The 72,089-nt window shown below is 38.6% G+C and overlaps 4 protein-coding genes across 4 annotated transcripts; 1 reads left to right on the top strand and 3 right to left on the bottom strand.

The window, feature by feature from the left end:
* Positions 1–19,001: 19,001 nt before the first annotated feature.
* LOC125234235 lies at positions 19,002–23,523 on the bottom strand. The gene is made up of 5 exons (XM_048140443.1): positions 22,769–23,523; positions 22,592–22,691; positions 22,335–22,439; positions 20,746–20,901; positions 19,002–19,067 (listed from the first exon to the last, which is right to left on the bottom strand). The coding sequence occupies exons 1-5, from the start codon at positions 23,521–23,523 to the stop codon at positions 19,002–19,004; spliced, it is 1,182 nt and encodes a 393-aa protein (XP_047996400.1).
* A 14,163-nt stretch (positions 23,524–37,686) lies between these two features.
* Positions 37,687–48,156, top strand: LOC125233921 (collagenase-like). Its single transcript, XM_048140093.1, has 5 exons — positions 37,687–37,999; positions 41,308–41,575; positions 46,405–46,503; positions 47,129–47,325; positions 48,000–48,156. Exons 1-5 carry the CDS (start codon positions 37,811–37,813, stop codon positions 48,108–48,110), a joined length of 864 nt encoding a protein of 287 aa, XP_047996050.1. The 5' UTR covers positions 37,687–37,810; the 3' UTR covers positions 48,111–48,156.
* A 2,520-nt stretch (positions 48,157–50,676) lies between these two features.
* Positions 50,677–54,089, bottom strand: LOC125233911. The gene is made up of 2 exons (XM_048140083.1): positions 53,978–54,089; positions 50,677–53,364 (listed from the first exon to the last, which is right to left on the bottom strand). Exon 2 carries the CDS (start codon positions 52,975–52,977, stop codon positions 51,280–51,282), a length of 1,698 nt encoding a protein of 565 aa, XP_047996040.1. The 5' UTR covers positions 52,978–53,364; positions 53,978–54,089; the 3' UTR covers positions 50,677–51,279.
* Positions 53,438–57,427, bottom strand: LOC125234234. The gene is made up of 3 exons (XM_048140442.1): positions 56,461–57,427; positions 55,787–56,041; positions 53,438–54,098 (listed from the first exon to the last, which is right to left on the bottom strand). The coding sequence occupies exons 2-3, from the start codon at positions 55,945–55,947 to the stop codon at positions 53,438–53,440; spliced, it is 822 nt and encodes a 273-aa protein (XP_047996399.1). The 5' UTR covers positions 55,948–56,041; positions 56,461–57,427.
* Between the last annotated feature and the right edge of the window lie 14,662 nt (positions 57,428–72,089).

Raw genomic sequence — 72,089 nt, 5'->3', positions numbered from 1 at the left:
ATGTCGAAGGAAAGCGAGACGGAAATCGAAGAAAAAGTGGATAGACTGTGGGAAAGACGATATTATTATGAAACGAAAGCAAGTTAATGACGAGATGGAAGAGGTAGTCTGGCAACATATCCCGCCCAATTCGATTTAAGCTTGGCAATGACGTGACCCACGTCTTGCACCTTGGTAAAACTAGGTTGCCTAGTAACCAAAATTTGATAAAAAAAATATTAAGTACCTAATTACAATAGGTACAGGGTGGCCCAAAATTTCGTTGACAAAGAATAGGGAAATTTTGTAATACACCAAAATATCGAAGTTCTGAAAATATTTTTTGGGCCTATATAATATTGTATATGTCTGCATTCACCATGAATATTTAAACAGCATTATCACCTTACTTAAAACTATAAATTATGGTTTGTAATCAGTTTTAAAATCCTAGCCCGTTTATTGATTAGAAAAATTAGGATATTTTACAAGCTATACATGCAATAAGTTAGACGAAAGTCATACTAGAGGTGCAGCGGCATGTCGTTAATAATTTTTGTTCTAATATTTGCGTTTGTAGTTCAAAGCAAAAGGAGGGTATTTTGAAGACGATTCGATTTATTTGGTCAAAAATTATTAAGGTTTCACATTTTAATTGGGGACAATTGTAGGACAATCATTCGTGTAAGGACAGAAAAATAATTATACAAACATTTTTCAACGTATTTTTGGTCCACCCTGTATAATCTCTTCTACTACTTATTTGAAGAGAATTTTAAAAGTGCTGTTCTAAAATTCGCTTTTAGGTTCATTTAAAGTTGTGTCGACCTCTAGAGTGACCACCGAAATCGAATTAATCAAATAGGTACTTCATCAAAATACAAGAGCCCAAAACAAACACGATTCTTGCATTACATCTTACACATATTACTAAAGTTCTCAGTCTGACCTTTGAACAAATAGTCACGTACGTCTTCTAAAAGTGTATACATTAAGTCAAAAACCTAAGTATTGAGATTTATTTCAGCAATACCTTTGTGGGAAAATAAATATTTATCCACTCACCAAACAGTCCAAACACTGTTGATAAATGGATTGAGTTACCTATTGCAAATAAGAAATTAATCCAAAAAGTGAGCTAAATATATTGTAACAGAACAGCTGGCCAAGTCAAGGTCATAATGGCTATTGTTTCACAACGAAACGCTTTGTATTATAAATAAATAAATGTTCGAGGGACACCTTACACAGATCAACTTAGCCCCAAACTAAGCAAAGCTTGTACTATGGGTGCTAAGTGACGATATACATACTTAAATAGATAAAAAATACATATTTATATACATAGGAAACATCTATGACTCAGGAACAAATATCTGTGCTCATGACACAAATGCCCTTACCGGGATTCGAACCCAGGACCGCGGCTTAGTAGGTAGGGTCACTACCGACTGAGCCAGACCAGACTGGTCGTATTAATTTTGGTCTTAATTGGTCTGATGTCTGTTCAGCTAGGTTTAACGTCGTATAGGTGTACTCGTAGGTTTAGGTTATTTAGGAGATAGTTTTCTACATAACATTGACTTGAAGATGATAACTTTATTTACGTTAAAGCATAACATAGACACAAATAAGGCATTTTTTATTTCGATTTTATCACGATGATCCTTTTCATCCGAATTGATATCAATAAAATTTGTTCCAACTTTCATCAGCTGTACGATACTACTCAAGCGAAATATTATCGACTGAGAAAGAAATTCATTATCCATTGAGTTGCTAAAAATATGATCTCACAGAAACAAAAAATTTGATATATCCCACTCAGAATGAAGAATCCGAAGCGAAGCAGCTAAAATGTGTCCAAATCTAAATAACAAAACTAGGTCCTTAGCTTCTTTTCTGATACAAAGTTTAAAACAACTATAGGAATTTATGTGGCTAATGTATAAATTCTACAAACATTTATAAATAAACCTTCCCTCACGACCTTACTATTTCTTCGATTCCAAAAATTCCTTAAATGATAGGAACTAAAGGGATCCTTCTCCAAAAACAGGTATCGCAGATGTTGGTGTGAAGGCAGCCAAGCTCAAGTGGGATTGGGCGGGACACGTGTGTCGGATGCATCTGGAGAGATGGGCCAAGGTAGCGACTGAATGGGGGCCACAAATTACCAGAGGCCGAGGTAGACCAAATATGAGATGGCGGAAAGACCTGGACTCATTTTGTGGCGGCTGGCGAGAGCATGCACAGAGCCGTGACGAGTGGCGAAAAACAGGGGAGGCCTTTGTCCAGCAGTGGGACACATTATAGGCTATAAAAAAATGATAGGAACTAAAAAATATTTCTAAGGTTAGGGCACGAAGCCAAATGCTTTTATAATATTGTTTTCTTAGTCTATCTCTATCGCTCTTACGTAGGTATTGGCGCCACAGAGCCAGACTGTGTTTCGATCGGCGTCTAGCGTCAACGATTGTCATTTCAGCTAGGCCGGCAAAGCTCCTACATAGTACGTGGAATCCCTCAGGGAGGAACATGTTCCCCGGTAAGCATAAAACTTTATTTGCATGGCTTACGCTTACCTTTCAAAGTAATGTATTGTTGACAGAAATAGTTTTCAAGATTTCCCTTGAAGTATGAAAATAAAAAAAGATGTTTACTTTGAACCTCTAACCAAACACTTTTTGACGTTTAAAAAATACGCTACTCGAGGCCATGGCCTTTGAATTGACTTTTGACTTGATTGAACTTTATTATCTCACCTTTATGCGGTTGACATTTTATGTGGTAGAAATAAGCCCTTAGATAGCTCTCTATATTGCCCTATAGTTATCTTGGACTTCGATATTGTTATGTTTATTTATGTATAATAAATAAGTAGATAAATACTTAGGTAACATTTACTGTATGTAAGCGTCTTTTCCAAAACAAGAAGCCTTCAATTCATTAATAATTTAAAACGGCATTTGTTCTAACCTTCTAACATTTAATTCATTTCAATTCTTACAAAAAGTAACTAACCTAAATCGAACGCCTAAGAATTCATTTCAATAACGTCGAAACTAATTCAAAATCCCCACCAATTAATCTCGAAATGTATGGAACTTTATTCTCAAAGAAAATTAGCATTTCAAAAGTTTCAATGAACCAGTCATAAATGACTTCTGACATTTGTAAATGAATAGCGTAATTCGCGAACATTTTAAACTACTCCTTTGCTGAATTGCCACGGGATATGCAGCTGTACGTATAAGGGAGTAGAGGTTTGAGTTCTTTATTATGCACAGTGCAGGCAAAATGAATAAAGGGTAAGAGCACTGTCCACACGAACTCTTTTGTCTGCCGGCGTGTGGCCGTAGCTTAAAAAAGCGCATTCGTTTGACAGGCTCAGTATAAATCCTTACTCATCATTCGCCTGCCCTTATCCCTGTCATTTGGGGTCGGCGCAGCGTGTCTTCCTCTTCCATAGGTACCTCTCTATCGTCATTCATATTATCTCTCATACACTCCATCTACCTTATTTGTATAAATCCTTACTGATTGGTGCAACAGACCAAAACAATTGCCCTAAGACCCAGTGTACAAAGATTTGTACAAATTCCAAAATGTATTTTGAATAAATTTAAAAGTGGAAAATATCTGTTTTGAATGATTCACGGTTATTTTCATTAGACTTATATTGACCGGGATATAGACCGTGATGCATGCAACTGCGTCGAAATATCGGGAGCTCGACAAAAATCAAAAAGGTAATCACGGTCTATATCCCGGTCAATATAAGTCTAATGGAAAATATCTGCCTTGGGTGAGACTTGAACTCACGGCCTCTCAGTTGGCAGAGCGCTGGAATATTGATCCAGAGGCCGTGAGTTCAAGTCTCACCCAAGGCAGATATTTTCCACTTTTAAATTTATTCTAAGCCTAGTGGCATCGATTGCAGACGTTTCTGCTAATCAGAAGTTAAAAATGTATTTTGAACTTTTATAAATTCATTGAGAGTTCCAATGTCTACAAAGTTTGGAATATTCAATATGTAAGTACAAAGTCTTGTAAATTTAATCCTAGTCTAAATCTTGACGATTTTGCAGCAGAACCCCTTCTACGCCAATAATACGATGTTACTTTTACTATAATTCCGGAAAATGTCGATTAAATTTTGACTGAACATATTAGAAGGAAGAATTGAGGCAAGCAGGTAAAAGAGGAGACTAAGAAAAGCGTAAATGATCCAAATAAAGGAGAAAATCAACGTCGTGTCGTATCATGAAGTCAAAAGGAAGGCAGAAGACCGGTACATGGAAGTCGCTCCACCGACAAGAGCCCAATTCTTAAATGATTGATGATGATTGACTGTGTGGCCTAGAACTTACGAAAATCTTTTTTCGTGATTTCGGCGTATGTCCCAGAGTAGATGCTAGGCCTACTTTAAATTGACCTTGGAATTTATCACTGGTGATATTATATAAACATCCAGTAAGTAAGAGTACAAAAACACTGTTCATCGTTTGAAATATTTTTTTAATTCAGAACAAAACATATCAACTGCGTACGCTGAAGAAACTAAGCTATGACTGTACTGGGTGTTAGCCACGGTATGAAAAATGGAGGGCTTTCCCGCAACTTATGAGGAAGCTAGCTTTCGCCACGCCACGGTATACCTTGTTATATTACATGTATTGTGTAAGTATAGGTAAGTGCTTAGAGTTAGAAACCTGCGCGTTTAATATGAGCTACTTGACTCGGTTAAAAACATTCTTCTTCACTGTGAATTTTATTATCTGCTTCAATTTTATAAAAATACCTGAAGGTAAATAATTTAATATCAATGCCAACATTTTGGAACGTCACAAATACGAGTCTTTTAGTAAAGAGTTTCATTTTTCTCCCTTTTAGTGTTGAAACACTAGGTCCATGGGGTCCCAGCCCGCCCAGTCCATACATTAAGAAATAACTTGAAGTTATATTTTAGTTATTATAAGGTTAAAATAATATTTTTTCATAAATATGTTACATAGCGATTATAATTTGAGTCGTAAATAACCGGTATGTGTCTTACAATCACATAACTAGATTTTATTCATAAGGAACAAAATACAATTTGTGCACTTTATCGTCACATGGTTATTTAATCATATGATTTGAATTAACTTTGTTGTTGTTTATTTGTAATTTATCAATTCATTTTCAAATTAATTATTTCAGAAAAACCACGATTTAATAATTAATATATTACTACTGTAAAGAAGACGAGACGGTTATATTCACAAAATTTTATTAAGGGAATTACTACTTTCAAAATATCGAAAGAGGACAAGGCGTCCACTCGGATGGCCGAGGTAGGATGCCTGAGTAGGTTCGCACTGTCGCGGGTGCCGCGGTAGTACCAGGGAGCTCTGTCCGTCACGGATGGCCGCGGTGGACTGAATGCCGGGCGCTGCGACGGCTGTCTTTTATAGGGGCGCGGCGTGTGAGTGTGTGCCGCCTCGACGCTCCGTTAGGTGTGTGCGTGAGTTGTTTGTGATTCCCGGCGCGGGCGCGTTGCTAGAGTCTTAGGCACTACATCCTCCCCCTCTGGATCCGATGGCGGCCCGACGAGGATACAGTATTATGGCTTCCTTCGGCCTCGAAGTTGTCTGGTCACGGGCGCGGAGGCAGCAGTCTTCCGTGGGCGTCCTCGTTTGCGTATTGCCTGTACAGGTTTTGGCAGGTCATCATTTGGACCGTGATAGGGTTCCAGAGCTGATGCATGGTATATCCCCAAATCAGTATCAATATTGTCGGGTGCGACAAGCTGGTAAGACGATGGACCGTGTTGTTTACCGACAGCATATGGTCCGTCTCGACGTGGTGCGAATTTTGCGCTTATTCCTTGGGCTGCTCGGCTGATGGGATGAGTTTTTACCAACACCAGGGAGCCTGCGGGGTATGGTATCCCGCGTCTTCGAGCTTTATCCCCGTAATCTTTCCTGGACTCTTCCTTCTCTTCTTGTATCTCTCGTGCTCTTTTTAGCGTTTCTGACAAGAGAATCAATTTTGGAGTGATCTCTGCAACAAAATTATCATTGAGGATGATTTCTCTCAGATCGTTAGATGTATCATCAGCCGTTCTAAGTTCGCGTCCAAAGGTTAAGTAAGCCGGAGTATATCCGGTAGAGGTCTGTTGAGCCGTATTCATGGCGAAACGGATTATTGGAAGTTTCTCGGCCCATTTACTGTGATCATCTTGCACTAGAATGCTGAGCTGAGTTTTCAGATCACAATTTCTTCTTTCGACCGGATTCGCCTCCGGGTGATATACCGGAGTAAAATTGTGTTTGATACCGAGGCAGTAGACGACTTGCTGCATCACGGAGCTCACAAATTGAGGGCCATTATCGCTAATTAATCTCCGTGGCATGCCATATCTCAGAAAGATCTCATTTATTAAGGTGGTTGCACACGCTTCGGCAGTCGCTGTTTTTAGGGCAAACAATTCAACCCATCTGCTCGCTATGTCTTCCACTATAAATATACATGTTTCCCCATTGGGAGTGGGGGGTAGTGGCCCGAAGAGATCAAATGAAAGAGCTTCAAACCTTTTCGCGGTTGCGGTAGTCTGAAGTAATCCGGCGGGTTTCATATTAGAGGGCTTAAACCGCTGACACTGGATACAATTTCGGACGTAACTATCAATATACTTGCGCATTCCTTTCCAGTAGTAGCGCTGCGATATTCTTTGGAATGTTTTGTCAGATCCGTAATGTCCTGAGGTCGGTTCGTCGTGATAGACAGCCAAGAGGTTAGCCCATTCGTGCTCAGGGACTACTAGTTGGGCAGTTTCAGCATCTGAACTGGGATTGTGCCGATAGAGTATGGCGTTATTCGTCAGATAGCCCTTGTTGCTCCAATACGCTGCGTTTTCATACTGTGTTGGGTCTTCCATAGAGGCGATTATTTTACGTAAGAATGGATCTTTTAGTTGCTCGTCCCTGATATCCTTTGGGTCTCGGGTAGGCATGTCTACAGCGATAGAACACACGCCACACGTTTCACTCGTTTGCTCACCACAGGTTGGCCTTGATAATGTATCAGCTACTACATTAGTCTTGCCGGGGACATACTTGATTGTAATGTCAAAAGCCTGTATCTGTAATGCCCATCTGGCCAGTCTGCCCGTCGGTGATTTAAGCTGCATTAACCAACGTAAGGCCTGGTGATCGGTGACGACGGTAATGGGTAATCCTTCTATGTAGCCACGGTATTTCTGCAGGGCCCATACTACAGCCAACGCTTCCTTCTCTGTGGTTGAATAATTGCGTTCCGGAGAAGTGAGTAGTCGACTAGCATACTCTACCACATATTCTTCGCTTCCCTCCCCTGGACTAAAGCCGCTCCGAGCGCGTAGTTACTGACATCAGTCTTCAGTATGTAGGGCTTAGTGTGGTCAGCTTGACGTAATATTGGGGAGGAAGTCAACCTATGCTTCAGTTCCGTAAAGGCATTTTCCTGCTCTTCAGTCCAGGTCCAAGCAGCTGACTTCTTTGTCAGTCTGGTGAGTGGTTCAGCCACAGTTGCAAAGTTTTCTATAAAACGTCGATACCATGAACATGTCTGTAGAAATGTGACCAGGTGTGTCAAGTTCTTTGGAGATGGCAGATTAGTAATGGTGGTAACTTTCTCAGGATCAGCTTTTAGGCCTTCAGGTGTGATCAAGTGCCCTAAATACTTGATTGAAGAAGCGAAGAATCTGCACTTATCCTTGTTGATAGTGAGATTATATTCTCTCATTCGCTGGAATATTTTCCTGAGGTCTGCCAGGTGAGTTTGAAATGTCGTGGAGAAGACTATTAGATCGTCTAAGTACCCAAGCATCTTGATTCCTTCTAGGCTCACTCTGAACCTGTCTATCATCCTTTGGAACGTGGCAGGCGCGTTACGCAGGCCAAATGGCATACGTATATATCTATATATACCAAAGGGCGTTATGAAGCTTGTCTTGTCTCTATCCGCTTCCGCGACCAACACTTGCCAGTATCCAGCCTTTAGGTCTAGGGCACTCATGTATGGCGTAGGCTTGGCTTCATGGAGTAAGTCATCGATGCGGGGTATAGGATATGAATCAGGTACAGTTATAGCATTCAAGCGCCGGTAATCCACGCAGATCCTGACTTCGCCATTCTTTTTGGGTACCATGACAACTGGTGAGGCCCAAGGAGATGAACATGGTTCTATGATGCCTCCTTGAAGCATTTTATCTATTTCAGCTTTAAGGATTTCTCTTCGTGGTGGAGACAATCTGTAAGGTGGTGAAGCTATAGGAGGGTGATCTTTTGTGATGATACGATGTTCCATGTCGACTACAGCTTCGCCCTTTGAAGTAAAGACGTCTTCGTATTCCAGTAGAAGGTCCTCGAATGCCTTTTGCTGGTTTTCAGGTAAGTCTTCAGGTATGTGTACATCGACGGCGTCAATTCCGATGTCCCAGTCAAGTTCTCCATCAAACAAGCCTTGCTCACGTAGCGTCAGTTCAACGGCCTGAGAATAAACATTTATTTGTGCATCACGAATCATGTAGTCCAGATCTGGGGAGCTGGCCTCGTAGAACCGTGACTTCTTGGGTGACGGGGATTTTATGGGAATCAAGTTCCAATCAGGTGTTCTCGGGGCTATAATGGTCCTTTCTACGGGTGTTTCGGTTGTCATCATAAAGCCTGATACCTCTGTTCCCTTATCTGCTGGCTCTGGTAATGATGGTGATGAACACGACGGCAAGGATGGTGAAGCGCAAACGTTTCCTGGCAGCGTAGATGATGAATTCCAGGTCAAAACGGATACAGGTGATTGCATTTGGAACTCTTCCATTGAAGGCTGTTTGAAAGTGGCAAACCCCTCGTCGTATAGGTCGTAGTCCTCTTCTGGCCGCTCAATGAAGGACATCGTGAATTGAGGTAAGTTGATCAGTATCCCTGCATCTTGGATGTAGCCAACGCCAAGTAAGGTTTGGTTCTTTTTGCAACCGGGCAAAACGACGAAAGTGGTGTACGTTGTTTTCCCATAAAGTTCCACGGGGGCTCTGACTATTTCAACGTTCTGACGCTTGCCAATGCCGTCCGCGAGAGTTATCTTCATTCTCTGTTGCTGGAAGACGTACCCCTTCTTTCGTAACTTCGTGGCCAGTTGGTATGACGCAACGCTAGACTTGGCGCAGCAGTCGAGCTTAGCGCACTCTTCGATATCGCCGATCTTCGTAAACACCATAGGTCGGGGCCTTACATCCAGCTGAATATTGATGGAACATGCACCAGTTTCCACCGGCCTCTTTTTGTTGCAGGTGGAGCACTTGGATCTCACCACTCCCGGGGCTCCGCAGCCATAGCAGTAGAATCGGGGCTGCGAAGGTGATGGAGCCTGAGTCACCGCTTCCTGTTTCGGTACAGCCATCGCTCCAAGTGCCTTTTGTCTCCGCCTGCACGACGCCATGTCATGTCCTATAGCACGGCAGAATTCACAGCGCTCTTTTCCCCGAGCGAATCTTTCACGCTTCGATTCGCTCGCACTGGTAGTCTGAGGTTCATTTCGCTCCTTCATTATGTTTTCTGCGGCTCTTGCCAGCTGTACCAGGTTATCAAAAGAGCTGACGGCTGACCTAGGTACGGCAGACCTCATATCCAGGCGAAGACGTCCATACACCATGTCCAGCTGACGGATCTCGGGTATCTTCGGGGTTGGCAGTTGGGCGAACAAGACTCGCTTCTGAGCCACAAACGTTTCTGTGAGCATAGATTTAGATTGTTCGTTGCTCATTATTTCCCGTAGTAGCTGGTAAGCTTCCTTTCTGGGCGCAAATGCAGCGTGCAGCCTCTCCTTAAAGCCTTCCCAGGTCTCGACTTCGTGTTTGATGCCTTGCCACCAGATGCCTGCTTCTCCCACCAGGATTAAGGGTAACCCCATTATTGCCTCTTTCTCCGGGATCTTCTCCACCATTATATATGTGTCTACTGCCGAAAGGAACCTTGTCACCACACCAACATCCTTGGTTCCATCATAATGGTGAATGCAGCTTGCTAATGTGGAGTGGCGTGATGATGACGATGACGACAGTGTAGAAATCAGCCGAGTAAACTGGTCTTCGCTAAAGGACGCCATAGTTTCTTTTTTGTTTTTACGTATCTTGTTGTGACACGCCCTGCCTTCGTGACGAATCTTGCGCGTGGAGGAACGTGCCGCTCGTTGGACGCCAGTGTAAAGAAGACGAGACGGTTATATTCACAAAATTGTATTAAGGGAATTACTACTTTCAAAATATCGAAAGAGGACAAGGCGTCCACTCGGATGGCCGAGGTAGGATGCCTGAGTAGGTTCGCACTGTCGCGGGTGCCGCGGTAGTACCAGGGAGCTCTGTCCGTCACGGATGGCCGCGGTGGACTGAATGCCGGGCGCTGCGACGGCTGTCTTTTATAGGGGCGCGGCGTGTGAGTGTGTGCCGCCTCGACGCTCCGTTAGGTGTGTGCGTGAGTTGTTTGTGATTCCCGGCGCGGGCGCGTTGCTAGAGTCTTAGGCACTACACTACCAATATATTACAACTACAATAATATAATTATTCCATTAATTTTTATGAATGGAGGTTATTTCAGTTATGTATTGAATATGTTTTCATTATGCATGTTTAACTTGAAAAATCCGGATAATGCTAGTCTGACTCGAACACCGAAGGTTACGTGTACATTTTACTATTTTTTTTTCACAACTATATTATTATTCATGTACCTACTGATGTTTGGTGTAATACGATTTATTTTCCAAATTTCATAGTTTAGGTCAACCGGAAGTACCCTATTAATTTTGACTTCCTTCAGAGTGTAGTTTTTTTTTTTCAACTTAATTAACCTATGTTGTATTTACTTAGAAATAAGGTTTTTTTACAGCTTCAAGGAACGGTACAGTACACTTGAGTATAAATAGGGTTTTTCCGAAATAAAGAATATTGACAAATAGATAAACGAATTGACAAGAAAGTACATAATTGTATAAGGTTTCCATTTTTCCCTTTTGATCCGAAAAAGATAAAAAAATCTTTGTCATTCAAAACTTTATGTGATTAGTCAAGTCAGTTTTTTCAATTTTTAAACGTTTTATTTTCATTAATTTATTTTAAAATGTTTCCAGAAAGGATAGATAGATCTTATCACGCAAAATTTCATAAAAAACGATGTCTTACCACTTCAAGGCATTGTTAAATCAATTACTGTTTTTTTTTTATTTACTTAGCATAACTTTATTTTATTTCGATAGTTTGTAATATACGTTTACACACACTGAACCCCACACGAAATTTATCAGTATACTAAACACTAATAAATTTCTGACAGTTAATCTTAAAAATCAATTTGAAATGATTTATTTTTAACAAATATTAAAAAAATAACTATTCGGTCAGAGTGAGTACTTTCAGACATAGTCTCAATGAAAAGGGAAACTACACTCTCTGTCTCATTTATAGAGGTTATTACTTGACTACAAACCCACCTACCATACACCATTTAAACAAGTTTTAAGAGAGTAGGCTAGATTTTTATGAGAAAAGCCTGCCATGTGACGCAAAACACACGATCTGTAAACATTCACGATTTCTACAAATAGTACAAAATTATCGCTATGTATGAGATTGTACAAATCGGGCACAAACATCTAACACAGTCATCTTTTTATACAATATTTCCGAAAATATAGCTATATGTCATAATCCACATAGCAGACGCAATTCCAAAACTGCTGTTATAAGAAGATAATGTAGTTATGTGATTTATTGCAGTTAGCGATTATAGGAGGAACATTCAATGTATGGGCATCACATACCTACTTTTGATAAAACCTGTAATACTGAAATGAGCTCAACGCTGTTTTTGGAGCATATGTATTTAGAAATAAGGTTTAAAATAGCATTGAAAACGAAAAATCGTTAAAAATCACATAGCGAATTTTACACGCGCAGCGACGTTATATAGTCTCATTTGTTATTCTTCATGATCGCTGTAGCGCAAATTATGACCAACTTGTTAAGACCAGATGGGCTCAAGAGACTTGGTAATTTTTTTCTTCGTAAGTACATTCAGCATCAAAATTAGCGGATCTAGCATTCTGTAACCACTAAACTAAAAAGAGATGTGTCTACACCCTGTTTTTATTGAATTACGTTAACTTTAAGGGAAGATTCTTTAGTTCAAATACAATCAATTTAAGAAACTATTAGCCTCTTAACTCTTGCGGTTATCGAATTACTAAAAAAAAAATTATTAAGCACGTGTGTGGCATCCCTTATCACTTCCTAATTATATTTGTTTTGACATGTGCCGTCAAACACTTGATAATGACTTTAATGTTATGATTAAGGTCCTCTCACATTAATTATTAATCCATTTATTATGTATGGACACGAAAAAATTTTTTTTTTTCGAATTTATCAAAAAGCGATATACAGGGGGGTTCCTGATGATGAATCTAACTGCGAGTCGAATTTAACAGAAAACAAAAAAAAAACATGGTGTATTCCATGGAAATAATAATTCAATTTAGATATTTCTGACCACGGTATAGTAGAGATTTATTTATATTTAGAAAAGGAGGATGTCAGATACTTTTGGTGCGTTGTTTTCTTTCATTAGCTGCTATTGATGCTGACTGTACCTATTTGCCATTTATTTCCGTTATACCTGATCCGATTAAGAGCCAGAATAAGACACCAAATAAATAGCTCTAAAATTGCGATTTATCACCGACTTCGTTGAAATTCCTTGTCGACCAGAAAGAAAAATAGAACACATTTGTTGCCCGACAGTGCAACTGCGAGTAACCTTTGTATCTAAAAAGTCTTAAGCGCCGCCTTTTCCATACTAACATACTACGTTTTAAATAGCGCAGTTATATCCTTCGATAGTTCCAGCACGGACTTACAAATGTATGATGCATCCGTTGGAGATTTTAATCCAGTTTAAATAAAGTCGTTTATTGAGTAACTCGGTTGCTGAAAGAGCACGTGCTAACTCTTTGGGTGCACGTATTAGCTGCCTCAATTCTCTTTAGCTCTATTCAGTACAAATATTTCACATTTTTCACGGAAAATAGAATTGATAGCATTTATTTTCGGCCAGTTTGTCAAACATGGGAATGTTTTTTTTTTTTGTTACTATAATTGGGCTTAGGTACAGACTCGTACTCTTGACCATAGACGAAAACGTGGCCTAGGATTGAGCTCACCCAGAAGTAGAAGGTGCCTGGCCTCGTAGCCGAATGGCATTTCTACGACGCGAAACGAAAACTGAAACTGGAAACTGACCTATAACTGATTTATTAATAAATATTTTCTTTTCTTTTCGTGAGCGTTTGTGCCATTCGGCTTCGGACGCAGCTGTTCACCCTTGATTGAAATGTTTAAAATCTTGTAAATTTCTTATTAGGTATAATAGGTATATATCTTACTAGGTATAGCAGGTATATTATATTATTATCTTGTACTTGCATAATTACAAAAGTTCTCATATATGTAATAACTATAACGTGACGTACAGCCAACCAATTCTGCCGTCCTAAGGTAAAAGGCAGCTATTCGACATTTTGCCGAAATTGACTTATTGTAATATTCGTAATGTACAGGTTAAGCTGCATCGACCACTTTTTTCCGTTTTTCGATATGTTGCCTAGTTTCCGAGAAAATTTCTCTAAAAAGGCAGTATTTGCACTAATTTTCCAAGATTTCCTAGCCAAAAAAGCAGCTATTTAACAAAACTAAGCTAAATCAACGTATATGCAGATATACGTTTTTTTACGCTCTGGTTAGGTTGACATGTTATCCAGTATTACTAGCCTAAAAGTACGTAAAAGTGAAAAACTAGGCTAAAAATACGTACAAGACGTTATACGTAGTTTTAGCGTAGGATTTTGATCAATCTTTTAAACTGATACTAGTCTAAAAAAGCGTATATACATTTTTTCTGTAAAAAATGTCAAATACGTCATTTAAGCCTAGTATCGCTCGATTGTTTTACAACACAATATTACTCTATAAAAACGAATAAGTGTTATACGTTCTTCTTATTTTGTATGGGTGTCATATTAAACGTAAAAAAACTTTTAAAATGAGTGAAAGTGCTGCAAACTAGCCTATAAAACAGTATATGCTCCAACCTTTGTCAATCCACCCGCCAGCCGAAAGATACTTTATGCTATGGAAAAGCCATCAGTGACGAGCTGCGAGCACCGGCGCAGCTTGTGGCTGACAGTACGAGAGCGCAGCTGGCTTTTTTCGCGCGAAATATTGATCGAAACCAAACGAAGTTAGGAAAAATACTGAATGATTGCATTTTTGATACGTTTTAACAATAATAACTATTGTTTACATTTCCTACATCATTTCTATTGTCATTTTTATTCGAGATACAAACATTTAACTCGATTTTCAGATATTATTGCTCGAAAGCAAATACGTCTTTTTAGCGTAGTTTGCGGTGGGAAAGTTGTTCGTATATAGTTTTTTTTGCAGCAAACACTATAATTATGAGGTATATTAATATTCCACGGTTTAAGTATTTAACGTTATCCTTTTTGGTTTAATTTACAGTAAAACAAGTAAATAATTTGCAATTAATGAATGAGAACGTTAGAGATGAATGTTGATATAGAGAGGGAGGGGTAAATCCAAACAACGATGAATGGATTATGTGAAATAGGATATTAGAGAGAAAGATATGAGTGTTGAGATGACGAAAGAGGAGAATGAAAGAGGAAGACCTGTTCTACCTACCCCACATAAAATGAGATAAGGGTATGAGGAATAAGAAGGAGAAGTATTGGCAGTAGTCTACATTTTCAACTATGTTTTATTTTACAAACATGGAATATTAATATGAATATAATAGGAAATTGAATATGAAAATAACCATTTTTTTGATAACCAGTATCAAAAAGCATAGGCATGTTCGTGTGAAAGTTAGGCCTATATAATAAACTTACGGGGTCATCTGCCACTGTTTCCAGAAAATCCATTAAATGACTATTTTGTTGTAGTCGAATTCAATTTATAACTAATTATTTTGATTGACTTTGATTTTGATACTCTCTATAAACTTTTGAATCGCAATTTTTGTATTGTAACATTGTTGAAGATTTTTATGGTTACTAATCCAGTCATTTCTGAATTGCTCGATGTTATCTGTTTCTTAGCTTAATTCATTTCAGGGTAGTTCGACGGATTTAATGTTTTCGCAACAAACTCGACATCATTCTCTAGATACCAGACCGGTACTTGGCGAGCGTAGTGAAAAGCAGCTTAATCGGACCAGAAGAATATTTGATCCCTGTACTTTCATATATTTAAGCAGAACCTGCTTATGAAGGCATTCCTTCTTGTAAATCTAGGAATGTAAGTTTCCTTAAACAAAAAACGAATGGACAAATTGCTTGCCAAACCACTTTTTGCCCAAATTTTTCGCAAAAAATCATTTTATCGTAGGTATTTGAACCCTATCAGAGGTTGAGGTACCTCTTGGTCGTTTAACTTCCGAGCTCGAGTTTTGACAGGAGATTCCTGAGTTTGGATGCGTTTTGGATGTATTTGTTTCATGTATATAACCAGCCGCAGTGAATGACGCTCTTTAGCTTACTGAACTATTGCTACATATTCGCACAATCTCTAATAGAAATTGGTAAAATTGTTTTTTGTTTGCAAACTGTTCGTCACATAATAATTATATTGAGTTGCGGGCGTCCATAGGTTACGGTGACCGCTTTCCATCAGGCGGGCCGTATACCTGTTTGCCACCGACGTGGTATAAAAAAAAATTATATTATCTTTTTCTCTAAATTTTTTTATAGAAAAGAGCCAGGTTTTTGGAGCGACCATGAAATTCTTCTAAACTGTATGTATAATTCATGCGAAACCATTTGGTAGTAGGTAGTGTAAACTGCTTTCTAACTCACATCTTGTGCGGCCAATTTCATAGTAATCCAAATCCTTTGCAGATAGATTGGTCACAATTAAAACCCGTTGTTGTTCTACCTCTCATCTTGGCATTAAAATTACATAATTATAATTTATTTTGCCTCCAATTCTCAGAAGTGACGCGATAGATTGACATATGACATATGATATAAAAATTGACCTTTTTTTCAAAGCAAAATAACAAATTGACCTATTTTATCATTACTTACTAACTTGTTTCCATTAGCAACGTAAGAAAGTTTCCACAAAACTCCGAATTAGTACACGTATGTTTAGTATACAGACGGCACTCTTATCATCTAGGCTTTGAGGAAAAATGACGATTAGATTCTAATAATTGACTACTTACTGACTAATTTAAAAGAGCAGGTATTATTGTGTACTGTAAAAGTTTATTATATTATATTTATCACTATCCAAAAAGAATCGATAGATCTAGTTTTTTTTTTAAGTAAATAGGGACAGAATGGCGTTTTCTTGTTTCTTTAATACATACGTTTTTAAACGACGTATTTGCATTTTGTTCCAATTTCTTCCAAATATACTAATCTATAAAGCCGTATATACGATTTTTTTGATAGTATGCGTTATTTTAGACTAGCAGTACAGTCGAAAATCTGGAAAACTCACTAGGATACTAATTAAAAAGGCCGAATAACTACGATACTGCCTTTAACTTAGAATCTCGAGTGCTAGATGGGGATTGTTGCTAAGCAATAAGATAGTATGTGATTATATACGGCGTTATAGCCTAGTTGAAGAGAAAATCCTAGATTAGAAGACCGTATAAAGCATGTTTTACCGCTTTCTTGACTAGTAATATCTACCATTTTTGAAGCTTAATACTATGCAAAAAGGCTTTTATCGAATTAAAAAAAAAACAGTCGCTGTACAAACACACAAATAATGTCTAAAATAAGTAAACACTTATACCTACTATATACAAAAAGAAATAATGAAAAAAGTTAATCCGTTTTGTAGAAATTCAAAAAAGAAGGTTTTTTGCGATTATCTCAAAACTAGCTTTTGTCGGTTAGCTGCCTTTTACCTTAGGACGGCAGAATTGGAACCCAAGGCCACTGTAGAACTATGTCATAGTGACGTTATAAATCAGATTGTAACAAATCTCTTACTGCTTGTCATTTTGACATGGTTGTAGAGTGGCCTAGGGTTCCAATTGGTTGACTGTACCTAATTACGTATGCAACAAAGTGGCCCGTTTGCTTTTTGCGCTAGCGGTGCCCTCTTTTAGCAGTTTGGCGTAATTTAATAAATATTACATAGTAAGCAATCCCTAGTAAATACGTTCATTTTTTTACGTCGGTGGCAAACAGGCATTTTTGCTGTTTCATGTAAATATTGATTTGAATTATAATCAAAATAATCCCAATTCTTGAAACTGGTTATTGCTACATGTTTATCTGTGACTCCTTTTTAGGGTTCCGTAGTCAACTAGGAACCCTTATAGTTTCGCCATGTCCGTCCGTCCGTCCGTCCGTCCGCGGATAATCTCAGTAACCGTTAGCACTAGAAAGCTGAAATTTGGTAACAATATGTAGATGAATCACGCCAACAAAGTGCAAAAATAAAAAATTGAAAAAAATGTTTTATTAGGGTACCCCCCCTACATGTAAAGTGGGGGTTGATATTTTTTTTCATTCCAACCTCAACGTGTGATATATTGTTGGATAGGTATTTAAAAATGAATAAGGATTTAATAAGATCGTTTTTTGAAAATATTAATATTTTCGGAAATAATCGCTCCTAAAGGAAAAAAAAGTGCGTCCCCCCCCCTCTAACTTTTGAACCATACGTTTAAAAAATATGAAAAAAATCACAAAAGTAGAACTTTATAAAGACTTTCTAGGAAAATTGTTTTGAACTTGATAGGTTCAGTAGTTTTTGAGAAAAACACGGAAAACTACGGAACCCTACACTGAGCGTGGCCCGACACGCTCTTGGCCGGTTTTTTATAAGCGTTGATGTTGAGCGTTAATGACACTTAAAATTTTGTACACCTGATTTATTACCTGAAACAAAACAAAAACATTTTATTTGAAAATGGATTCCAAATTGTTGACAATAAATTGGAATATAGTAAGTAAACACGTGGGCACATCCCTAGCATAAGGCTGACTTCTTTTGAAACACAATATCGACACTGTGCTCAAAACTGTGGAGGGCAGAGATGGGTAGTGAGTAAATACTCAAGAGTAAATATCGAGTAAATACTCAGTATTTACTCAAAATACCCGTATTTACTCGTTTTTACTCAAATTGGTGGGTATAAACTATTTAGCGTGCTGAAATGGAAATACAAATTAGAAATATTGGTGTATTTTGTTATCGGCTACTAAGTTAAGTAATCAAATTTATATGAATTTTATTTTAAAGACGTGCTCTCCATACATGTAACTATTTTTCACAAAAATAAAATTCAGAAATTACCAGTGTGTTATACATCATCTGATAGGTCTTTAAAAATTAATTGAATGTTTCTAAAAAAGTTTTTTAATAATATGAACAGTTTTGGAATAAAACGATAATTAAGCCCGAAATAATGTTTATACCCTTATAACTTTCGAATTCGTTGTTGGAAAAATATCCAGAAACGGTCAAATTATTGTCCATATAATACAAAACACAAAACTAGTACTTTGAACGTCATCAGCTGAGCCATTTTTGAGTTTTCTTTAGAAAACCCTTAATAAAAGGTCGTAAGTGCCACATTAACAATCACTTCCGAACGTCATGCCGTTATCTAGAACATCAATTTTATTTAAGTCTCATACTTTTACTGTAAATACCTGCTTTTTTAAAACAAAACTGCTAACTAAACATTATCACTATTTTTTTCTTACAATGATTACCTCTTTTTCGACAAACTAAGACTCCCATAAGCTTCTAATAATATAAATCTCATTTAAACATGTCCACACAGTTAAAATGAACACGACTAAGTACTTAAATCTCATTTTTTAAATTATTTTTAGGTAACAGTTTGTAGTTTGTCAGGCTCAGACGACCGATTAAGGCTAAAGGAGTCTTATGCCACAGCAAGGGTACCTGTAAAAAGGTGGTGGATGGGAGTCTCTACTCTCAGAGTGTCGCCCTGAGCAAGCAGAGGTTTTAGGTATGGAGGTAGTGAAACACCAACGGACAATTGGTATCTGATTTATTTACAAATTATATTTCCTTATATACACAATATTACCTATAGCACACATATGTAAATCTTATTTGTATTCCATCCGTGTAAAGTGCAACTACTACACTATGTTTGTGCTGGCTTATGCCCTAGATTGATTTGCGCGGATCAGCGCGATGCGCTGACGAAATCTGTTGTCTAAACATCCTGGCGACTCTCGACGGCAGCGGGAATGATGGGAAGCTGCTTTACAGCGGCTGTATCGGACGTAACTCTATTCCTTCAAACTGGATACCAATTGTCCGTTGGTGTTTCACTACCTCCATACCTAAAACCTCTGCTTGCTCAGGGCGACACTCTGAGAGTAGAGACTCCCATCCACCACCTTTTTTACAGGTACCCTTGCTGTGGCATAAGACTCCTTTAGCCTTAATCGGTCGTCTGAGCCTGGGCGATCGGCAGCAAGTATCCATCCAACCACCTTGATCCCCCCCCGTAGGGAATCCGTCTGTTACCGATACGTCTCCCGGTACAGACATCCTTGTCATAGAATAAGTTAGGGCTAGGGAAGTAGGGACTTAGGCCAATAGGATCCCTTGCTATCGCCTCCCACCTTATTTTATGCAGTCTGTGCAGGCACATGCAACGCCTAAGTACCATTTGATTCCATATCATTTCAGTCCATTTAGTAATCCAGGTACTCGGCCTTAGCGTGTGGCTGTACACAGTTTCTACTCACCAAAATGAGTAAATACGAGTATTTACTCGGTGCTTTGAGTAAATTACGGGTAAATACTTAGTATTTACTCACCCCTACCCATCTCTAGTGGAGGGTTTTAGGATGTCGTGACCAAGGCTCGGAACCGGTTAAAACCGGTTTATTTCGGAACGGAAAGGATTAAAGAACGCGAACGTTATGAGAACTTTATTTTAACAGAAATAAACCGGTTTATTCGACAAGCGGCGAGACGCACCTAAATACCTACGTTCACGCAGCGAGTTTTTTGTTTGGTTATAACAGTATTACCTACCATGCTGCGGAATAAACTGTTTTTTTTTGTTCTAAACCAGTTAATCGCACGTAAGCTTTATGAAAGAGTTCTCCTAAAAACCGGTTTAAAAATAGCGGTTTTTCGCGCGAAAACGAAATTTAAAGGTTTGTCCGCGAGTACATGATAACGGTTTGAAAATTAAACCGGTATCCGAGCCCTGATCGTGACTATCAAGTAATGTCACAAAACAGAGGAATCAAGCAATCAAAAAATCTTATCTGAAAAATTTTACTGGTATTTTCGAGTAACAGCATCGAATACTATCATCAAAGTGTTTTTCATTGACAGAAAACTATGTACCTCCAAAAAATCTGTAATTATTTTTTACAAAAAGAAAAATACATTCGGACAGTTTCTAGAATCTTTTAGTTGCTTCTCTTTTGGAGCATCAAAAAAATAAAATTTAATAGGGGGCAAAAAACACAAAATAACATAAAATGTTATCTACCGACAAACTATTTCATCTCTTTCCCATTTTCTTCCTTGTGTTATCGTTTAGATATCCAGATTTGGTCCTATTCTAAATTCTCCAACTTTATATCCAGTTGACATTATAATTAAAGTAGTAAAATTGAAATATTTCAACTTACTTCTCCAAACGCCATTAAAGAGACAGTAGAAAAGACAGAATAAATCCCTAGAGGGCGCGCGGTTCTGGCCAGCAACACTAGAATTATTGAGCGACTCTTCGGAACCCAAAACCTCTCCCAGCCACATTCGTATATGGCAACACGGAGCTGCTCACCCTGAAAAAAAAATTGGTCTGTTACATAAGATATGAAAATGACATAAAATAATGTACACAAGAAAACTACTTATTTTGATATTTTCCCTTTTTAGGGTTCCGTAGTCAACTAGGAACCCTTATAGTTTCGCCATGTCTGTCTGTCCGTCCGTCCGTCCGTCCGTCCGCGGATAATCTCAGTAACCGTTAGCACTAGAAAGCTGAAATTTGGTACCAATCTGTATATCAATCACGCCAACAAAGTGCAAAAATAAAAAATGGAAAAAAATGTTTTATTAGGTACCCCCCTACATGTAAAGTGGGGGCTGATATTTTTTTTCATTCCAACCCCAACGTGTGATATATTGTTGGATAGGTATTTAAAAATGAATAAGGGTTTACTAATATCGTTTTTTGATAATATTAATATTTTCGGAAATAATCGCTCCTAAAGGAAAAAAGTGCGTCCCCCCCTCTAACTTTTGAACCATATGTTTAAAAAATATGAAAAAATCACAGAAGTAGAACTTTATAAAGACTTTCTAGGAAAATTGTTTTGAACTTGATAGGTTTAGTAGTTTTTGAGAAAAATACGGAAAACTACGTAACCCTACACTGAGCGTGGCCCGACACGCTCTTGGCCGGTTTTTCTTTTTAACAAGGAAGCGTTCATTTGTGTAATATAATTGTTTTTTTTTCATAAGGGAAGAATAAGAGATTTCATTTTATTTATTTCATGCAAAACCATGGTACACGAGGTGTTACATATCACAAATTAGGTACATGGTCACCCTGCAAGGGCGTAGCACAAGATACCAAAGGCGCTTTTACCAAAGTAACAAACATAGCTAGAAGTACAAAATATATTCTTAAAATGAATATCCGTTGTGTGCGTAGAACATGAACTGTGAATAACACAAAACTAAGTGCTACGGGCATTTATGCATACATTTGTACGCTCTGTTATTTTTTACAACCTGCAATTACTTATAATTGAAACAAAAAACGCTACCTTCACTGTAGAATTGACATGATGTATTAGTACACAATATATTTGCGCAGTTGAAGGGTAACGTTAATTAAAATAAAAGAAGCGTAACGGCGATTTTATAAAACTTAAAAAAATAATAATACGAATGGCAAAAAAACACATAGGTACAGCTTGAAAAAATCCAAATCTCTCAAACTACAAGTTCATAATAAAAATGACGAAACTGAGACAGCCTAACGCAAAGAAGACCTACAAAAGTAAAAAAATCATGAATGAAACTGGAAGTCACGAAGCTTGAAGGAACAATCTTACCATGTTTAAAAGTTCTAGATCTTTAAGTATGGAAGGATTGGTAAACCTCAGTATACACCCAAAATTGCCTCAAATGGTGTGAAAAGCATGAATTTTGATATAATAATGAATTTAACCTGTAGAACTAAAATATAAGTTAGAGAAAAACTTACTTTGCCCAAGAGAACTTCACAATAGTAGCACGGAATCCCGCATTGTACAGTACAAGCAAAGGTGTAGCAAATTAGGTCGAAGCTTACACTGCCTTCCTTGTAAGACTGTAAACGAACATAATGCACAATAATATAACAGAAGCTATTAATCAAATTTTTCAAGTAAATCACTCGGAAGAGGTGCAAGAAGAAGGCGCAAGTTAAGACCATTTGGTAACCAGCTACAGAATACTAGTAATGAAAATTTAAAGCCTTACCTCAGTAATAGCAAACAAGGATGTCGAAAGACAAATGACGCTTGTTTTGATGCACATTTCATATAACAGGCGATGAGTATGCTGTATTTGGTCTACAAAACTAGAAACAAAAGACATATGTAACGGTAGGTAAATATTATTAACTTTTTTTAAATATTCTACCATTTTTTTAATTACCTATAAATACGCTGCGTCAGCCGTGTTATGTCTTTCAGTTTCTTCAATAAATCATCAACATCAATATCATCATCAGAAAAAAGTCTCTGAACCCGCTGAATAGTTACTTGAATTTGACCACACGCATGCATTAAGAATATCGGACCTAGCGGATTAAACCCAGCATACATAAGAACTGAGAAGACGATATAAAACGTTTGAGAACCAAAAATAATTATGTACATAAGAAAACCATTCTTCCTTTCTTCTATATAAGAAGGATATATTAGTTCTTGTATAGCGACTGGTTTGAAATTCCCTGTAAAAGCGGAATAAGAGGTGCCGACAACACCTTTGCAAAAGAACATGGCACCACAAAGCAAGCAACTAGAAGTCCAAAACTTAGAAGCATATACTCCTTTAGCAGTGAACTCTCTAACGGCTTTCTCGTCTTCATCAATGAACTCTCTTGAATCACGCAAGTCTTCTTCAACTATTCTGATCATATTGATGAAACGTTGCTTATATATAGTTAAAAGTCCGTAGTTGAAGCTGATGACACAATATACTGCTGCCAGGCTGAAGTTGGTGCAAATTTTAGTGAAGTCATCGAAGAGGCTACTGTAAATGAAAGATACGAAACTTGGAGTGTAAATAGCATAGAAAATAAATAACTTGGTCGCCCATGCTTTATTTATAGTCAGTGAAGGATGGCCTAGGTTCAAATATAAAGCAGTAGAAGATATTTTGAATGTTTGGTCGAACTGAATATCCATTGTGCGTGTGAAAAGTGTTACAAGAACTGCATGCAAGACAGAACTGAGTGTTCTATTTAAAAAGCGCAGTAGTTTTTATTGGTGGTCTGTTATTTTCTTTAACATGCAATTATCTACAGTGTAACAAATAACACTTTATTGTAGAGTTGATGTCTGATTCCATAAAATATGAATTCGAAGGGCATTGGGAAGGAAATAGTATTTTTAAAGTTATGGTGATTCATTTTGGTACTAGTACTTAAGGTCAGGTGGGGTAAGGGGGACTACGGGGGAAGGGAAACACTAGTTCGTATTTCTAGAACCATAAGCTTTAGCTTGGTCATTTGTCGGTTGGTAAATAAATAACTAGGGTTTAGTTCCAAAACAAAAACAAATATGGTGCTAGGTGTAATGGTCGTGCGTCCTTGACAAAAACAAAAAATCAGTTGGCGCACTACAATGATACGAGTTGGACGTGTATTATTTGTGAAGTGATTTGTGTAGCGAAAAGTTATGTCCGAAGACTTCCGATATCAGTAAGTATTAGTTTATATGATTTATTTTCATGTTGTGCATTTAAATTTAATTAAACTACTCTATAAATAAGAAAATTTAAGGTGATTAAAAACATGAGCTATAAATTAAATACCGGGGTAACGGGAACTACTATAACCGGGTAAAGTGGAACATATGTTTCCCTTTCCCGATATCAGGGGTCATGAACATTTTAAGAGATACATATTATATAAGTACCCACAGAAATTTTATATTAATTTAATCATCAGTACCTATTTTTAATCAATCCCTCAATGAGGTATAATTGAGATTAGGTATAGGTATATCTTATAACATAACACATTTGCTTGATGTAATATGCTTCCTTTGTCTAGCTGCAACATTTTTTTCACTGTTCATTTTGATAGAGATTTCATTTTTATAAAATGTAGGTATGTAGGTAAAAAAATGGTTTAAAGTGCACTCAAAATTAGTTCACGTATCAATAATAAAATACTTTAGTAATAGTTAAATTCATTGTTACAGTAAGTTAAAATGCCAAGAACGTGTGGCAAATGGGGCTGAAGTTATTACAAGTGAGGATGTTTATAAAAGAACTCAAGAAGCAGAAAGGGAAAAGCAAGAAAAACAGAATAAAACGAAGCAAAAAGAGAAAAGGTCAAAGAACAAAAATAAATCAAAAGAAGAGGAAATGGAAGACAACAAAAAACACGAAAAAAAAGGGAAAAGCGCCAAAAAGGCATTGAAAAAATACAAAAAGAGAAATTATTCAACAACTTCGAGTGAAAGTGAGACTGAAATTAAATATGACGAAGACAGTGATGGAAAGGAGTATTGGGAGGAGCTACTGAATGGAAGTAATGAGGAAGACGATGAAGAAAACGAAGAAAATGAGAAGTTGACTCGGCAAGAGAAGCAAACAAACAACACGACTACAGTAAAAGAAGAAAACATTGAAGACCGCAGAAAACAAAACAAAAAAGAAAAGAAAGAAAGAAAGTCGATGAAACAATGTAAAGAAAGATCAGAAATTTTAATAACTTTAAATGAAACTGAGACTGATGTCGAAAATAATGGTAACAATAATTATTGTAAGAATACACTGAATAAGAGTCATTACGAAGACGTAATTGATTTAAACAAGGAGATCCGTAATTCTAATGACAGTTATATTGAAGGTGATTGGTTACTGGTGAAATTTTGTACTATAAAATCTATAAAACATTATGTGGGCGTAGTGCTAACCAAAAATGAGGTCGGTTCTCCAGTAGTAAAATACGCAAGAAAAAAATCTAAAGCAGAAGGTGAAACAATTTTTACCTTTCCTGTACTGGATGATATTTCTGAAGTTAAACACACTGAGGATATTGTGACAAAATTACATAAATAATTTTACAATCAAAACGATGAAAATACTCAAGTTGGAAAAACTTAATGAGGATGCGGAGTGTATGTTCAATGAACCAAAAATTACATACAGATGTAGTGCGAAAAGAATTTATTACGGAAACGAACGAACGTCCGTCTCAGTACAAGACGTACTGACACTGTCTGACCTAGCATGACAAATACGAACGTTTCCGGAGAAATACGAAGGAAAAGCTTTTCGTGCACATCTGTACGTTTTCCGACGTTTACGCTATGAAAGTATTTGTGTTCTAAAACGACATAAGAGAAGAAATTCATACCTAATCTAAAAGAATCAGAATGCGTGTAGACTAGGTTCTAGATTCTATGGAGCTCCGTGAATTCTGAATTGACATGAATTTAGACTGAGTAAGGCCTAAGAGCATTCAACCACGTCTGCCGCAATACCAAGTGATAAATTTAATTATCTATGTCCATTTCTCCTGCCTAGTGTATGGTGAATTACTAGGAAATCTATGGCGTCACTTGTTGCAGTCTGTTGGAAATTGACAGTTTAGGGATGCAATATTGTCTTCGGTTAGCGCAGTGTCTTCAATAGGTAATAACAATAAGTATATATATATCGATGCTATGAATGTAGGTTAGGTCACTTGAGTTGAATTCGTTACTAGACGTAAATTACACAGTCATGTGGGTAGATTTTTATTTTGTTTTCGATACTTATGATTATTTATTTTTTCTTTTTAGATAATAATCTTCCAACCTTTTTTTTTTTAGATAATAAGTCAGCTCTTTAGACGTAATAAGAGACAAAAATAAAGATTTTTTGGACTGTGTTACGATTTCTTAAAACTTGCAACTTCGTAAGTCTGTGGAAAGTAAAAATTTACGAAAATCTGGATATTTTTATCTTTTTAATATTTATTTTACTCAAAGGTATATTTACTTAGTTTTTTTTTGTTTAGTAGTTTGTAAAGTTACCAAACCGATAAATGATACTATTGTATAAAACTAAACTTAAAATTGCAAACATTTAAAACAACATACCTACTTTTAGACTATCACAGCGCCCACGATAAAACCAGAGTACCCGCACAAAATATAAACATCAACTCAATTTATTCATAGAAAGATCCAAATAAAATTCATGTGTTTTACTCCATCGTAAAGGAGCAAGGGTCGTTCGGACGTCTGCAATGTCGTCTAGGGCAATTTACATACGATTTTACCCTCGTTTACCCTCAACAGGTGGTTGTTTTTTTTTGAAGGCTTAGTATTTTTGAAGTAGGCCGTTGGGTCTGTTTTTATTGTTTCAATTACTTGGGAGTAAAATTTTATGATGTTGGGATTAAATTGTTTTTGGTAATATTGTAAAACGTTGGTCGTATTATTTTAAGTATTCTAAAATATTTCAATGTTCAATTTAGTAACTAACGTACATCTAAGTAAGTAGGTGCTTTGCGTAAAAAATATGAAAATAGATGTAAAAAAAGTTAAGTACGGTACAAGAAATTTCATTATTCCCTTGGGAGAACGATTTTTCTATAACTCACGCTCCGCCTGCGTGCAATAGTACATTTAAAGTGCGGGTGTGATTAAAACCATATTATATCTATACCAACTAAGTTTCAGATCATTATAATACCAAGTACGAGTATATGCAACAAATAAATTAATACGAATAATTTACTAAGAACCTGATCCCTTGCCATAGAAGAAGATTCAATTTCACACCTGCTAGGTAAGCTCCGTGCCGTATGTATTGTAGTTCAATTTATCTTCTTATTGTACTAAACAAAGGACTCAAACAAAGAACACTCAGTTGAAGCTACTTTAATAACATACATTGATTACTTTGCACTAGATTCTACTAAGGTATACATACCCATAGTTCATTTTTGAAAACAAAATAAGGAGCAATGTACTGTTAACATGGTCGCGATGACAGTTAATTATGAATAAATGAAAAACGAATAATACATATATAAGCGGTGATATCTTGGATGTGTTATTGCGAAGCCAGAATCCGAACAACAAATAGTACATGACGATACAAGTGCGAAAATGAGGAAGTTCGAAACGAGTGACGATAAATTAACACACAATCGTTTGGAGTGAGTTCGGAGGAAGTGTTTTAAATCGACACGAGTTACGAATTTCCTTTTCGCACTTGTACACGGGGTTAAATAAAAACGACCGTTCAAACTTTGCAAAGCAACTTTTGAGGTCATAATGAACAAGATTTAGGGACCGATGCTGAAATCGCAAAAAAATTTGGCTATTTCATACATTTCGACTGTCATGATCAGTGATCGGGGATTTGGATGCCACATTGCGGGATGTCGAGTAGAAACAGTGATATGGATACGCCTTTTTTTTAATGTTATTGAGACTTAAAACAATAAAATATGTTAAATGCCAAATATTTAAAATAAAGGAATGCTAGTTTCAACCTAATTCCTAATTTTAAAAGGAGGTTCTCAATCCGTGTGATATTTTTGTCAAGTCAGAATTCAGTTCGTACCGATATTTTTTTTTTTGCGAGCATAGATTAGCATCTAAGAGGAATTGTGGGAATTCCTAAATTTTGAATTGGTTATTTCGGTGTTTTCTTAAGTAACTTTAGCGTTCACTTACGAAAATCATAATTATGTATTTTATTGTAAGTATACTAAATTAATAAAAAAAAAATAATAATTTGGCAGTAATAAGGTTGATATGATTTGATGATTTTGGTGTCGCATTTAAAACATTGACCCGTAATAGTAATATATTGACAATCGGTATGTAGTACAAATGTAATATTTTGATAAAAACTATCCTTTATCTAACCACATAAAGCCTGGAATCCCGCGAATCCCGCGGCATATCCATACTAGCATAATGATTGAGGTCATTCACCCCGAGTGGCATCCAAATCCCCGATCACGGTCATGATGCCGCTCATTTCTATGGAACAGCCATTTATTTGCGAGCATTGGTCCTAAAATAAAAGTTGTTCATTATGACCTCAAAAGTCACTATGCAAAGTTTGCGGTCTTTTTTATATCACCCTGTAGATTGAAAAATACATTTCAATTTTCATCTTTTATAGAAGAGCCTCAGGCGTTATACGCTTGGCTGATGTGTGTGATTTGTTTTTAAATACATGTGATTGGGTTCTAAACAACAACAGTTGTAGCATACTTTATGTACCGGTAAATGATCTGTGACAGCGTTCACACACAGACCAAGCCATAAAGCCACATGAGCCAAGCTTTATTAAAAAAGGAGACAATGAAAAATAAATTTAATATAACGTGTCAGGTAAGTGCATATGACATGGTTATAGCTTGTCGTAAAAGTACAATAGCTTGATGGGTTATATGCTATCTTATAAGCTAAAGTTTACTAATATTGTTACTGTTATATTAAGGTGCCCGAATCGAACTGAACTCTGGATACGATATGGATCGGATATCTCAATGTCAAAAGTATTGTATTCTAAAACAATGAAGTTTGTTTTTTTTTTACACTAATCGCGGAGATGTACAATAGTGTCGCTTATTTTACGATTTGCAGAAATAAAATAATTAATTATACCAATGCAATGCCACAGTTTCGTTTTCTTTTAACCCCTTATTTGCCAAGAGTGGCCCTTTAGTAGTTTCATGTGCTCTGCCTACCCCTTTATGGGATACAGGCGTGATTGTATGTATGTATGTATGTATGTACTCAAAAATCCTCAAAATAAGTTCCAGTCATTTCTTGTAACTCTAACTGCAACCCGTGCATATGCTTCAAAAAGTCCTTAGATCAACTACTTATAGGTACTATATAACAAAGCAAAAACTATTCGAATTTTAATGACAAAATAGTACATTACATCAGAGGCCGGGAAAATGAGGATTTCCGGATAGGGATACGAGGCCGGGAATCCGTTTTCACGCCGAGGCATGTATAGTGCTTTTCTCAAACATACAATGAAATAAAATAAAAAATGCTCTAAAGGACAATATTTTATATAAAAAAGTTACTTTGCAGGCCTAGGCCTAAAAAATAATATGAAATCCCTTTACAGTCCTCTCGAGTTGTTGCGCCCAAAAAGCGATACTTCCCGGGCCATTTTAAGGAACGTAAAGACAATATTTCATTGCATGTTTGAGAAAACTAATTTTAACCATGAGAGTTTTGAATGATTCACGGTTTTTAATGAAACAGGTTATATGAAGGGGCATGCCATTTATTATCATTAGACTTATCATGATCACATCATCACCATCATTTCAGCCATTAATCGCCCACTGCTGAGCATATGCCTCCCTTCGTGTACGCCACTTATACCGGTCCTAACTGCGTCGAAATATCGGGGGGTCGACAAAAATAATATTTTTTCAGTACAGATGGTGTTTTTTTACGCACTAGTGCGAGAAGTGGTTCATTATATGCCAGTTCGAAACTTCGGAGAGCCATCTGTACTGAAAAACGTCGTTCGATACACGTGCGAAAAGGAAATTCGTAACTCGTGTCGATTTAAAACACTCCCTTCGGTCGTGTTTTAATTTATCGCCACTCGTTTCGAACTTCCTCTTTTTCGCACTTGTATCGAAATGTACTATTATGCAATCGTGATATAATACAAAGCTTTTCAGTCGAGTACCACGTTTAGGCCACGAAGCTTGCTGAGTGGCCTAATAGTATGGTACGAGAGTAAAAGCTTAATTATATCACTATTGTATACAATACTTTTTCTATGATTCATCATCTTCATCATCAATGGACGAAAAAATCATCATTCATGCTAAAATTAATATTAATAAAGTGAAGTGTAATGAAATATTATAGTTGACTAAGTGTCAAAGACTATCCAACAAAAGTCAGCACGTATAGTTTAGTCTGTGGTGTCGTAATTGACAGATTAAAGTCGACGAGCAGAAAAAGGTTATAACGGTCTTTGTCCCGGTCTATATAAGTCAACTTTTGCTCGTATTGTGTGAGAGGGCTCACACAATATGATAGCGACGGCACCTATATTATAGCCCACCATAAAGGTTAACACCAAACCTCTCAAAGTCACTTTCTCAGCCAAACGCGTTTCAAAAGGTTATCATGCAATATTTGCTCTTCCGTCACCATTATGAAGCATTTTACCTTAAAGTGCTGTGGCTCTATAGAATAGTCACAGACCCTTCCGGGCCCTTAAGGGCTTGTTTACCTGCGTATAATGCCAACTTGTTTATTGGGACCAATGTAAATGTAACTGTAGAAAAACATATTTAGACGTATTTTAGTTTAGTTTAGTTTTTAATTTAATTTTAAGTTGTTTTTTATTGTTATTTTTAGAGTTAGATATGTATTATTTATTAGTTACTTAAGTTTTATGTCTAATAGAAAAACTTGAGGACAAAAAATCCTATTTGCTTCAAACTCAAATCACAAATCGTTTATAAATCACATTTTTGCCATTAAGGTCATATCCGTTGGCCCCAAACTAGGCGCAGCCTGTATCTCGGGAACCGAAAAAATAGATTTAACTGTAAGACATTGTCTAAACGGAATATGTTGGCCGTTTTTTTTCGAAAAATATTTTTACAAGGGTATACAAATTACACAATAAAATGATAAATTACTTACATTACTGAAGAAGACTACGTGTACTGAAGAAGATCTCTTAAGGGCTACCCCTCGAGGGCTTGAAGTGGCTATAAGCATTGGCAAACCAAAATTTAGTTTTACTTGATCCATTTACACGAAGAAGAAGATGAAGAACTGACTACTACACTTTTCTCTGTGAATCACACTAACAAACCAGCTACAAAAAATGTTGTCAGAAATGTCCTAAAATATTTTGCCTCAAGTAACGATTTTGTTTTAGTTTTAACTAGAATCATATCAAAATTTTAACGTGACGTGACAAAGTTATAACGTGAAAATATAAATTGACTTTGTATTCAGCAGAGCTCAGCTTATACCGGTTCGGTGAGTCAAGCTATAAGAATAAGTGGTCCGATAGGCCCTTGTCAAACGCCGAACGGAGCCTATCCTAAACTTTCCTGAGGGTTGTTTAGATAAGAAAATTGGCAGAGCAAATTCTTAAACATCCCGATTTTCATAATATTTTAGCTCCAATTTTATGTTTACTGATATTTTTCGGTCGGCAGCGATGTTTTTCTTTGGCACAGGAGGAATATTTTTGGGTTTACCCCTAATACATCATTATTTTTAAAATCGGGACTTAATCGCGTATAACTACATATTAAACTGACCTCCAACGTTTCAAGGACGGCGTTGTCCCCGTGGTCTCGGAGAAGACTGGCTTGAAATGACATCAACACCTTCTGACAGCCGCGCGATAAAGTCCCGATTTTAAAAATAATGATGTGTAATAATCGTGAAAGTTTAAATCAGTGTACCCCTAATACAGTTTGCCTGCTATTTTTTCGGTTTAATAATATGCAATGACATAGCATTAGAAAATTCAAATAAGAAACGAAACCAAAGTACTAGACAATCATCATCCTCATACTTAAACCGTAACTTTTATACGCAAGTTTAATGTGAATCAACTTTCGAGCCTCTAACCATAAGTGTTTAGTGTTATTAAATACACCTTACCTGTTTGGTGGCGCTGTTTATTTTCTCCATACATGAACGTCATTTTCCGTGACATCTATCGATGCCATCGAGTAAAAAAAAAAAATTACTACCACAAAATTAAAATTTTGAAAAACCCCCGACATAGTTAGTGAACCGATTATCATGAATCATGGCTAAGAACACTCCCAACTAATTCAGCTTTCAAACAAAAAAAAACTAAATCGGTTCATCCGTTTGGGAGCTACGATGCCACAGACAGACACACATACACAGACAGAAAGACACGTCAAACTTATAACAACCCGTCGTTTTTAACCCCCGACGCAAAAACGACGGGGTGTTATAAGTTTGACGTGTCTGTCTGTCTGTTCGTCTGTCTGTCTGTCTGTGTGTGTGTATGTAGATTTAGTTTTTTTTTGTCTGAAAGATGGGTTAGTTGGGAGTGTTAATTCTTAGCCATGTTTCATGAAAATCGGTCCACTATGTCGCGGTCGGGGGTTTTTTAAACATTTCAATTTTGTGGTTAGGTTATTGCGTCGGTGGTTAAAAATTCTGTAATATCATAAACCCACGTTCGGTGCTCTAACTTTATTTGCATAATCATCTAACTTCTGCACACTTCTATGTAAACAGAACATTGAGGGCGCTCTCATAATTAGAACGTTGTACTGCTGAGAGCCATACACGGGGAACTCTGACAAACTCGGCGAACAAAACAGATTATTGTAGAGTTTTGAAATAAGAACGTAATGAGAATTTTTGTTATGCAAATTCGTACATTTACTTGTCTTACCTAGCTGGTAGTTACCCTATCTGCTATGCCGAGGTGCTGGGTTTGAATCCCGGCTAGAGTATTTATACCTATGTGTGATGTACCTATACACATCATAATAATAGGATTTCCGGAATCATGGTTGTTTTTTTCTATGTAGGTAAATAAATGTTTGATCCGTTATTCATATTTCGTCTTAAGTTAGGCTGTTTGTAATATGAATGTAAAATACAAAATCACTTACAAAACAATACGAAATATATAAACACATTATAAAAAACCTAACCTAGGGTGCCGCCAGCAGCGGGGCAGGGCCCAAGCTGCCAGTGGTTAGGGCTGCAGAGAGAGGAACCGTCGGACTATCCGCGCCGTGTCCAAGATCACCGCCTTCTGCATCTGACCCTTGATCCAGCTACCTAGCGAGAGTCACTTAAGATGTTTGGTCGAGACTCTTCGCTATGAGACCGTTCGCTGAAACGACTGTAAGGTATAATATTTCTTTTCCAAATATAATATTTCTTTTCGTAAAAATTGACACTTGGCAGGGTTAAGCTTTAAATTTACTTTCCTTAGTCTACTGAAAACGTCTAATAAATTTTGATTGTGTATGGCTAAACTTCTTCCGAAAACAACTAAATCATCCTGATATACCAAACACTGCTCATAATTGAGGCCTGACATGGCCACAGTCATCATGCGTGAAAAAGCGTTAGGTGAAGTTTTACAGCCTTGGGGAAGTCTGGTCATTTGATATTGATTTTTACTTGTTTGAAATGCTGTGAGTGGTCGACTTGATTTATCTAAACTTATTTGATAAAATCCTTGATATAAGTCTAGATGCGAAAAATATATAGAACCCGATAAGGAGTCTAAAACCTCAGTTATATTTGGAAGTGGGAATTTATCATCTTTAATTTGATTATTTAACTTTCTATAGTCGATGACCACGCGCCATTTCTTTTGTTTTGAAGCATCTAACTTTTTAGGAACCAATAATAACGGACTCGACCACGCACTTCTTGCCTCTTCAATTATTCCATCATCTAGCATTCCTTTAATTTGCCTATCAATTTCAGCCTTTTGCGAGTGTGGCAATCTGTAAGGTTTGACATAAACTGGTGAACTACCCGGTTTTAATTCTATCGTCTGGTTGTAAAGCATTGTAGTGGTTAATTTATCGCCCGGTAGGAAAAAGACATCCGGGTATTTTGCGCATATATTCTCAATTGATTTCTGTGCCTCTTCGTTTAATTTACTCAAATCTAATGCAGAAAACAACGATTTTACCCTTTCGGCATTCATAGTTGGCTTGCTAAATTCACAAATAAAGAAATCACTCAATCTACTCTTATTAATGGTGAAACGGCTTAAATTTACGTCACTATCCCTTGTGTTTAATATTTTAATGGGTATTTTACCTTGAATCGGTATGACTATAGCACTCGCAACGTATATTCCGTCGCATAATTCCTGACTATTTACTACAAAATCCTCCGTAATACTAGTATCCATGTAATGTATGATTTCACTACGCGCGGGTATAGTAAGGTAACTATTTACCATTTCTGATGAGCTTCTAAAATCTATGTTAACTACTTGTTCGTGTCGTGATAATAGTCGTAACGTGTTTGTTTCAAAATTAATATTTGCTTTATGCTTTCCAAAGAAATCCTGCCCTAAAATACCATCCGCGTTACATGATAAATTTTTAAAAACAAAAAATGAATGTTCGAATTCGCAACCGTTGTAATTTAATTTTAATATAACATATCCGTTAGATGTGACTTGTCCGCCTATGCCTGTGACATTTATTTTCTTGTCATGGAACGGAATGTCCCAATTTTGTATAATTTCATACTTTATCGCGCACAAAGATGCTCCCGTATCCAATAACCAATTATAAGCGGTTTTTCCTATATTTAAGGTTGCTCTATTTAAATCATTGCACGTGTAAATGACATCAGTCTCGAAAAAAATGATTCAGCGATTCCGTATTTGGTGCACTCGGGTGATGACCGGTCGAGCCATTCTCGCTGTGCGATATCACGTGCAGGCTGCCACGAACGTTGACCCCTCGGGCACGGGACCCGAAATACGAACCCCCTCGTGCCGGCCTGCCTCGTGATTTGTTTCCACGACCACCTCCTCGCGAGTTTCCTTGCGCGGTTTGGGATTGAGCATATCGACCATAAGAAAACTGTTGCGGACCCCTTTGGTTACGATAACGATGACCTCTGTGCGAGTTGTGAGCGAATCCTCTGTGGTACCTGTTAAAAGAGTTATGTGAGCGGTACATACCCATGATCTCCGGCTGGCTGGACGTTGTCGGTCTCGATACTTCTTCGTCCTGCGCTGCCTGTATCGCGTCCTTCAGGCTGCTGAAGTTACGCGCTGCAATGATAGTGCTGAGCCTTGGGTCCTTCAAACCATCTGTGAACTTTTTAATACACATTTTTTCGTTCAACGGCTTTAGCACATCATAACTCGCCGAATTACCTTCTGCCTGAGTTATAGTTAACTCGGAAAAAAGTTTTTCTATCTCGGATCCATACTGATCTATATTACGCCAACCCTTACTTATATTCTGAAGCCGGGAATGGATTGCTGTAAAAGACTTTTTAGGTAAAAGTGAGTTACGTAAATCACTTATAAGTTATATTGATTTAAACTAACACGATCTTCACTCATATTATTAAATTAAAACGGGACTTAATCGCGTAAAACTTACGTTTTATATTTAACCCGACGTTTCGGACATGACATTACGTCCGTGGTCACGGGTAGACTGGCTGGGAGTTGTATCAACATCTTCTAGCTGTACGAGTTTTTTGTGTTTTCATCTTCGTGGAATCCAGTGATTAGCAAGTGTAAACGTGAGAAAACTTCCCGTCCCATACCATCGGATGTCGTGAGTGTTGTATGTAGGCAGAGTGGCAACCCTAGCGTAAAAGTGACTGATGACAATCAAGTGCGGGTAGTTCGAAAAACTTGATACAACTCCCAGCCAGTCTACCCGTGACCACGGACGTAATGTCATGTCCGAAACGTCACTTATAAGTTGCTCTACGGTCAAATAAGTAGCTGACACACGCAGTTTCGCACTTTCAGATAACCTTCCTTTTAACACAAATGTAATAAGCGACTTTTTGCCTATCTCGTTCAACATACCCGAATACATATCAACAGCATCGATCAATCTCTTTGTTGTTTCCTCAGTACCATCCATGAGAGGTATAAGACTACAAGCTGACTTTAAATCGAACTCCATGGTGTCACATTCACTATATTCGCTAACGCTACTTGTACTCGTATTTTCCTCTACCTCAGGCTTTGAACATAACTCTAAAATTTCTTTATGCAGAGTAGTAATTTTAATGTACAATTTATTGGTCTCCTCGATAACTCCTGAGTTTACGTCCTTTAACAGGGAATATTGGGAGATAATATTGTTACACCTATTTATTTATAATATCATTCACTTTTGACAGTTGATTTTTTGTTATGTTACCCTCAAACCTTGATTTCCCTTTTTTAACTAAATATTTTTTTATGACAATTAACTCGTTGTAACATTCCAATAATTCATCTGCCATCACAAAATTATATCTAAGTAGCTAATTTAATACATACCTATTTTAACTTACATTGACGTCACATTATTGTCCTTAACTTACTTCACGCGAAATGTTTGTTCACTATATCACTTACTCGTAGTAACAGTTCATTTACTGTCCGTTGAAACACTGGCACCAAAAAACGAAACGCACATTACACAATTTCCGTTAACACTTCAATCAAACACTTATCGGAGCCGTACGAGCAGCACGCTGCAGCTCAGCTAGAGCGACCTCCTGGCGCATCCATTTTTTGTAGGTTTTCTTACACCTTCTGTACAGGGCGTAGCCTCCTCCGATGACGATTATGACGAGCAATATACCCAAGATAATATTAGTGACACTTGCGTGGAATCGAAGTTCGTCGGTGCTCGCAGAAGCCTTATTGTCACCTCCGGCCGCAGTTTGTGCAATAATTACCTCTTCTTTTGATTTTGTAGCCCCCATAGTGAAACTTTTTAAATCAGAAAACCTTAACCGCGAGAAAAAACATCACGTTATTTACTTTTGTTATAATTGTCCACTTGAGCTATGTTAACATGGTAATGAACTGCGCTCTCAATACCGATCGGTGACTGACCGCACGCGCGACACCGTATATGGCAGGGTCGCCATGTAAGGTGAGGGTTCGGAGTAGAGTGGAAACGACTGTTTAGATTAAATGATGATTTAATACTACTCTCATACATAAGTAATTGGTCCTTATATATAACTTATCAGCTACGTACATAACTATACATAGTATACACTACACGACCATCGGAAAAATGATCGTCGAATCAACATCCCACATGGCGGTTATCTCGTGAGCCAAGTCTAGTTCTTTGTTTCATTATTATTATAATGTTGTCTGAGTACTAACAACACAAGTCTTCTTGAGTTTACCGTGTGGGACTCAGTCAATTTGTGTAAGAATAATTCTTAGTCAGGGATGTTTGCTATTTATATAAGTATGTATTTATCTATTTAAGTATGTATATGGTCGCTTAGCACCCTTACTACAAGCTTTGCTTAGTTTGGGGCTAAGTTGATTATGTGTAAGGTGTCCCCAATATTTATTTATTACATTTTTTATTTATTATTTGTCACTAGAATTGTGCAAATTGTATTGTTTAATGATGAATACAATTACATCAATAAAAACACTTTATAGTTCAAGTGCGTACATACATATGAAGATAACATCAAATAATTGATATTCTGATTTCCAATAACGAATCGACAATCATTTGATAAGATATTTATCTAAAGATTACACATTTACAATTAACTTTTGAATGCCATACCTCACTTATTATCTCGTAGTATGGAAATACATTATTACACGTATAGTCAAAACAACTCAATTTTGAAGTTTATTATTTCTTTCTTAAACCTTTTCCATTTCATTTTAATTAATATACAATACAAAATATAAAAAATACTGCTTTGATATTCCGCATTCTATTTTCGAACACAAAAGATGCTCATTTGTTTTTTATTCATTTGTTTATCAAACATAGTGTCAGGTCAGTTGGTAGATTTGAGTGCGTCTGGGTATCATGATTTAGTGGGAATGCCGAAAGCAAGAGAGATCTTGCGAGCAGAGAGTGTGGTAGGGAGAATAGTGGGGGGTTCGCAAACGGCTACAGCTGATGCATATCCGTATAAGGTTAGTATTCTTACAATTAGTACCCTTTTAGTAAGATTTTTACCTTCCTGGGAATCGTAAATGTGTAGTGTAAGGTGTAGGCGATAGGCTGGCATCTGTCACTGCAATATTATGTCGTTACCTTTTAGCCCCTTAATTGCCAACAGTGGCACTGAACCTCGCGCAGTTTCATGTTCTCTGCCTACCCCGTTGGGGAACACAGGCGTGAGCATGTAAGTATATGTGTACAAATCATATAAACTTCCATTCCCCTGTTGCTGTGTTTTCTCCGATTGTATTTTGTGTGAACTCCGAGTATATTTATAATGTACTAGCTTTTGCCCGCGGCTTCGCTCGCGTTAGAAAGAGACAAAAAGTAGCCTATGTCACTCTCCATCCCTTCAACTGTCTGCCCTTAAAAAATCACGTCAGTTCGTCGCTTCGTTTTGCAGTGAAAGGCGGACAAACAAACAGACGCACACACTTTCCCATTTATATTATTAGTAGTAGTAGTATAGTATGGATTTTGTCTTAATTGGTAACCTGTGTAAGAGGTCATAAACATTCAGAAAAACTCTCTTTTAAATAAATTGTAACACGGATCGAAAGAAAAGTAGCCTTTCTTCTGTTTGACAATGACATTCTTATTCGGTAGTGTGTGCATTTCTTTCATAAGTTATGTGGTTCTGTGCATCTCGCTCGAACTTGCATATTTGACATATTTGTTCGAGCAAGATACAAGCAAACTACCTATGCAGACGTTAGCGAATATCAAAATCGTGGCAACGCTACCATTGCGCGACATTGCAACTGAACTGCAACTTTCGAACGTATTGGAAACTTTGTCCCAACTAACTTCTAACCGAGGAGACTTTTCAATTCTGTAAAGTGTCTAGAAGAATTGAATTTATAACTGAACATGCCGCTGGGAGACTAATTCGATCTTGCATTTTGATGTCAATATTTGACGACTTGGCCCTTAGCCGAATGGCATTTCTGCGAAACGAAACGCCATAGAAACGCCGCAGAAATGTAGTCTGGCTCTGTCGCGCCAATAGTCAAGAGCGATAGAGATAGATAGCTATGAAAGAAATATTATAAAATAAAATAAAAAATATTTTTATTACCATAACACAAAAATAGTACAGCAATGGAAAAAAAAGCAAAATAAAAAGGTAAGTAATAATTATGCAAATTCACTTAAGCCACAGAGAACCTCCTATAGAGCGCCAATATTGTAAATTTTGTGCGTGCTACAAATCACCAGTGCTTGGGGCGCGAGGAGCGGGAGGGGAATGTGTTTAGCGCGCGTTTCAAGGACGGCAGGCAGTCGCGCCAGATGAAAAGGGACAGAAGTATGACTGTCCCTCTACTGTCGCGTAAGTTGACCTATGCCGGCTCTGAATAAATTATAAATACGACTTATTTGTGGAATGTAATACCGTCCGTTTTTAAATTTGAACTTCTTGTTACCTTTCCACACCATTTCACACTACAGGTGGACGTCTTTAAGGCATCAAAATACCCTTTTTCAATTTTTTTATTGCGATAAACACGAGCTGCTTTCGGGTCGGTTACTTGGTCGTTACTGATCGGGCACGGCGAGCGCCCGCACTTATATCATGGCAAATACAAGTAAGGCTGGTGACCGCGAGTCGTCTTGTAATGGATGTCTATAGGGGTTGGTCTGTGACTTAAGCTGTTACGAAACCGTTCAAAAATCACCCTGATTTTTGATCCTGTATTGACTAAGTTAATTATTTTTGTTATTAAAATCAATTTTCAATTTTATAAATTTAATAATAATCATTCATTTTAATTCTAATTCATTATCATGTAACTGTTGACATTTCAATTTGTATATTCTTTCATTAAAATATTCAATATTGTATTCAAGTTGACATTACGCATTGCAAATCATCAGTATTAATTTATTCAGTTTTTATTTAATGTTCATTAATAATTCTATAATTCATGTATACTACTTGCATATTTTTCAAATAAAATATTCATTGGAATGTATAACTGAAATCATATTTCGAATCACTTATTCATAAATGGCAATATTCAAAATTCAAATCTGACAGCTTTTTAGAGCTTTCAAAAACTTACTGTTACTGTTCGTTATTCCGCCTCCAACGACATTCACTGTACCACTTTCTTTGTATTCTCTCACAATTTGGGATTAAACCAGCACAAACTACAGTCCGCTTATTATTTCACCATCACTACGAAGACCTGAGACCAGCGAAGATATTGCAAAGCTAAGTACATTATCGTGAGTGTTTGTGCATTCGGCTACGCACACAAATTGTCGTTGTATGTGTGCGTGATGATAATTATATTATGTCTCACTATTTGTTCGCATGTACACAGACATGGAAATGATGCGCGTGTATTGCTCAATAGCCCAATAGGAGCGTTCATCTACAAATGTGTGAGTTCAAGAACATGCAACAATCCATACACTTATTTAACATTATAAATGGGAAAGTGTGTGTGTGTGTCTGTTTGTTTGTCTGTCTTTAACGGCAAACCGGAGCGACAAATTGACGTGATTTTTAAGTGGCGATAGTTGAAGAAATGGAAAGTAAAATAGGCTGTTTTTTGTTTCTTTTTAACCCACCACTTCCCTAAAACGGGGGTGGGAGTTGGTATAAAACATTCCACAATTTTCGAATTTAACGCGAGCGAAGCCGTGGGCAAAAGCTAGTACAATATAAATCGACCGTCATGTCCGATCTCCTCCCTTGCTATATCTATGTTTTTAGGGTTCCGTAGTCAACTAGGAACCCTTATAGTTTCGCCATGTCTGTCTGTCTGTCCGTCCGTCCGTCCGTCCGTCCGCGGATAATCTCAGTAACCGTAAGCACTAGAAAGCTGAAATTTGGTACCAATACGTATATCAATCACGCCAACAAAGTGCAAAAATAAAAAATCGAAAAAAATGTTTTATTAGGGTACCCCCCCCCCCCTACATGTAAAGTGGGGGCTGATATTTTTTTTCATTACAACCCCAACGTGTGATATATTATTGGATAGGTATTTAAAAATGAATAAGGGTTTACTAAGACCGTTTTTTGATAATATTAATATTTTCGGAAATAATCGCTCCTAAAGGAAAAAAAGTGCGTCCCCCCTCTAACTTTTGAACCATATGTTTAAAAAATATGAAAAAAATCACAAAAGTAGAACTTTATAAATACTTTCTAGGAAAATTGTTTTGAACTTGATAGGTTCAGTAGTTTTTGAGAAAAATACGAAAAACTACGGAACCCTACACTGAGCGTGGCCCGACACGCTCTTGGCCGGTTTTAATACATTTCCAGGCCGGTATCGTTGTGACCCTCACCTCAGGCTGGACATCAGTATGCGGTGGCTCTCTCCTCTCCGACACCAGAGTTCTCACTGCCGCCCACTGCTGGTGGGACGGCCGGAACCAAGCGAGAACCTTCACTATAGTCCTGGGTTCTTTGAAGCTCTTCTCTGGAGGAACCAGGGTGGATTCCACAGCTGTGACTGTCCATGCTTCTTGGAATCCGGATGATGTTCTGTTCGATGTTGCCATGGTGAAGATTGGTAGCGTCAAGTTTAACAGTAAGTGTTATTTTTTAATTTTTCATGCACATTTTGGTGGAATCTTAGATCAAAGATCAAATGAAATTATTTTCTCATAAATATTTTAATTGGTATTTTTTAAGTAAGTAGTCTCACTACTGTTATACTATGAACGTTAAATAAATATCATATATAAAGAAAAACCCAAGCCAAGCCTTCGATAAATTGTGTCAAATACTTGAAAATTTCGACCCTTGCTTTCGTGATCCAATAGCCGAGTGGTTTCATAGGCATCCGTCCGGTTAACGGAGTACGCTAGTTCGATTCCAGCTCGGGACACTTGGAGACCTTGGTTCCTATTTATTTGTATATGACATTTATTTAATGTTAATTTTTGGTAGCTAAGAAGAATAATATATAGTTTATTGTATTTTGTTTGTTGTGCTGGTGGAACAGCCTTAACTAAGCGTGTCAACATCCGCCACGGAGTATCAACGACTGTACACTTGGCTAAGGCCCTGGTATATCAAAAGCTATCATCTAGAGATACCAGGATGAATTTCAAATCCTGAGGATATTTTCAATCACCAGTTGATCTCTAAAATATACAAAACCCGCTAAGTATTTAGGTATCATCCCTGTCCATTAATAATATGCTACCTGACCTAATATTTCGTTGCCAAGGAAACTTCAAAGACATAAGGTTTAAAGACATTTATTCCCATTTAAGATATACATCACTTCCATGAGAACATTGTTGTTACATAAATACATCATGCATTTAACTAGGTTATTGTCACCGTAATTGTTAAGTAGGTAGGTAGACAACACATACCTGCATTAAGACAAGAAAAAAATACTTATGATAAACAATAATTTTCAATAACATGCAAAAAATAATACTAATACAAGTACTAATTAGCAATTTTTTGACATTTAGAATTTGTTCTAGAAGTTTCTAGACTAGTATTTATACAATTTGACATTTTATTGAATTAATTCAATGTAGTTTTAAAACAATATTGTTCATTGCACACATAAATTGCTCTGATATTTAAAACAAGATGATAATTTTACATTGTTAACTATTTAAAAGCCTATTTAAATAAATAATATTTAAATAGATTGATTGATTTTACAGTCTTCGTTTTTTTGCTTATTATGACTAATAGTTATTTGTTTTACAAGGGGGCAAAGCTGTAGTTCAAACGTACGTGTCAATATTGATGCCCGAGCAAGCGAAAGACTCCAAATATTGAACCGCGAGCGTAGCGAGTGGTCCAGAAAGTGGAATCCTGAGCATTGTGAGGGCTTCCAGGCCCGAAGGTTAAACAAACTTTGCCCCCGAGTGAAGCACAAAATTTTTCACCACACATAGATAATATTATGCTAAAATCGTTGGGATGGGCTCTCAACGAGATTCGGTTTCTTACAGCGAGGAAGATAGAGCTATGTAACGGCCCGGCCACGACATTGGTCTAAGCGCGACAGCGGTGAGCGGCAGCCATACGTGCGAATGAAAAGTCCCATCGCTGTGTCTCGCTCCGATGTATGGCCGTTGGCCGCCGCTCACCGCTGTCGCGCTTAGACCAATGTCGTGGCTGAGCCGTAAGGAATGAAGCTATAGTATTAGAACTTTTCAAACCTTACGTAGACTTGCAGATACCTACTGGTCTGAACAATTTGTCCTGTGTGGTGACGGGTTAACGTCTAAGTGCGACAGCGGTGAGTGGCGGCCACACATTGGAGCGGGACACAGCGATGGGACTTATCATTCGCACGCCACCGCTCTAAAGTTTGGAGTCCAAACTGCCGCTCACCGCTGTCGCGCTCAGACCATCGTGGCCGGGCCGTAAGGATTTCACCAGGGTTTTTTTTCTTATCATAGGTGTCGTAGAACCTGACTGTCTAATTCTCAATATAATTCTTTCAAACAGTGCATTAAACTTAGCACAAGAGGAATTTAGACAGTATTTACACTCGGTGCCCTTTTATTTTTAATGATTAATATAGTATGAAAGCATCTAATGCTAATTAATATCGTATAAATATACAATATAATATGACATGGTTTTTCGAAATATATCGCGTCAATGACTAAAGTAGCTACCTACTTTCCTTTAAAACATGTTTGAATTAATCTCGCCATTGAGTAAAGTAAGCACTTTATTTAAGATATTTAATTAGTTTAATATAGAAACAAGATTTATATGTAGACTTTGAATGGTACTCAGTAGGCCTAGCACATGATTGCCGCGGGAGTATGTAGCCGCGAGATAGATCACACGTCTTCTCCTAACTGTATTAATCACATAGGGACGGGTAGTCTATCTCGCGGCGACATACTCTCGCGATAATCATGTGGTAACCCTGCAGGTAAAATGTTGTTCGAGAACATTCGAAGGGCGGGCTCATTCAGACATTCCGGTCTGATTTATTAATAACTTGTTCTAGTTTTCGTTTACAGTCTCATTCTGAATTTCAAAACAAGCTTCTTACAATTTTGTCTGAGGTTAGCGCGATAGGTAGTCATGAAAAATAACTGTAAAAATACAAGAAATTATTGACAATATAATTTATTTTTGCATGTGAAAGTAATAGTCCTGCAAAGTAATGCATCCTCTCACTGTACTTATAATCAGTTTACTAGGAACGTCGCGTCGATAGAAATGTTATACCATAGATTAAATATAGAAGATCATACCATCCCATACAATAAAATGCGACCGCCTAAGAACACGCATACACTACACCACACATAGATAGCGCCACAAAAAATGCCTTGTTGCCATCGATTATTTGTAGATTGGCGTTAAGTGTCACTTTCGAACCATAAATATACAAGTATAATCGAAAGCTACAAGACATTTTTCTGTGTCGCCATCTATGTGTGGTGTGGTGTATGAGCGTTCTTAGGCGTTCACATTTTAATGTATGGGATGGTATCTTCTTATATTTAATCTATGATTAATTGATTATACGCGATATAATTCGAATCCATAAACTTGTTTTATGACTGAATATACACTTAAGTGATTCTAGAATTCATAATTTTAATGGAACAAAATGACTTTGAGGAAATTAAGACATTCACATAATTATAGATTGCCGAATGTTAATGTAGCATAAACATTGTTGTTTGGTATAATTCACGATATTTCGAATATTATTTTGTCTGAAAATATATTGGCCTACTATGTATTATTGAGGCCGTGTCATTGGGAAGAAATTGGATGAGCAGAAATTAAATGTTTTTGGCATACATCCCATTATTCGAAGCATATCGCACACATTTTTCGTTAAGCAGAAATGCGCTTTTAGGGAAAAATGGTTACACTAGGTTAGAATTGCGAACTCTACAGATACTCACTGCTCCAGAAAAGTGGGCTAGGTTAGGTTAGAACTGCGACCTCAACAGAAAAGCACCGACAGGGAAAAATGGGTTAGGTTAGGTTAGAACTGCGACCACAACAGAAAAGCACCGACAGGGAAAAATGGGTTAGGTTAGGTTAGAACTGCGACCACAACAGAAAAGCACCACTAGGGAAAAGTGGGTTAGGTTAGGTTAGAACTGCGACCACAACAGAAAATTACCGCTAGGAAAAAGTGGAATGTGGAAAGGGGAATGTATAATGGTAAGATTCGACCTATACTGTTGGTAGGCCAAAATAAATTCGGCAAAACATTAAATCGGAACACTGAGTTATGCACTTAAAATGTATGCGTAAAAATGATTCGGAGCACCAAATTTATGTACAAAGAATATTCGGACAAATCACAATCTGCCTAAACAGATTATGCTGAACTTGACTATGCCATAGCAGTTTATGCACAAAGCCAATTATGACTAAATCGATTATGCACAATAAAATTATTCATAAAAAAATTATGCCACAACAGGGTGAACCTCGGTTAGGAAGTGTTCTTTTTATAAGTTAATACTGTTTTATTCTTTGGCGATATAAACGCCACATGCCTTCGTGTCACTTTTATAAAAAAATACATTAATACTTTGCTAATTTTTACTAAGTTCGAATATTCGATATAATAGAAATTAACGCTGCGAAAAACGACGTTTTTATTTAGAAATCCTACTTAAAAACGAAAATTTAACACGAAACACGAATAAATATCCAATTTCCAACAGCAATTAATAAACAAACGTACAAAAACAGTTAGCAATACAAGTTCAGCGGCGTCTGTTTGTGCTCGTAAATTACCAACTAACGTGATATTTAACCAGCTGTACACATAAGGTACGGTCCGCATCTGTAGTAAAACCTAAAATAATGCACCTAAAGTATATTGGTACCATGTACGATTTCAGCAACATAAATACTATATAAGATTTTTTGAGCCACGCCTCACCCCTATTTTGTTTGCAACAAGCAACAAGCAATAAATGCAAAAATAATAGCAATGCTTCCTTAACTATACTTATCAATACAAACCAAGATAATGGAAAAAACAGTTGTATTGTAATGCTTTATTGGTGTATTTGCAAAACCATTTATTTAGGTATAAAAACTTTTAAATTATAGATTCGTTTTGCCAAATCTTTATTAGAAATGTTTCAGCAAAACAAATTATTTTTATAATTTGAGGAATCCGAAAGCTATAGAAAATAAATCTTCTATATCATCAATTCAATTCAATTCTAAATATTCGTTATTCGAATAAGTTTGCGATAAGCAATTTTAAATAATCTACAACGTAAAATTATTACCTTATTCTAAATATCAGACCATATCCATCCATTCTCCTTGACTTGGAGATTTTCTTATAATTGAGAGGCACATAAGTATGTTTAATTGTTTATGTTTGTTATAGTTGTTTATTTACAGTAGTATATTATTGTTTATATACAGATAATATCCAACCGATCCCGCTGCCGTCGGCAGCAGACGTGAACCAAGATTTTTCCGGTGTCACCGCCGTTGCCGCCGGTTTTGGAAAGACCAGTGATTGTGAGTAAATTAAAAAAATGTATTGTTCTTTAGTCGGATAGACTACCTACTGCCAGGTGGTATCTGTGTACTGTAATCTTGTAAAGAATTAATTATGGGAGATGCGAAAACACATTGCTTTCCCCTAGAGTTGAAAGAGCCTGTCAGACATACACCAGAGAATTTTCGACAGGTACCGCGGCGGTTGGGTGGTCTAGTGGTAATCGTTGTCTGGAAGAAATCGCTCTTTTGCGATAAGACCGCCTGTTGTTTACCTTTGTTTATGTTGCTTCTTTATTTTGTATTGGTATTTTTTCGAGGTGTGCAATAAAGAGTATTTGTACTGTATTGTAAGTAAATTAGCCACATGAGCTAGCGACCTATCAATTCACAGGGTCAGCTATCGGTGGACGTGGTCACTTTTTCTTTAGTGTCATCATCATTATCCTCCTGGCGTTATCCCGACTTTCACCACGACCCATGGGAACCTGGGGTTTTTATTTTATCTATTTATTTAAAAGTGATTTTAAAATTGTCCAACTCAGACAAACCTGAAGTGATGGTGTGCACGGTCCTTGTTTAGTAGTAGAAATAAAAATCTATGTGTTTATATGTTTATTCTCAATAATGTTCTCTTTCATTCCAGCCCAAAACAGCTTCCCAACCACAACTTCCCTTCACCACGTGACCCTGCAGGTCATCACGAACACCGTTTGCCAGAAGAGTTTCGATGTGCCCATACATGGCAGCCATCTTTGCACGAACGGGGTCAATGGGTTCGGGACATGTGACGGCGACTCTGGAGGTCCACTGACTACTGTGTGGAATAATCAGAGGATTCTGGTTCGTATGAAGACTTTACAGTTTACATACAATAGTTGCATGCTCGGCTTAAGGCTAAGCTTCAAGATCGAGTGAGGAATGTCGAGATCCAATGCCGCACCAAGGTGCGGGACGTGGGTGACGTCATTTCCAAACTCAAATGACATTGGGCGGGGCATGTTGCCAGGCAGAGTGATGGCAGGTGGACCAAAATGTCGACCGAATGGTGGCCGCTATCGGATGTAAGAAGCGCCTGGCATCCTTTGGCTCGTCGGGTGGACAACATTCGAAACACTGCGAGGCACTTCTGGATGACATTAGCCCAGGACCGGGATAAGAGGCGTACACGAAGGGAGGCCTATGCTCAGCAGTGGCCGATTAATGGCTGAAACCACCTAAACATGAATCCAAGTCTCTCGTCAAAAAGAAAAGTTCAGCGGGAAGATAGAAACTGTAAACTTTTTAGTTCTTGTCCCTCGATTTCAACGAATCTATACTAAATTTAGGAAAAGTATAATTCTGATATTTAAAAATACACGTTTATACATCGCGTTCGGTGACATGTTTCAACTTTCGACTCATGCCGCTAAATGTTGAAGCCGAATTAAGAACTTAAAATTTTAATTTTACAATTGACTTTTAAAATAGAAATCTGCCACCGGACACCTTGTATAATTAAATAAGTTTCTTTCTAGATTGGTGTGACGTCATTCGGCATTGGCGACCGCTGCCAAGGAGGATATCCTTCGGTATTCAGCAGAGTCACTGCATATCTTAATTGGATACAAGGGAATATGTACTCGTAAGAAGATAACAACACTGAGCAAAATATAATTACTGTTTTTTATACACACCTATATAGTTCTCATTTTTTTTATACCGCGTCGGTGGCAAACAGGTACACGGCCCGCCTGATGGAAAGCGGTTACCGTAACCTATGGACGCCCGCAACTCAAGGGGTGTCACGTGCGCGTTGCCGACCCATTAGAAACTTGCACACTCCTTTTTTGAAGAACCCCATAAGTAGTTCATCGGGAATACCTCGACAGGGAGCTCATTCCACAGCCGGAGCATTCGTGGGAGGAAATTCCTCTGAAACCGCACGGTGCGCGACCATTTAGGTTGCAAGGTGTGTGGATGAGCGCCCTGTCGCCCTGTCATTTCCCACCCTAGATATTGATATGAGGAAAAATTATACTTCTATTGAGCAAAATAGTTAGAATTGTTCAAAAATATTTGCAGTAATCAGGACTACATAGGATGAATAGTAAGGACCAACCATACTTCTCATAGTCATAGTACCTTTGAGTTCACAAGAAACAACTTTTATTTATTTATTTATTTTATTTAAACTTTATTGCACAAATTTACAAAAAAAGAGTACAAATGGCGGACTTAACTTAACTTAACTTTTATTATAGGACCAAAGTTGAAATTGCTAAAAAAAATTATTGTTTCATAGAATTGAGCGGCATTACGTAAAAGTCACTAATGCAAAGTATGGGTGGACCTTAAAATTTCAACCTGTATTTGTATGAAAAATCAGATTTTACAGAGCGGTCCTATTCCGTTTTAATTGCCAAGCAAAGGAGTAAAGCAAACAAACATGTCATAGGTCTAAAGAAGGGTAAGTAAACATACTTAGCGTTAACTAGGCCTGAGTAACGATGCTCTACGTCATATCTTGTTACATAAAGGTGACATTTATTAGAGCAATAAGTAAATTACTACAGATTATAATTTTGTTATCTATCTACCTAAATATAAGTAGGTATGTAAAACTAGTGGCTCTGTAAGCTGGTAGTAGACATATGCCATATGAGTTAAAAACGCAAAAGTGTATAATCACTTCGTTCTTAATATCATTATCACAAGTTGAGTTAAGTCACGATGGTCTTAAGCGCCATACGTGATATTGGCGCTTAAGCCTTTTATAGCAATTTCTACATTTTTAATTATTTCTATAATCTGGCTTGAAAAAACATAGTTTCTGGTCACTAACTTTCACAAGAATAGGTTGAGATTTGCGACCCGTGGAGGAGAGCGTCCGGACATACGAAAAGCGAATAAAGTTAAACCGTAGACCTATCTACCGCAGCAGTCAACGTAGACTTACGATGTCGTTACGGTAAATGAAACCTAAATATACGAGTATATAATATATTAATATTTGGGAAAACACACGGCAGCGTCAGAGAAAAACCGTGAGCGCTCAAACAAACGTATGAAATCTTTTCTGCTACGGCTTTTTAATTGTCATTGGCTACCAAAATCACTCCCAATTTTCGACTTTGTGAAATTGGTCACTTTGAAAATAAAAATGAAGCAGTTGAATTTTACAGCAATAATAAAGCTACTACTTTGCTAGAGTGGCACGGATTTCAAGATTTCTTCAACTCTTATAAAATATTTCAAACGAAAACAGAATAACAATTCGTCCACGCATATGTCGACACTTAGATTTGAAAGAAACATTTTTTTATTAGAATATGAACTTTACTATAAACGCAATAAATATTGTTTCACAACGAGCAATGGTACAAGATACGAGTTACTTGAAGTACTGGTTGGTATTAAAGTATGAACCAAAGGGTAATAAGTTGCTAAAAAGCTGCAATCCATTTTCAACTCCAATTCAAAGTCTTTGAGTACAAATCTCATTAGCACATTTTTGCTGTAAGTCTTAATAAATTCGCGTACGCAAGGTGTCGCACGTGTTCAGTTCGCAAAGAAAATCCCAAAGTTCCAAAAGTTGCCTAAACAAAGTGCGCACTTTTAGAAGTGCTAGGTTTGCGGCGGCACGGGACATTATTAATGTAATATCATTAAGAGCCTACGCCATTTTCTAAAATGTGGCCGCCCGTAACTTCCAAAGTAATTTCTTAGGACACAAAAGTTGATTAAATGTGCAATTCCCGAAAAGTTTGTACATTTGGATCACGTCTCCGATTTTGATAAAAATTGGTATGTACCAGATTTTTATACATTTTCGGTAACAAAAAAGGAAAGTTTCATACAACCAACCTAGGACATTTTGGGAAACCTAGTGGATCTTGCTCAGCATCATGAACTCTATCAGCCTACCAATTTTTATCCAAATCGGAGACGTGATCCAAATGTACAAACTTATCGGGAATTGCTGAAATAGAGTTAAGCCAAGATTATTTGTGTACGCTACACGGCCAGGTCCTGGACCCGCCGGTCTGGTACACCGAAGAAATGGTGCTCGTAGCCGTCGACGCGTCGTCTCCGGCCCCTCACACCTAGGCTGGACCACCACGCTCTTTTAAGGTCCAGAGCGAGGACCGGCGCCGTCCCCGAAGCTACCTCGGCCAGGGGATGGTATCTGGGCGTTGAATCAAACCACTGGGCTCAACTAACACTTATTTTAATGCAACGAGTTACACCTTAGACACTATTTTAACGCGCGTCGCGATACAAAAACAGCAAACTTATACAAATCGTTCTCAACGCATTTTTACCGTGCTTGTTCTTACAAGCTCACAGGTCAACACAAAACTTCAACTCTCGCCGCGAGAGGCAGCACTCACTCCTATATTAGCCAATACTGAATCACGACCAATGATGTCGCTCGATACTTCGTAGTTACAACTAGCCTCGCTAGATGGCGCGCGGAACGCCATTGCGCTTCGAATTGCATGAACATCCTGGGGCCCCCAGGGGGGAGATTGACCTGAAGACTTGAAGCTGTTCAATTGTCTCGTTCTAGAGATCAAGTGAACAAAACAAACAAATTAAAAATTCAGATACAAATACTACATGTGGCATCTAGCAAGAAGTGATCTGTGACCATTAGATACATCTTCACACAATTGTTACATCAGTGAAATTAAACTTAAGGTAAACTATTTACTAGGTTGTTAGTTACAATGGTTCCCTGGTGGAACTCAAACAGACATACGTTAGTAGCAATATTTCAATTTACATTTATAATGAATTACTCCTTATGATTAATTACAGTTCCATGGGCAATTTACATAATTTAACAACAGGACGAACGAGTTCGCCTCCCTGAGTTTTTAATTTTACCGATCTGACAACATCGTCGGATTCTTTGAATATTTGTATTACTCTACCCCTACGCCATTGTAGAGGTGGCGTATTGTCATCTTTAATTAGGACTAAATCATTAATTGCAACATTAGGTACATGCCTATTCCATTTATTACGTGATTGTAAATTGTTCAAATACTCAAAATAATATTTAGCCCAAAATTTCTGAGTTATAGCTTGTACAAATTGGAAATGTGATAACCGTGACATATGTGTGTCCTTCCATGAAGGTTCAGGTAATGAAACTAACGGCTGACCAATCAAAAAATGACCTGGACTGAGAATTTCCAGGTCACAAGGATCCTCTGACATTGGAACCAGCGCTCGAGAATTAAGAACCGCTTCTATCCGACAGAAGGCCGTATACAGTAATTCAAAGGTTAGGATCCGATCTCCTATTTCCCGTTTAAGCAGATTCTTACTACTCTTTACGGCCGCTTCGACTAATCCAGACATGTGGGCAGCGCCTGGAGGGTTGAATTCCCAGCGCACGTCTTGACGACGAAACTCATCCGCCAGGACGGTTTCATGGTCAAGTAAGAACTGATTAACCTCACGGAGGTATGAGCTAGCACCTTTAAAATTCGTACCTTGATCACTACGGACGAGGGAGGGCAGCCCTCGTCGACTGACAAACCGTGTGAACGCAGTGATGAAAGCCTCGGTGCTCAGCGACGAGACGAGCTCTAGATGCACTGCCTTGGTACCTAGGCATACAAAAACACACAGGTAAGCTTTAACTGATTTAGCATTCCTAAGTTGGCTGGCCTTAACCAGATAAGGGCCAGCAAAATCCGTTGCAACGCCGGAAAATGGACGCGCGGCCGTGACACGGTCGGCGGGCAGGTCGGCCATGAACGGCGCCTGCTCGGTCGCGCTGAACCTGAAGCATGGGGTACAGCTGTGGATGACGCGAGCAACCTGACGTCTCGCTGACGGGATCCAATACCGCTGTCTCAATATATTAATCAGCGCACTGGTCGATGCGTGACAATGTATTCGGTGATAATGTTGCATCAACAACTGAGTCCATCTATGATCCTTCGGAATAAGCAATGGGTGCTTCGCTTCATAGCGCAGGCTTGAATTACGGAGTCGGCCGCCGACTCGAATAAACTGGTCTTCATCTACGAAGACGCTTAATTTCTGGAGAGACTTGCATACTAATTTTCCTTTTTTCAGCAAGATGGCTTCATCCTTGTATGCATCCAACTGGACCTTCTTGATCCAGTGGCTCGTAGCGGCACGATTTTCATCTATAGACAGGGTCTGGTTCAAGTTTCGTTGCTGCTTCGGCAAACGAATATTCTTGCAAAACCGTAAAATGTATGACGTTACATTTATGAGCTTACTATAAGAGCTCACTCTGGATAGTAGGCAGTCTTCCCATGACTGCTCTTCAGCGACGACATGTACCAATTGTTTGAACCCTGGCAGCTCAGGTGACATGGTGACTGGCATCGTTGGCCACTGAGATTCCTCCTCGAGTAGCCAGTCTGGTGACCACCACAGCTTGCACTTGAGGAGCCTTTTCGCTGTGGTTCCCCGCGACGCGACGTCGGCCGGGTTCAACTCACCCCGGACATAGCGCCATGTCATTAGTCGCTTCGACTGTTGAATGTCTTGTACTCTATTACATTCAAATGTTTGGAGCAGGTGTGGCTTAGTGTTTAACCAACACAACGTTATCTTGCTATCGGACCATGCATTTATGCTGTCAATATCAAGTTCATCTTAATAGGCCGCTGCGGCGTGATTCAGCAATTTATAAACCATATGAGCCGCGTTTAGCTCATTCTTTGGAATGGTTTGCTTGGTCTTTTTCGACGCAACTCTAGTCTTAGCTATAATTAGTCGTACCATGACGTTTCCAGCGGCGTCTGCTGTCCGGAGGTATACGCACGCTCCGTAGCCCATCTCAGACGCATCTCCAAAACCGTGGAGTGAATATGATACCGATCCCGGTAGCGCGACGCATCGAGAGATCTGTAAGTGAGACAAATGGTTTAAATCCTGAACCATTTCGTTCCATTGACTTTCTTGAACCTCCGTGAGGGGTTCATCCCACGTCATTCCATCTGAAAAAAGTGATTGCATAAACAGTTTGAATCTGTAGGACGATGGGAGCACAGTATCCGCAAGGATCATATAATCGAGCGATAGTACTTAACACGCTTCGCTTGGTTATCGCTTGCCCTAGGGGTACGTTGATTTGATATGACATTGTGTCGTTTATCGGGTTCCATTGGATGCCTAATACCTTTATGAGGCTCTTATCTTCTGCGTCGAATTGATGAGGTATCTCACAATATTCCTGTGGTAGGTCCTGCAGTAACTCGCGACAGTTGGACGACCATTTTCTAAGTTCATACCCAGCACTGCTCATGAGATCTGTGAGCTCCGATTTTAGCTGCTGGGCCTCCGCAATTGACTCTGCTCCCGCCAGTACGTCATCAACATATACCTGCCGTCGCACGACGTCTGCAGCTGGGGAGCCTGGATGCTGAGCTTGCCAATCATTGGCTAATTGTATTAGCGTCCTTATTGCGACAAAGGGGCTTGACCGTAGCCCGTAGGTATTAGTATTTAACTCATATACCTGTAGGTCCTGCGACGGATCCTCACGCCACAGGATCAGCTGATAGCGCCTATCGTCGGGGTGTATCCACGTCTGCCTGAACATCATGCGGATGTCGGCCGTGAAGACAAACTGGTGTCGTCTGAAATTCAACAATATCTTGGTAATATCATTCTGGAGCGGCTTTCCTGAGTGAAGACACTGATTTACAGATATTCCATTGCTACTTTGAGATGCCCCATTGAATACCACTCTGAGCTTATCAGAATCCCTCTTAAAAATACCATGATGTGGAATTATAAAGTGTTCTGAATCAAATTGATAGTTTGATTTCGACATATGTCCTAATGACTCATATTCTCGCATGAAATCCCTGTATTTCTCAGCAAAGACTGGATTCTTGGCTAGCTTCGCCTCTAATGAATAAAACCTGCGTGCGGCAATGGCCCTCGACTCACCGAGTGCGGGTCTGTCTGTCAATAAGGGCAGCCGTACCATGTATTTGCCGTCAGGCATACGTGTAGTATTGGAGGTATACAACCTTTCACATTCGACATGCTGCGGATGCTCCACCGGATCCTCTGGAGGCTGCTCGACCTTCCAGAACTTCTCAAGTACCTCCTCGAGGCGTGTCGCATGGACTCCATAGTCCTCGACGGACGTCCCTCTCAGCTGCTTCGTTGAGATGTCAGCGGGATGCTTCCACAAAGCACCCATCAGTACATGGCCAAAGCACGTTCCATAGGCCTCCACACCTGGAATGTTAGTGAGAATCTTTGAGCCTGTATATATGTAATTGAGTATATCCAGTCCAAAAATGATATCTACATCTTGAGATACATCAAACTTTGGGTCTGCCAACTTGAGCTGCGTCGCATCTAAGTGACCCTTGAGGTATGCATTTACATATGGAATATTCCCAGTAACTGTATACATAACTGTAGCTATAACGCTAATTATCGGAACTATTTTTCCTACCGGCCTGAATACTACCTTTGCTATTGTCCCGGGGACATTGACCTTTTGATCACCGATTCCAAATATATTAGTACCATTAAACTGTTGGTGCAAACCTACTTCATCTGCAAATGATTTCTTTACTATGGAGCAAGCCGCGCCGGTATCCAGCAAAGATCTAGCCTTAACGTAAGTACCATTACCTGATCTAACAAGAACAATGGCTGTAGGACTGACACGGATGGATGGCGTCATCCACCGTGCCTCTGGTTCACCAACAGTGAGATCATTTCATTGCCGGGGCTCAGGGCTGCGTCGAGTGCCAAAGCGCAAGGAGTGGAAGGTCTCCTGCGCCTGGCGGGCCCTCGCTCCAACCGGCAGGCGTGGAACGTGACCAGCAGCCACCAAAAGAGGTGTCTGGTTTGATAGGGAGGGAGTCCTAGCTTCCTCCACACCCCACGGTAGTGGTGAGCATGATTGTGATGAGTGGGCCTGCTGCGGCCCTCTCTCCTGTGGCGGGGCCGGTCGAGGTGGTGACCGCCGCTGCGGTGGTGATCGCCTCCACGAGGCTGACTGAGCCGGTGGCTGATCTTGCACTCGATGCACAGCCTTTGCAGCTGCTGGTTCCTCAACCGACATGCCTGCCACAGCCGAGCATAACAACGAATTATGCACTGATGATTGGCATGCCGCGCACCAATTGCGCGACATACATTCTCTAGCATAATGAGCGCGGAGACATTTGAAGCAGGCCCCTGTATCTCTAGCCCAGGTTCTGCGCTTCGAGGGTGGCAGTCCCAGGAAAGCGGGGCATTTGTACAGGGTGTGAGCACTGCTCGAGCAATAAGAGCAAGTTGCAAATGAACGATTCACCTGATCATTGGGTTCCGGTTGTGCTGCCAGGACCCGGGGGGCTGCCAGGTGGTGAGCCGGCGCTGCGCCGCCTCGACCTCTAGCAGTGAGTGACCGGCGTGCCGCAGGAGTTCGTTCCACTGCTGCAGGGGAGATCGCCTGCTGCACCCGGCATTGTTCATCTAGTAGCGACACTAGCTGGGTAAGGGTCGGTAGCACTTGCGGATCTGTCCCGTGCCGCTCCTCAAAGAGCGTCTTTACGCGCAGGGGCAACTTCTGTAAAATTAAATGCAGTAATAAATACGACCATTCATCGACAGGTTGCTTCAGTTTCCTAAGCGCCTGGATGGCCTCTCTGAGAGGATCATAAAACTGGGTTCTTAAATTGACACTGGGGCCTCCCACGTTGGGCAGGTTTAGGATCTGTCCTATAAAGGTGTCTACCAGCTGCCTGCTGTTGTGATACCTTTGCTTTAGGAGGTCCAGGGCAACTGTATAGTTGTCGCCATCCATAGGCAAATGTTGAACAATCGATAGTGCCTCACTATTTAACGACGTCCTTAAATAATAGTGTTTTTCCGCGTCGGAAAGCGGTCCCGCATCAACAAGGGACATAAATAAGTCATAGAATGACAGCCATTCAGCTAGGCAGCCTGAAAATGTAGGCAATTGAACTAACGGAAGTTTGACCTTACCTTGATGTTTTGAGGTTGAGGGCCTCCCGGACTCCTCTTCCTCTGATGCCTCATCCAATTGAATGAGGAGTCGATTTACCTCGCTAAATTGCTGCTGGTACAGTAGTCTTTCCTCCTCTGCAAGTTCCGAATCACTCGCCACCAATGACTCGTATGCCGAAACATACGTTTTGTAGGCTTCTCGGAAATGCCTCCTTGCTACGGTCGCGGCGATCGTGCCTGGTCGTACCACAATTGTGCCAGCATAATCCGTTAACATTAAATAACGCGTCTTTAATTGAACCTTTGCGGCTTTTAGCGACATGTTTGCTATGAACACAAATATCTCACAGTAAAGTTAACTCTAAATTGTAACACTTGTTTTCTATATTATAATAGCGATTAACAATATCGATCCGGCAAGTAAATGAATTTGACGTTTAATATGTCAACAACTTGAAGTTTGACGTAACTTAGAGTCTATACACTATGGCCGATTCTGACAGCTGACAGTTGTTCGATGTGAAGTTAGTCACTCAATGTTACCAACTTGGCAACTTAACCGGTAATCTGTTCAATGAAATTGGCACAACACTAATAACCTAAAAACCCATGCGGTTTTGATTTTCACTTCGTTATTTAGCGTCCAACGCACGGAATTTAACACTAAATGCTGGAATGACGCGAATCCTCGATTCTGCTGATTGTAGACCGCTTCGGTCCTGAATCTTGTCCCAATTCGAGGGTTATCTTCCAATATCGTGCTGATAACGATCGTTCCCCTTATGGGTAACACCAAAATGTACGCTACACGGCCAGGTCCTGGACCCGCCGGTCTGGTACACCGAAGAAATGGTGCTCGTAGCCGTCGACGCGTCGTCTCCGGCCCCTCACACCTAGGCTGGACCACCACGCTCTTTTAAGGTCCAGAGCGAGGACCGGCGCCGTCCCCGAAGCTACCTCGGCCAGGGGATGGTATCTGGGCGTTGAATCAATCAATCAATCAATCAAAATATTCTTTATTCAAATAGGCTTACAATAAGCACTTTTAAATTGTCAACAGTGTACAATATTCATCTTATTCTAAATATCAGAGCAATTTATTGGTGCAATAAACAATATTGTTTTAAAACTACATTGATTTAATAAAATGATATCAATCTAAATTGTATAAAAAAATACTAGTATAAAAACTTCTAGAATAAATTCTAAATGTCAAAAAAAAAAAATTGTGTAAAAATACATTGAATTATCAATATCATCATTAATAAGCTATATAATTAATGGTTTTCAGCAATACTTGTATCCCACAGTGTTTCATCATTCATGTAGTCTTGTGTGCTATAGTAGGCTTTAGAGATCAGTATACGCTTTACATAATGTTTAAATCGATTAAAAGACAGTTCAGTGATGGCATTAGGAAGTTTGTTATAAAATCTTACACAATTACCCATGAATGATTTTTTAATTTTATGGAGCCGAGTGAAGGGCACTGCAAGCTTATGCTTATTTCTAGTGTTTATATTATGTACATCACAGTTTTTCTTAAATTTACAAATGTTTTTATGTACATACATAATATTCTCATAAATATATTGACAATGCACTGTCATTATATTAATGTCCTTAAACTTATCTCTAAGTGAGTCTCTATGGTTCATTTTGTATATTGCTCGAATAGCCCTCTTCTGCAGAACAAATATGGTATTTATCTCTGAAGCACTGCCCCATAGTAAAATACCATATGACATAATGCTGTGAAAGTAACTAAAATAAACTAATCGAGCTGTTTCCACGTCTGTTAACTGACGGATCTTGCTCACTGCAAATGCTGCAGAGCTCAGTCTATTCGAGAGGGTAGCAATATGGGGACCCCACTGAAGTTTAGAATCTAAAGTTATGCCAAGAAAAACTGTACTATCTACCAGTTCCAATTCCTCATCCTTCACAACGACACTTGCTTGTTCATTTTTAGCATTACTCGTTACAAACTTAATACATTTAGTCTTTTTCTCATTTAACAATAAGTTATTAACACTAAACCAATTAACTACTTCGGAAATAGCATTGTTTACATTTTCACAAGTTTGTTGCTGACGTTTGACTTTGAAAATAAGGGAAGTATCATCTGCAAACAATACTATATCATGGTGGGTCTTTACAAGATATGGCAGGTCATTAATGTAGATAAGGAACAGGAAAGGCCCCAATATTGATCCCTGCGGTACACCCATAGAGACTAGTGACCCCGGTGAGCGCTGTCCATTCACGTCGACCCTTTGTATTCTATCGTGTAAGTAAGATTTGACTAAATTCAGTGCCGATCCTCTCACTCCATAGTAGTGCAATTTCCTGATCAGTGTTTCATGACAGACGCAATCGAAAGCCTTAGATAAATCACAGAAGATACCCAAGGCATCCTGTGACTCCTCCCAGGCATCGAAAATCTGTTTGATTAGCTCAACACCAGCGTCGGTTGTTGAGCGACCCCGTGTAAAACCAAATTGTTTATTGTGCATTAGATTATTGATGTTAAAATGTTGCAATAGCTGAAATAACACTAACTTTTCAAAAATTTTGCTGAATGTCGGTAACACTGATATCGGTCTAAAATTAGTGGGGTCGGATGTGCTACCAGATTTAAATAATGGAATGACTTTACTGTGTTTCATAAGATCAGGAAACTCACCACAATCAACACTGTTATTAAAGATAACTACCAAGTCAGGCGCTACAATTTCTATTAAAGATTTAACACCATGGACAGAGACTCCCCAAAGGTCACAAGTTTTTTTAACATTAATTGATTGAAATGCCTTAATTATATCTGAGGTACTAACATGTTCAAATACAAGGTCTCTACTACATTCTGTGACATTATCTTCTAACAATGTAACGGCAGATGCAGGTGATGAATTTAAGTGCCTAGTTGTGGAAACTGGTATATCAGTGAAGAACTTTTCAAATTCTGTTGCTACTTCTAAATTGGAATCTACAATTTTGCCATCAATTTTTAATTTCAGTAGTAATCAAACCACTGGGCTCAACTAACACTTATTTTAATGCAACGAGTTACACCTTAGACACTATTTTAACGCGCGTCGCGATACAAAAACAGCAAACTTATACAAATCGTTCTCAACGCATTTTTACCGTGCTTGTTCTTACAAGCTCACAGGTCAACACAAAACTTCAACTCTCGCCGCGAGAGGCAGCACTCACTCCTATATTAGCCAATACTGAATCACGACCAATGATGTCGCTCGATACTTCGTAGTTACAACTAGCCTCGCTAGATGGCGCGCGGAACGCCATTGCGCTTCGAATTGCATGAACAATTTGATTGATAACGATTTTGATAGTCCCGCTTTGGCAGGAGAAGTAAACATCATAATTTCGTCAAAGTGTCATTATAATTCTGTCAAAATCGCTGTCAATTTATCTTGAACTCTTAGTAATCATATTTGTATCACCATGAAATGAATAATACCTATCTCGAGAAAATTAGTGTTTTGATACTTACACTTTAATTTATTCATTTACAGAGTTCCGTACCAGAAAAGGTAATAAAAGAAACCCTTATGGTGCGACTCCGTCCCTCTGCCTGTCTGTCACATTAGATACTAAATATCTCGAGAACTACTTATGCTATCGATTTGAAATTTAGAATAGTTATGAACAATGTTAACTTCTACAAATTGAAAGTATTATTTACAATAGGACTTTAAAATGATAAGATATTTGATAATATGGGTCTCAAGAATCTCAAAACCAATCTAAATCAAGTAGCGTCAGTCCTGCAGACTGCGCCATTTAAGTCGAAATTGATAACATCAACTCCATCAATTTATCAAGGCATTATTGTCGGGAAGTGTTAAGCGTAAATTAATTAATGTTGCGCCGTGAACGGGTTAACTTTATTGCTTTTGGGGAGTTAATATGGTGCTTTTAAATTATGAAGTTGAACCCGACTTCGAATATCGTTGAAGAAACATTCAATATTATGTTTATATTAATCTATGCGACCGGTAGTGACAAATCGGTCTGGTTTAGTTAGTGGCCATCCTACTTGCTAAGCCGATAGTCATGGGTTCTAATCCCGATAGGAGCATTTATTTTTGTGTGATGAACACAACATTTGTTGCCGATTCTCAGTTGTTTGTCATGTATATAATAAGTTTTTACTTTTATGTATTATTTTTATAAGTACATTAATTTTCAATTTAAAATACTGTGCAAATGTCAGTAATAAAGGTTATTTTCTTTAATTTATATTTTTCTGGGTTTTGTAACACAACAGTACAGTACATTGAAACTCAGAACACATATAAAAATTGCAGCCTAAGTTAAATGAGGACTTAGTCCGAGAAGACAACTTTCATTCGTTTGAAAATAGTAGTGTATAAATTATTATTTTCCTTATTAGTTAACTTAATGCTAGTAAATAGTAGTTGTTTAGGAAATAAAATATGAATGCATGCAGTCTAACTATACACTTTTAATTAAATCGTACAATTCCTAATGTAGGTAAATATTAATATTGCATATCGCCACTACTTTAAAAAAAAACTTGTATCTTCGTCTGTCAATGAAAAGAAAATTGTAGTAAGTATGTATGGAATGTATATAGACTTACTGCGTTTTAACTTTGAGAAGCAGCGTGAGATACGAGATTTTTTCAAAGTAGTGACGATATATTTTGCGTAGCGGCATTTTATCTTCTCAGCAACGTTTTGGAGAGGCACGAGTGAGATAAGATAATATCGCACAATATTCAATCACTCAGGTCACAGCTCATGGGAGCCTGGGGTCCGCTTTGACAACTAATCCTATGATTTGGCGTAGGCACTAGTTTTACAAAAGCGACTGCCATCTGACCTTCCAACCTGAAGGGTAACTAGGCCTTATTGGAATTAGTCCGGTTTCCTCACGATGTTTTCCTTCACCGAAAAGCGACTGGGACATATCAAATAAAATTGCGCATATAAATAAGTTCATAAAAACTCAAAAATGCTACGACACTCACGGGAGGGAAATGGGTGGTGATATTTTTAGCCGTCACCATACGGGCAAATATCTAAAATATTCTGGGAAATTTCAGTGTTCATTAATTAATTTCTCTCTTTATACAAGGAATTGTAAAACACACAGGGCACGATTGCGCCCTAGGGTTTAATAGAGATGTGCAAATGACGGGAATTTAACAGGAAATCTACAGTGCAGGACTTTTTTTTCGCGTAAAAAATATATTATGATAAATAATAACTGGTGTTTGCATTCAGGAAAAAAAATAAAAAAAATATATAATCAATAGTTTGTTAGAAAAAAAAAATTCCGGTTCCACATGTGGAACTTCATGCATTAAGCTCAAAAAAGTCGAAAATTATTTCGTTCACATCGTCTAAATAACAATAATTAAGTACAATTCAAACAAACTTGACTTGAAACTATGAGCAAAATAACCATTCCTACAAGTTAGAGGAAGTTAAGCCTTATGCCCATGTCTTAACGACTCTAAAAACGCAAAACATTTTTCGCCTCATTTTTGAACGTAAATGCATGGAGTACCACATCAGGAACGCATGAAGAACCTGTGGCTGGATTCCTCTGTCTATTAGCCATACCTCGGACACTGGCGATCAAATATATTGAAAGAGGCGCATTCCTAGCACACAGTCTTAGCTCGTCGTGTAGGTGAACGCGTACTATGCTTGTATGAGTGTCGTGTTATTTACCTCCGGTTCCTACCTACATTATAATATGACAGGTTGACGGTTCGCGTTTTTGACAGGCGGTAACTGTGAGGTAACCGAGAGGGGGTGGGCGGCGCTTTCAGCGGGGAGCGGGAGTGGCCAATTGGCCATACTGTACGATAGTACTCTTTATTATACTGTGCTATGGGTGCTAAAGCGACGATATACATACTTAAATAGATACATACATACTTAATATACAATTAGACATAGAAAACATCCATGACAGGCACAAATATCTGTGTTCATCACATAATAAAGGCCCTTACCGGGATTCGAACCCAGGACCGCGGCTCAGCAGGCAGGCTCGGACCGACCAACTGAGCCAGACCCGGTCGTCATGATGTGCCTACCACATTCTTAGAGTAATATATTCTTAGAGTATTCTATGTATATAAGTATTTATATATTATATATATCGTTGTCTGAGTACCCACAACACAAGCCTTCTTGAGCTTACGTGGGCCTCAGTCAATCTGTGTAAGAATGTCCTATAATATTTATTTATTTATTTATTTTATTTTTTATTTAATTTGCAATTATAACGGTTGTACCAGATCGGGAACTGTATGCATTGTAGGGTTAAGTGTAATTTTGTAAGTCGTCTAATTTCGAAAGTCGTATAAAAACCACCACATTATTTCCATCATATCTAGTTTCCCCTTTCGAAATTACCCGAGCATTTCTGTGATTCGGAATTACCCTAATGCACTTACCTATGTTTACACCACACTTTTTTAGGTAGTCTTGTAGTCCTGTAGGCCTTTTTGTGAGAGTGAGTAAGTACCGAAAGCAACGTTGGGTAAAAGTTTTCGATTGGTAAAACCATGCGCGGATCCAGGTGGAGCCTAGATTGGCCATACAAATAGACCACGTGGTGACCCCCCCCCCCCCCCGAGGCATGGGCCTTTACCACGTGACCCCCCCCCCCCCCTGGGTGCCAGGGGTAAAATTGCATGCATTTGAAATCAGTATTACTTAAACCATTGTGAATATGGATCTTTGAGAATTTCTCAGGTTTAGGGAAAACTTTTAATTTTTATTACTGAAGAATTGCAGTAAAGTCCCATCCCTACACGAGAATCCATTTTTGAATACATATTTGAACTCTGTGCCCAAATCAGAGCATTATTTTTGGACATTATAAATGTTACTTAATTTCCGGTGCTTCCGTTGTTTGATTTTGAGTGTTTTATTACGTCTTTAGGTTTATCTGAATTTCTCTCGTATGGTTTTCATATTTAAATCATGTCTAACTTATAACACCCCGTCATTTTTGCGTCGGGGGTTAACAAACCACATCTCGAGTTTCCCCTAAAACAATAAAAATCACGTAAGTTTTAATCTACCTGGCAGAGTCAGGTCTTGGCATCAAGTCCGATTGTGTAAACAATGCAGAACTAGCGTCCAAATAGTTCTGACAAACTTGAACACGTTTTATGGATTTTATAATCGGTCAACGTTGGAGACGGTCCAAGCGGGTCCGTTGGTTTATGTTATGGGAGGCAGCGTTCATTATCTAGAGTTCTAGACCGTTCTTTGCTGTGCTGTTCAGCGAATCCACACGCATGCTCCGTTGAAGGTCTACGGGACGCGACAGACAGGGCATTAAGCGTCGCTACTTTCTGGTCTCGCTCATAAATCTTTCGGTCTCACTTAAAACAAACCATCGACACGAGAAGAAGACCGTTCGTTAGAAGTTTACTAAGAAAATTGTGGATTTTTTTGGTTTAAATGAAATATTTGCCCGTGTGGTGACGGGTTAAGAATTTCACCACCCCCTTTCTTCCCGTGGGCGTAGTAGAAGGCGACTGTGGGATATGGGTTAAATTGTGGCGCAGGCGAGAGGCTGGCAACCTGTCACTGCAGTAATATTGATATTAATAAATGTAATTGTCAGCCCATAGAAAAAGTTGATACTGTTACTTATCTTGGAGTTAAAATAGATAAACATTTTTCTTGGTCAGCTCATGTCGATTATATCTGCAGTAAGTTAAGAATTATTTTAGGTAAATTCTATCATTTAAGTTTTAAAGTTCCTTTGAGTACCTTAAAATGTCTTTATATGTGTTTAGTAGACTCCATACTCAACTACGCTCTTGATTGCTATGGTCTAACGTCTAACCTTTAAAAGTAATATTGATAAATTAGAGTTGCTTCAAATTAGATTCCTGAAACTATTAGTTAGTAAAAAGACAAGACACAAGTATAAAAATGACTATAGACAGCTATTTAAAATATGTAAAGTATTACCTTTGGGATCCAAAATTAAATACACAATAGCAGTAAACAACCATAGCAATCTAGAGCGATTAACATTATTAGTAAATAATAGGTTCAGTACAAGAGCGATGTCCGCAGGTAAATTCCAAGTACCTAGAGTGTCTAACTATTACGGGGATAGAACTCTAAAAAAACGCGTACCCTATCTATTAAATTCCTTACCGGCGAACATTGTTCTTGAACGGAAAAAAACAGTGTTCAAGAATAAACTCAAAAAGCATCTCTTGGATATCCTATAGGAATGGCGATGGCCATTACTTCCTACCGGATTGTCCAATAGATAATTTTGATTAATATAGCGATATTTTTGTTTTGTTGTATTAGCGAGCTCTGACTCCACAGTCAAACTATATAAATAGTTTTGTGGAGCAATATATTTAAAATAATGTTTTTGTATCCACATGTATATTAATTGAATAAATAATAATAATAATAAATAATGTCACAGTTTCGTTTTCTGTCAACCCCTTATTTGCCAAGAGTGGCACTGAAACTTAAGTACTTTTATGTGCTCTGCCTAACCCTTCATGGGATACAGGCGTGATTGTATGTATGTATGTGTATGTATTTATTTATTTATTTACTGCACCAGGATAACAGTGGAGAAGGCAGCACCAAAATAAGTGTTAAATGGGTTGCTCTCCTTCGTGAGCTTCGTCCCATTCATAGAGGGGAAACTGTTGCAGCTTTATACTTTTTAGTGAGAATTAATAATTATCTATTCAATCTATTGGATTACGTGTAATTTTCCTGTTGCCTATTAGCTGTATTTTGTACTCCTTGCACATTGATAATTTATAGGCTAACTAGCTTTTACCCGCGGCTTCGCTCACGTTAGAAAGAGACAAAAAGTAGCCTATGTCACTGTCCATCCCTTCAACTATCTCCACTTAAAAAATCACGTCACTTCGTCGCTCCGTTTTGCCGTGAAAGACGGACAAACAAACAGACATACACACTTTCCCATTTATAATATTAGTTTGGAGTTTGGATTTATCTGTTAAATCAACTTATCTATATAACCCAACTTATCTGTATAAAATCACCCAATCACCCGTTGACCACGAATGCTGTAAAGTATCCGAAACGTCGTGATGAATCGTAAATTCATTATATTATACGCGATATAATACGTTTCCATAGTTTTATTTCATGAGTAAAGTAACTATCGCGGTAACCGAAGACAATTATCTGTATAACCTAACTTTATCTTTCATCATCATCCTCCTTGCGTTATCCCGGCATTTGCCGCGGCTCATGGGTGCCTGGGGTCCGCTGTGACAAGTAATCCAAAGATTTGGCATAGGCACTAGTTTCACGAAAGCGACTGCCATCTGACCTTCCAACCCAAAGGGTAACTAGGCCTTATTGGAATTAGTCCTGAACCTAACTTATCTTTTTAACCCAATTTATCAGCAGCAGTTCCTTATAACTTAGACGGTAGTCACACCGCTTTCCCTTGCCAGCGGGACAGAACTCAACTGTTTTATTCCGACCCTGTTTTGGTGCTATTTGAATTTAATTTCTTCAGATTTGAGTTAGCGAATCTTCGATAAACTTTTGCTTAGAGATACATTAAAAGTGGTTGATATTTCAAAAGTTTTCTACTCATACTCTCTCTAAAGTTTTATACTCTTCTACCGAAATCTCTATCATCCTCCTTGCGTTATCCCGGCATTCACCACGGCTCACGGGAGCTTGGGGTCCGCTTTGACAACTAATCCCAAGATTTGGCGTAGGCAGTTTTACGAAAGCGACTGCCATCTGACCTTCCAACCCGAACTAGACCTCATTGGAATTAGTCCGGTTCACGATGTTTTCCTTCACCGAAAAGCGACTGGCAAATATCAAATGACATTTCGCACAACTCCGAAAAACTCATTGGTGCGAGTCAGGGTTCGAACCCGCGACCTCCGGAACGAAAGTCGCACGCACTTACCGTTAGGCTACCAGTGCTTAGGTCGGTACGGTTCATTTGGTGGAAATATTTGCTGTGATATAGATTGCATCTTGGTAGCCCACATGGAAGAACAATGGGCTACCGCCCTAGTGCCCGTTGGTCCAAGTCCCACCTAATATTCGTAACACCAATTGCAGACGTTTGTATTCTTGATACATAACCTAACCTAACCACAAAATTAAAATTTTGAAAAAAACCCCCGACCGCGACATAGTGGACCGATTTTCATGAAACGTGACTAAGAACACTCCCGACTAACTCAGCTTTCAAACAAATAAATTAATAGTTTAAAAAACACTATAAAACACGCTTTTATAAATGCACGTAAAAGCCAAAAATAAATTATGGATCGTTCAAGTTGTCTCTATTTGTGAGCTGAAGTTTAGAAACTATGTGCTTTTAATTATAATATTTGATTGTAAAAGCGTGGGGCGCTGGAACAGGAAAGACTTTTTGTATAACTTGCTGATAAATCAAATTATGCTATGTTACGGGAAGGAGGTTACACAGATTGACGCGCTAACTGGAGTTGCAGCATGACTAGTAGGTTCTACATTAAACAGTCAAATCAATTAAAAGTCAGTGTTCAAAGTAGGTACCAGTTTGTCGAACTCAGACAAAATATGCGCTAGTAGCGAGGAGAGTCGACAGTCACCGACACTTAGAACGCCGCTTTTTTCCGGTAATCAAAGTACAAAAGGGGAAAGTGTCTACAGTGACAGGATGCAGAGTTCTTGTTCGTGGACGAGATATGTTTGGTTCTCTTTGGTAACCCTTAGGCGGCATATGTAAACGTTATGTTCTTATGCAACTTCATTCGCCAGGAAGTTCGGATTAGTATTTGTTTACAAGAAAGTCTTTCCTGTTCCAGCGCCCCACGCTTTTACAATCAAATATTATAATTAAAAGCACATAGTTTCTAAACTTCAGCTCACAAATAGAGACAACTTGAACGATCCATAATTTATTTTTGGCTTTTACGTGCATTTATAAAAGCGTGTTTTATAGTGTTTTTTAAACTATTAATTTATTTTATACTTTTTAGTCATTAATAATGGAATACTTTTAACATTTATTCATAAATTTATTTCAAGTAGGCGGATTTTACATGCCATTTGTGGCTTAACGTGTACTTATTGCTAATTGCTACTTAATAATAACTAGCGGCTACCTTCTTATTAGGGTATTATCATAAAAATGTTTATACCTACTAAGTTATCCGTAAAATATAGACAATATACCTAGACATGTGCCATCGCGGATTTTTGAAGACATTAGAGAGACATACTTTCGCCATACATTGTTTTGAAGCTCTCAGCTAGTGGGATTTTGTTTGACTCGATTAGAAAATATTGTCACATTTCAACTAATTCAAACAAAATTTAAGTATTTCTTTTTTGCCGAGCCCCCCTTTATTTGCTCTTAAGGGTCACAAGAAAACCATTACCCCACTTATTTTAAATACAACGTTGACCTTTCTTTTATGCGGGGGGCTTCGCCCCCCGAGCCCCCCTTTGTTTGCTCTTAAAGGTCACAAGAAAACGCTAACCCAACTTATCTTAAATACTACGTTGATCTTTCTTTCATGCGGGGGGCTTCGCCCCCCGAGCCCCCCTTTGTTTGCTCTTAAAGGTCACAAGAAAACGCTAACCCAACTTATTCTAAATACTACGTTGATCTTTCTTTCATGCGGGGGCTTCGCCCCCCGAGCCCCCCTTTTCTTTACTCTTAAGGATCACAAGAAAACCTTAACCCAACTTATTTTAAATACAACGTTGATCTTTCTTTTATGCGGGGGCTTCGCCCCCCGAGCCCCCCTTTGTTTGCTCTTAAAGGTCACAAGAAAACGCTAACCCAACTTATCTTAAATACTACGTTGATCTTTCTTTCATGCGGGGGGCTTCGCCCCCGAGCCCCCCTTTTTTGCTTTTAAAGATCACAAGAAAACGCTAACCCAACTTATTTTAAATACTACGTTGATCTTTCTGTTATGCGGGGGGGCTTCGCCCCCCGAGCCCCCCTTTTGGTTACTCTTAAGGGTCACAAGAAAACCCTCACCCAACTTATTTTAAATACTACGTTGATCTTTCTTTCATGCGGGGGGGGGCTTCGCCCCCCGAGCCCCCTTTTCTTTACTATTAAGGATCACAAGAAAACCTTAACCCAACTTATTTTAAATACAACGTTGATCTTTCTTTCATGCGGTGGGCTTCGCCCCCCGAGCCCCCCCTTTGTTTGCTCTTAAAAGTCACAAGAAAACGCTAACCCAACTTATTTTAAATACTACGTTAATATTTCTTTTATGCGGGGGGCTTCGCCCCCCGAGCCCCCCTTTTCTTTACTCTTAAGGATCACAAGAAAACCTTAACCCAACTTATTTTAAATACAACGTTGATCTTTATTTTATGCGGGGGGCTTCGCCCCCCGAGCCCCCATTTGTTTGCTCTGAAAGGTCACAAGAAAACGCTAACCCAACTTATCTTAAATACTACGTTGATCTTTCTTTCATGCGGGGGGCTTCGCCCCCCGAGCCCCCCTTTGTTTGCTCTTAAAGGTCACAAGAAAACGCTAACCTCCACTTCGACAGTGTCAATCGGTCGCATCGCTGAAGGCGAATCTAAAGAAACTGTGGCTATCGGACGAAAACTGAGACAGGGATTGTATGCGGTTTTGTAAGTAGTATATATATATATTTTATATATATTAAATATTTATTGATTATTTATATATTTATTAATATATACTGCGTGTTAGACTAAGGAATGAAAAATGTATTGTTATTATTTTGTAGTTTTTGTATTATGTGGATGTCTACCGTCTCAAACTCACCCTCAAATGCTCAAAGGTTAACTGGAAGAGATCCCTTAAAGGGATAAGTTCGCCTTTGTACTGAAACTTTTTATTTTAAATATTATGTGCTGTATTATTTTTCTGTACAATAAAGTGTTTACTTACTTACTTACTAACCCAACTTATACTAAATACTACGTTGATCTTTCTTTCATGAGCCCCCCTTTTCTTTATTCTTAAGGATCACAAGAAAACCTTAACCCAACTTATTTTAAATACAACGTTTATCTTTCTTTTATGCGGGGGGCTTCGCCTCCCGAGCCCCCCTTTGTTTGCTCTTAAAGGTCACAAGAAAACGCTAACCCAACTTATTCTAAATACTACGTTGATCTTTCTTTCATGCGGGGGCTTCGCCCCCCGAGCCCCCCTTTTCTTTACTCTTAAGGATCACAAGAAAACCTTAACCCAACTTATTTTAAATACAACGTTCATCTTTCTTTTATGCGGGGGGCTTCGCCTCCCGAGCCCCCGTTTGTTTGCTCTTAAAGGTCACAAGAAAACGCTAACCCAACTTATCTTGAATACAACGTTGATCTTTCTTTTATGCGCCCCCTTTGTTTGCTCTGAAAGGTCACAAGAAAACGCTAACCCAACTTATTTTAAATACTACGTTGATCTTTCTTTTATGCGGGGGCTTCGCCCCCCGAACCCCCCTTTGTTTGCTCTTAAAGGTCACAAGAAAACGCTAACCCAACTTATCTTAAATACTACGTTGATCTTTCTTTCATTTTGCTCTTAAAGGTCACAAGAAAACGCTAACCTAACTTATTCTAAATACTACGTTGATATTTCTTTCATGGGGGGCTTCGCCCCCCGAGCCCCCCTTTTCTTTACTCTTAAGGATCACAAGAAAACCTTAACCCAACTTATTTTAAATACAACGTTGATCTTTCTTTTATGCGGGGGGCTTCGCCCCCCGAGCCCGCCTTTGTTTGCTCTGAAAGGTCACAAGAAAACGCTAACCCAACTTATCTTAAATACTACGTTGATCTTTCTTTCATGCGGGGGGCTTCGCCCCCGAGCCCCCTTTTCTTTACTCTTAAGGATCACAAGAAAACCTTAACCCAACTAATTTTAAATACAACGTTGATCTTTCTTTTATGCGGGGGCTTCGCCCCCGAGCCCCCTTTGTTTGCTCTGAAAGGTCACAAGAAAACGCTAACCCAACTTATTTTAAATACTACGTTAATCTTTTTTTTTTTTTTTTTTTATGCGGGGGCTTTGCCCCCGAGCCCCCCTTTTCTTTACTCTTAAGGATCACAAGAAAACCTTAACCCAACTTATTTTAAATACAACGTTTATCTTTCTTTTATGCGGGGGGCTTCGCCCCCCGAGCCCGCCTTTGTTTGCTCTGAAAGGTCACAAGAAAACGCTAACCCAACTTATCTTAAATACTACGTTGATCTTTCTTTCATGCGGGGGGCTTCGCCCCCGAGCCCCCTTTTCTTTACTCTTAAGGATCACAAGAAAACCTTAACCCAACTTATTTTAAATACAACGTTGATCTTTCTTTTATGCGGGGGCTTCGCCCCCGAGCCCGCCTTTGTTTGCTCTGAAAGGTCACAAGAAAACGCTAACCCAACTTATCTTAAATACTACGTTGATCTTTCTTTCATGCGGGGGCTTCGCCCCCGAGCCCCCTTTTCTTTACTCTTAAGGATCACAAGAAAACCTTAACCCAACTAATTTTAAATACAACGTTGATCTTTCTTTTATGCGGGGGCTTCGCCCCCGAGCCCCCTTTGTTTGCTCTGAAAGGTCACAAGAAAACGCTAACCCAACTTATTTTAAATACTACGTTAATCTTTTTTTTATGCGGGGGGCTTCACCCCCCGAGCCCCCCTTTTCTTTACTCTTAAGGATCATAAGAAAACCTTAACCCAACTAATTTTAAATACAACGTTGATCTTTCTTTTATGCGGGGGCTTCGCCCCCGAGCCCCCTTTGTTTGCTCTGAAAGGTCACAAGAAAACGCTAACCCAACTTATTTTAAATACTACGTTGATATTTCTTTCATGCGGGGGCTTCGCCCCCGAGCCCCCTTTTCTTTACTCTTAAGGATCACAAGAAAACCTTAACCCAACTTATTTTAAATACAACGTTGATCTTTCTTTTATGCGGGGGGCTTCGCCCCCCGAGCCCGCCTTTGTTTGCTCTGAAAGGTCACAAGAAAACGCTAACCCAACTTATCTTAAATACTACGTTGATCTTTCTTTCATGCGGGGGCTTCGCCCCCCGAGCCCCCCTTTTCTTTACTCTTAAGGATCACAAGAAAACCTTAACCCAACTAATTTTAAATACAACGTTGATCTTTCTTTTATGCGGGGGGCTTCGCCCCCCGAGCCCCCCTTTGTTTGCTCTGAAAGGTCACAAGAAAACGCTAACCCAACTTATTTTAAATACTACGTTAATCTTTTTTTTATGCGGGGGGCTTTGCCCCCCGAGCCCCCCTTTTCTTTACTCTTAAGGATCACAAGAAAACCTTAACCCAACTTATTTTAAATACAACGTTTATCTTTCTTTTATGCGGGGGGCTTCGCCCCCCGAGCCCGCCTTTGTTTGCTCTGAAAGGTCACAAGAAAACGCTAACCCAACTTATCTTAAATACTACGTTGATCTTTCTTTCATGCGGGGGGCTTCGCCCCCGAGCCCCCTTTTCTTTACTCTTAAGGATCACAAGAAAACCTTAACCCAACTAATTTTAAATACAACGTTGATCTTTCTTTTATGCGGGGGCTTCGCCCCCGAGCCCCCCTTTGTTTGCTCTGAAAGGTCACAAGAAAACGCTAACCCAACTTATTTTA

This window comes from Leguminivora glycinivorella, chromosome 15 (genome assembly GCF_023078275.1).
Source record: "Leguminivora glycinivorella isolate SPB_JAAS2020 chromosome 15, LegGlyc_1.1, whole genome shotgun sequence".
In the NCBI taxonomy this organism is placed as follows: domain Eukaryota; kingdom Metazoa; phylum Arthropoda; class Insecta; order Lepidoptera; family Tortricidae; genus Leguminivora; species Leguminivora glycinivorella.
Note: the sequence above shows the minus strand (reverse complement) of the source record. Positions and strands in the feature narration are given on the sequence as shown.

What these genes read in the sequence shown, in the direction of transcription:
- LOC125233921 (XM_048140093.1), top strand. Translation starts at nt 37,811, where the DNA reads ATGCTCATTTGTTTTTTATTCATTTGTTTATCAAACATAGTGTCAGGT. An exon ending in TGGTAGCGTCAAGTTTAACA is followed by an intron (nt 41,576 to 46,404) that starts GTAAGTGTTATT and finishes GTTTATATACAG; the next exon opens with ATAATATCCAACCGATCCCG. An exon ending in TTTTGGAAAGACCAGTGATT is followed by an intron (nt 46,504 to 47,128) that starts GTGAGTAAATTA and finishes CTTTCATTCCAG; the next exon opens with CCCAAAACAGCTTCCCAACC.
- LOC125234235 (XM_048140443.1), bottom strand. Translation starts at nt 23,523, where the DNA reads ATGGATATTCAGTTCGACCAAACATTCAAAATATCTTCTACTGCTTTA. An exon ending in CTGACGCAGCGTATTTATAG is followed by an intron (nt 22,692 to 22,768) that starts GTAATTAAAAAA and finishes TTTTGTTTCTAG; the next exon opens with TTTTGTAGACCAAATACAGC. An exon ending in CCTTGTTTGCTATTACTGAG is followed by an intron (nt 22,440 to 22,591) that starts GTAAGGCTTTAA and finishes GTTCGTTTACAG; the next exon opens with TCTTACAAGGAAGGCAGTGT.
- LOC125233911 (XM_048140083.1), bottom strand. Translation starts at nt 52,977, where the DNA reads ATGACATGGCGCTATGTCCGGGGTGAGTTGAACCCGGCCGACGTCGCG.
- LOC125234234 (XM_048140442.1), bottom strand. Translation starts at nt 55,947, where the DNA reads ATGAACAATGCCGGGTGCAGCAGGCGATCTCCCCTGCAGCAGTGGAAC. An exon ending in AACCGGAACCCAATGATCAG is followed by an intron (nt 54,099 to 55,786) that starts GTGAATCGTTCA and finishes GTTGAATTTCAG; the next exon opens with ACGACACCAGTTTGTCTTCA.